Source organism: Hemiscyllium ocellatum, chromosome 19 (genome assembly GCF_020745735.1).
Source record: "Hemiscyllium ocellatum isolate sHemOce1 chromosome 19, sHemOce1.pat.X.cur, whole genome shotgun sequence".
Lineage (NCBI taxonomy): Eukaryota > Metazoa > Chordata > Chondrichthyes > Orectolobiformes > Hemiscylliidae > Hemiscyllium > Hemiscyllium ocellatum.
The window spans coordinates 8,945,083-9,017,171 of record NC_083419.1 but is presented as its reverse complement, the minus strand read 5'-3'; positions in this window follow the sequence as shown (position 1 = coordinate 9,017,171).

The following is a 72,089-nucleotide window of genomic DNA, read 5'->3' as shown; positions in this document are numbered from 1 at the left end:
TTGTATGCATTTGGCAAGCTCTCCTTCGATCCCCTGTGCAGTAACCTTTCTAATTCGTCTACCATGTGGAACATTGTCAAAAGCTTTACTAAAGTCCATGTAGGCAACGTCTACTACCCTGCTCTCATCAATATGTTTGGTTACATCCTCAAAATACTTGATCAAGTTGGTGAGACACTATTTCCCACATACAAAATCATGCTAACAATCCCTAATCAGTCCTTGCATCTCCTAATGCATATAAATCCTCATCTCTTAGAATCGCCTCCAACAACTTACCGACCACTGATACCAAACTCATAGGTTTATAGTTCCCAGGCTTCTCCGTACAGTCTTTCTGAAATAAAGGCACATTAGCCACTCTCCAGTCCTCTGACTCCTCACTGGTGACTGTAGTTGATAGAGGCCCTGAAATTTCTTCCCCAATTTCCCACAAAGTCTCAGAAATGTATCCTCCTTAATGTTATTTAGAGCCTCCTCTGCAATCCTTTCCTGAAGAAGGGCTCATGCCTGAAATGTCGATTCTCCTGCTCCTTGGATGCTGCCTGACCTGCTGCACTTTTCCAGCAACACATTTTCAGCTCTGATCTCCAGCATCTGCAGTCCTTACTTTCTCCTCCTGTGCAATGTAAACTGTTATCAAGACATCAATATTTTTTTCTGCAAGTTCCCCAGACAACTTTTATTTCTCCACTGACATGAACTATTTGTTTAGTATCGATCTCATCTCTTGTGGTTCCACACATAGGTGATCTCAATGATGTTTAAGAGGCCCTATTCACTTCCTAGTTGATCTTTTACTCTAGAATCTCTTTGGATTATCCTTAGACTTATCTGCCATGGCTATTTTATATCCCCTTTTTGCCCTCCTGATTTTCCTTTTAAGAAACCCCTTAAACCCTTCAAGGTATCCACCTGATCCCAGTACTCTATACTTTACATATGATTCCTTCTTATTCGTGACCAGAGCCTCAATAGCTTTATTCATCCACTGTTCCCTACTCTTCCCAATCTTACCTTTCACTCTAACAGGAACATAATTCCTCTGAATTCTTGTTATCTCATTTCTAAAGGCCTCTCACTTGCAAGTCATCGCTTTACCTGTGAACAGTCTACTCCAATCAACTGTTGAAAGTTCCTACTTCTTACCGTCAAAATTTACTTTACTCCAATTAAGAACTTTATTAAACTCTTTCTCAGCCTACTGGCCCGGTTATTTGAGAAGCCTTTGTAATCTTAGATATTCTTCCTTGCTGTCTACTATATCACAAATTCTGGTGTCATCCGCAAACATTACTAGCTATGCCTCTTAAATCCTCATCCAAATTGTTTATATAAATTACAAACAAAAGTGGACCCATTACCGATCCCTGAGGAACACTGCTAGCCACAGGCCTCCAGTCTGAAAAACATCCAATTACCATGACTCTCTGCCTCCTATCATCAAGTCAAGTCTAGGACCAGAGGGCAGAGAATAAAGGGGCACCAATTTAAGACTGGGATGAGGAGGAATTTCTTCTCTCAGAGGATTGTAAGTATTTGTAATAGCTTGTCACAGGAGAGAAATGGGGGCAGCCCAGTGTGGAGATGGTTCAGGTAAAACAGCAATATCCTCAAGGAGTAACAAAACCAATGTCAAGTTCCCTGTTCACAAGGGTCCTTTCATATCTGATAACACACAGGGATTTACAAACTTAACAGGCACCTGAAGGATTATTTTGGTTTTGACATCTATCCAGCAGTGGGTTTCCTGCTTGGTGTTGGGCTAGGGCATTAGCATTCCATTGTGGATTGAAACTGTATTCATTAGATTGTATTCATTCGAGTTTAGAAGGTTGAAAGGAGATCTAATAAAAACTTGCAAGATAATGCATGGCTTAGAAAGGGGTGGACGCTGGGAATTTGTTTCCGTCAGGCAGGGCTACTTGGACTTATGGGCACAGCCTTAGAATTAGAGGGGGTCAATTTAAAACAGAAATGAGGAGACATTTCTTCAGCCAGAGAGTGGTGGGCCTGTGGAATTCATTGACACGGAGCACAGTGGACTGGGGCGTTAAATATCTTCAAGGCAGAGACTGATAATGTTATGATCTCGCAAGGAATTAAGGGATATGGGGAGAGTGTGGATAAGTGGTGTTGAAATGGCCATCTGCCATGATTGAATGGCAGAGTGGGCTGGATAGGCAGAATGGCCTTACATCCACTCCTACATCTTAGGGAGGCTGAAATTGGCTCGATTTTGTTAGATTTTGGGGCAGGTAATGAAACTGCCCTTTAAAACCAAAGCTCAGACTGGACCCAAAACAGTAACTCTGTTTTTCTATCTCCACAGATGCAGCCAGACCTATTGAGTTTCTCCATCACCTTCTGTGCCTGCTCTATCCTTTCACCACTCTGCAGTGCCAATCATTTACACCATCAGGATTCACACCAGTGGAGGGGAACCTCACCTGACACCAGAACAGATCAGAAAATAAATCCTTGAGTGACAACAAACAATAACCACTTCCTGATCTGCTTTTCGTTTCCTTTGTTGCTTTCAACCTGGGGGTGCTCTGTCCTCAGAAACAAGGAACATTATACATTGTATTTAGCTTACTGTGTACAAGACAAATAGAACAGGAAAGGAATGGTATAATTCTTAGCATAAATATGTGGCATTTTTTTTGAAGTATGACTTTCCCTTGAAGTCCAGTGGGGAAGTTAGGTCAAGAAGATTGATTGGTTCTCCAAGTCATGCCCTATTTTAGTTGGAATGAAAAATCTGCTTGAAAGAGAGGAATTAGTTATCTCGACAGTATTAGCAACTGCTTATTCTTATCACTGATTATTTGTTGGTTTGAGTGATGTGTAAATCCTGCTCTTGAGAATGCAAATCCATTTTTTCTCTGTAATTAAGGTTTTACATTCTTGACAAAGGTGAGACACACCAGAGACTCCTGAAAATAATCCAGATGTAACAAAGGCTGAATAGATATTACTAATCTTTCTATATTAATCCCTTTTATCTCCAGTTGTGCACTTAAATTTAAAGTTAAGGATCAGAGACTTGCCTCTTTAATAGGTTTGCACTTTGATATGGTCCCCATTGATGCATTCATCTGTTCTGTGTCCTAAAGCAGGATTATATTTCAACTCATTAACAAGTTCCTTGCATGTCTACAAAAAGTGTTACTCTCTTTAAATTTATGCATTTTCTCAGCATGTGAATTAACGTAAACATGAGGATGGTAATAGAAAAGATCTCCACTTTAATCACTTGTTTGGGTATTGTATGATCTGTGCTCATGGATGCATTGGATTTAAGTTTGCTATGTGTCCGAGCTGGTGGTGAGGACTAGCACTTGCAGCACATATATTCAGGTTCTCAAACCACCATGTTATTTCTGGGTTTTCCAAACAATGAACTTGACTGGGTTTGAGACAAACCTATGCATCAATTTTGTTCTATTATGGGTTCTTCAGTTTTTGTTTAATTCACTCATGGGCTGAGATTTATTGCCTACTCCCAAATGCCCTTAAAAATGTGGTGGTGAGTTTCCTTTTTGAATTGCTGCCGTACTAATGGCCTACATCAGTTCACACTGCTGTTACAGAAGGAAATGGCGGGATCTTGACCCAGTGACAATGGAGGAACAATGGCATAGTTTCAAGTTGGGGTGATGCATTTCTTGGAGGGAGCTTGCTCATGCTGATGTTCCCATGTAACTGCTGCCCTTGTCTTTCCAGATGATATGCTTGGAAGGTAAAGTACATGGAGACTTGGTGGGTTGTTGCAGTACCTCTGCAGTTGGTAGACGCAGATGCAACTGAGTGTTGATGGTGGGCAGTGGATGTGTGTAAGTGTGATGCTAATCAAGCGGATTACTTTGTTCTCAATGGTGTGGATCTTCCTGAGTGTTATTAAAGTTGCACTCATTTTGGAAAGTCAAGATTATTCCATCACACTCTTGACCTGTGCCTTGTAGATGATGGACAGACTTTGGGAATCAGAAAGTGAGTTCCATGCTAGAGAGTTCCCAGGCTGTGACTTGCTTTTGCAGCCACAGTATTTATATGTCTCATGCAGTTGTTTCTGGTCAGGGTGTAGATAGCATGGTGTTTGTGATAGTAATACCATTAGGAGAAAATGAGGACTGCAGATGCTGGAGATGAATGTCGATATTGCGAATGATGCTGAAAATTGTGCAATCTTGAGAGAACATCCCCACGTCTGACCTTATGATGGAGGGAAGATCATTGCTGCAACAACTGAAGATGGTTGGGCCAAGGACACTAACCTGAGGAACTCCTGCAGAGATGCCCTGGAGCTGAGATGATTGACCTCCAATAACCACAAGTGCAGTCATCTTCACTCCTCCTCTTTAGTTCTGTTTGTCTGTGTTTGAACCATGGTTGTAATGAGGTCAGGAGCTGAATGGCCCTGACAGAACCCAAACTGGGCATTGCTGAGCAGATGTTGCTTGATGGCATTAGTGATGACACCTTTCAGCACCTTACTGATGATCAGGAGTAGACTGATGGGGTGACAATCGGCCGAACATGACCACAAAACCAGTCAGCAACAAGTCTTATTCTAAAAGGTGCAAAATGTTAGTTTTCATATTATAAATAAAGGTAAAGTCATCATGATCTTACCAGAACATAGAGCTGCTCTACTATGAGTGAGAGAGAGTGAGAGACACCGAGTGATGGTTTAACCTGAGGGTCACCGTGCCTCAAGCAAACAGAAGAGGTTGAGAAGTAAACTCCTTCATGGTTATCACAGCCAGGGCAACAGTGAAACCCACACTGTAGGCCTCACTTTGCATTGCAAATCATTTGTCCAGTCAACTGCCAGAGGAAGTGGTTGAGGCTGGTACAATTGCAACATTTAAGAGACATTTGGATGGGTATATGAGTAGGAAGGGTTTGGAGGGATATGAGCCGGGTGCTGACAGGTGGGACTAGATTGGGTTGGGATATCTGGTCAGCATGGATGGGTTGGAGCAAAGGGTCTGTTTCCATGCTGTACATCTCTATGACTCTGACTGAGCTAACTGACCCTCCCTGGTAAATATTTTTATATTATTTTATATATGGTTATATTTTTTTTAGAACCAAACAAAATACAGCTAGAAATGGACACTGATGATCCACAGCACACAGTTTGTTGCTCAATTTCTCTTTGTCTCTGCACAAAACCAGAAATCCTAAAATATCGATGAGAAGCTTTTGTATTCAGTTGTGTAATTAGCAAAGCATGAGCTTGGCCACCTTATACTACAGCCCCACAAGGCTGTGGATGCTTAACTATACAGTATATTCAGTAGATTTATGGATCCTACAGAAACCCTTAAAGGTACGGGAAGATTGTGGGACTTTGGAATTAAGGTAGAAGATCAGACACAATCCCAATGAATGGTACAACAAGGTCAAAAGGGATGAATGGTCTATACCTATTCCAATCACTTAGACCCTTATGTTTGTATCTAATTTTCCACAACACCTTTCATTAACCTGTCCTGAAATGTAAGACATTCTTTTTCAACATTATATCTCCCCTTTCATTTGAGCCATCTCCTTCTGTATGAGCATGCCAATTTTGTGCCAATTTACACCAAATTATACACAACTTGACTTTACCAGCTTGCTTTCTCAAAGAAATTGAAATAACTGCACAAGGGGCCGATATCCCTTCACCAAGTCACCCTTAATTTACATGTGCACACGGGCTATGTTCATCCAGATCAGAGTCAGTCCCTGAAGTCAGGAGATTCTGAATCCCAGTGTTTATCTTTCAAAATGTTATTAAACAATACACAATTTACAAGACAATTAACAGCTGTATACAGAGTAACAGCAATTTTACAAGGGAGAGGAGCAGCAAATCCAGGCCCCAAACCCTACTATTCAACCAGTTTTCAGGGAAATGAGGACAAACCTCAAATCCCAGTTTCAATCATTATAAACAGTAACAATGACAACTACAAACAAGCCAGTCCAATTACATAAAAAAGTGCATAAAATACTGACCTCCCCAGGAAATCCAGCAAGCCTCCCGTCTCTCCCACCTTCTGGCCACTCTACAGCAGCCCGCTACTACACCCCTTCCGGTTCTCGATCCGCCCCATGCCCCTTCTGGCTCTCTGTCCACCCTGACACACCTTCTGACCACCTCTAGAACAGCCCATCCTGTTTCCCCACCCCTTCCCATGACAATATCGATCAGGACGGCCTACCCATTTTCCGGCTTCCCTAACCGCCCGTCACATCTACCGGCTGCCTCTAGGACAGCCTGCCCGGGGTGACAGCGCTGAGGACATCCTACTCGCCTTCCAGTTCTTGGTCTGCTCCTACATACCATCAGGATCTCGCCCACCCTGATGTCTTATCTGGCTTGACACACCTTCCAGTCACCTCTAGGACAGCCTGTCCCCTTCCCCAGAGACGACAGCGTGCAGGTCAACCCACAAGCCTTCCGGATCTCAGCCTGCCCCTACGCAACTTCTGGTTTTGGGCCACTCTGACACACCTTCTGACCACCTCTAGGACAGCCCATCCCGATTACCCCTTCTTGGGACGACAGTGCTCAGGATGGCCTATCCATCTTCCGGCTCTCGGGGTGACTGGCATTAGGATGGTCTACTACCTTCCAGCCTTTTGGGCAGCCTACCCACCTTCTGGTTCACAAGACGGCCTACCCAACCTCTGGGTCTCGAGATGACAGCTTTCAGAATGACCTATGAGCTTCCCAGATCACAGTAAGGTCTGCTAGATCCAGGTATACACAAAACAGTGCAGGTTATAAACCCAATAAGCAACAAGACAGAGTCCTTTCTGTTACAGAGTCCATTAGCATAAATAGTTCTCTTCAGAATGTAGAGTTCATTCCTAGCAATGGAATCCAGTCCAGTATTCAAAATGCATTGTCAGAGATTAGAGTCCACTCCAGTATGCAGAGTCCACTCCTGAAGGCAGCAAATACATAACCCCACAGCACACACCATCTCCATAGAGGCCTGGCTTATCCACAGAGAACCAGGCCCACTCACAGGATCACTGTGAAGCTGTAGTTAACTCACAGGGGTTTGGTCCACTCCTGAATTCCAGGATACTGCAAATGCTCACCTCCCAGCACACACACACACACAGATGTTCAGTCTTTACAGAGGCCTAATCCACAACAAAGGGCCAGGCCAACCCACAGAAACACCTCATCCGGAAAGATGTACTTTCTCACAAGGGCTTAGTGTAAACACCAAAAAAGTGAAAACATGTAAAGAACAAAGAAAGCTACAGTGCAAGGGCTAAATCCTGCCACAAAACCAACATCGTCCTTTTCTCAAAATAAAAGAGGAAAGAATGACACACAGGCTGTAACCAGCCAGTGAAACAATAAGTCCCTAATGAGAACCGAGCTACATCTGAAACACATTGACTGTATGCATTTAGAAATCAGTCTTCACTAAAAAGGAAATATCAGTTAATAAACTAACTACATAATTCAGGAAAATGCAGAAACCAACTGCAACAGAAACACACTGGCTTTGGCCTAGTCACATCATAGTCAGTCCCTGAAATCAGGAGATTCTGAATCCCCTGTTTATACTTTATTAAGCACTCTACTCCCTATAGTACCCATCTCTCCCTGAACAGCTCGAGGGAGTTGGTAGACACTGGGTGTTCCTTTTCCAGGGCGGGGGTAATCCCCAATTATATTTATTTTTCCTTCTTTTTAACTCTGCTCCTCAAAAAAAAGCAGAAACTAATAGTAGCAGGAAAACACTGACCATGGCCCAGCCAGCACAGAGTCGGTCTCCTAAACGGAGGGGTGTTCCTTTTTATTTTTTTCTTCTCTAGCACCCATGTAGTGTCTGTGCAGGTGTGAGACACAGTGGAAGAAAACAGGTGTAGAAATTTTTATTCAATTTCCACCACCAGGAAGAAAGGAAACAGCAAGGTGGCCAGTGACAAGCAGTGCCCTTCACATCAAATGGTATTGGTTCCCCTGTTTATATATTTTTTTAAATGACAAACAAAACAGAACCCAGGACTAATCCCTGTGGAACACTGCTGGTCACAGGCCTTCCCTGGTTTTTTTCCCACACTACCGCCTAACTGCAGTAGTGCTTATTTTTTTCCCCAGCACCCATGGTGTGTGTGTGCTGGTGTGAGCCACAGTGAGAGACACAAAGTGCACAAATCTTTATTCAATTTCCACCACCAGGAAGAAAGGAAAACACCCAAGTGGCCTGTGACAAGCAGTGCCCTTCACATCAAAGGGTAATGCTTTCCCTGTTTATATATTTTTTTAAATGACAAACAAAACAGGACCCAGCACTAATCCCCGTGGAACACTGCTGGTCACAGGCCTTCCCTGTTTATAACAGTCAACCAGAGCTCCCTGAGTAACTATAGGCCGGTGAGTCTTACCTCTGTTGTGGGCAAAGTCTTAGAGAGAATTGTAAGGGATAGGATTTATGAACATCTGGATAGGAATAATGTGATCAAGGATAGTCAGCATGGTTTTGTGAAGCGCAGGTCGTGCCTCACAAACCTTATTGAATTCTTTGAGAAGGTGACTAAGGAGGTGGACAAGGGTAAAGTGGTAGATGTGGTGCATATGGATTTTAGTAAGGCATTTGATAAGGTTCCCCATGGTAGGCTACTGCAAAAAATACGGAGGTATGGCATTGAGGGGGAGTTGGAGGTTTGGATTAGGAATTGGCTGGCTGGAAGAAGACAGAGGGTAGTAGTTGATGGTAAAGGTTCATCTTGGAGTGCAGTTACCAGCGGTGTTCCGCAAGGATCTGTTTTGGGACCATTGCTGTTTGTCATTTTTATAAATGACCTGGAGGAGGGGCTAGAAGGTTGGGTGAGCAAGTTTGTGGATGATACTAAAGTCGGTGGAGTTGTTGACAGTGAGGAAGGATGTGGCAGGTTATAGCGGGATATAGATAAGCTGCAGAGCTGGGCAGAAAGGTGGCAAATGGAGTTCAATGTAGCTAAGTGTGAAGTGATTCACTTTGGTAAGAGTAACAAGAAAATGGAGTACTGGGCTAATGGTCAGATACTTGGTAGTGTGGATGAGCAGAGGGATCTTGGTGTCCATGTACACAGATCTCTGAAAGTTGCCACCCAGGTAAATAGTGCTGTGAAGAAGGCATATGGCGTACTGGTTTTTATTGGTAGAGGAATTGAGTTCCGGAGTCCTGAGGTCATGTTGCAGTTGTATAAGACTCTGGTGCGGCCGCATCTGGAGTATTGTGAGCAGTTTTGGTCCCCATACTATAGGAAGGATGTGGAGGCACTGGAACGGGTGCAAAGGAGGTTTACCAGGATGTTGCCTGGTATGGTAGGAAGATCATATGAGGAAAGGCTGAGGCACTTGGGGCTGTTTTCATTGGAGAAAAGAAGGTTTAGGGGTGACTTGATAGAGGTGTACAAGATGATTAGGGGTTTAGATAGGGTTGACCATGAGAACCTTTTTCCACGTATGGAGTCAGATATTACGAGGGGGCATAGGTTTAAATTAAGGGGTAGTAGGTATAGGACTGATGTTAGGGGTAGATTCTTTACTCAGCGAGTCGTGAGTTCATGGAATGCCCTGCCAGTAACAGTGGTGGACTCTCCCTCTTTATGGGCATTTAAACCGGCATTGGATAGGCATATGGAGGAAAGTTGGCTAGTGTAGGTTAGGTGGGCTTGGATTGGCGCAACATCGAGGGCCGAAGGGCCTGTACTGCGCTGTATTTTCCTATGTTCTATGTTCTAAGTGGTCTAGGTTAATCACCCTAACCAAGGATTCCGTAAGCAATACAATCCACCTGGATCCAATCACTACAGAAAGGGATTGAATTTCCCTCATTCAATTTCAAAGCATTTTGAAGAAACTAACATTTGGCTACACAGACAAATAATAAACGGTCAAACTGTGCACCATTGAATGAAGTCACCACTTCATTCTTCCAGTGATATTTCTACAAGAAATCAATGGAAATTTTAACACCACTAAGAAATAAAAATGATGATACTCTACAACACTGTTCTTTCATTTATTTTGACTTCTAAAAATACATTGTTTGCAATGATTTTGTTTTACAACTGTGCAATCAATTGTACTCACCAAAGAATTTACCTCATCCAAAACAAAAGAAGATTAAATTAATATCTTTTTTGAGATTTTAAATAGAAGGTTTACTCAATTGAACAATGTGTGATTGAATAATTTGATGCTGTTAACCATTAAACCTGACTAAGTCAACATTTATTCCCAGGAGGGAGTTAAGTGCCAACAACATTGCTATGGAGTAACATGTAGGCCAGACCAGGTACGGTTGGCAGATTTTCTTCCCTGAAGGGCATTAGTGAACCAAATGGGTTTTCCAACAATCGACAATAGATTCACCATCATTAGACAATGACTAAATGCTTACAAGAACACAAGGATTCTTGTCACATTGAGACAAGGGGAATGTTAGTTGTAAAATGCAAGCTGCTAGTCTTGAATATCATAGATTAAATTCCAGATTTTTAAACTCAATTTGATTTCCACCATCCACCATGGTTGGATTTGAACCTACGTCCCCAAAACAATACCTAGGCCATAAGATTCAAAGTCTAGCAATATGACTACTAGGCTATTGCCTCCCCTATAGTGAAGCATAAGTTGGCATAAACTATAGAATGTAAAAAACAGACATGATCTGAGGCCCATTCCTTCAAACAGATCATATCAATTAGCATCATCATGGATTCTCTATAACTTGTGTGATTTGTACACGAAAATTCAGATGGCAAACTTTGATTCATAGAATCCCTCTTGTGTGGAGGCAGGCCAATTGGTCCATTGAGTCTGCACCACCTTCTGGAGAGTACCCCACATAGACCAACCCCATAACCCCTCATTTTCCATAGCAAATACACCTAGCCTGCATATCCTGGACACTTTTGGCAATTTGACATGACCAATCTGCCTAACCTGCACATCTTTGGACTATGGAAGGAAATCAGAGTGTCTGACGAAAACCCACACAAACGCAGGGAGATAATGCAAACTCTACGCAGTCACCCACAAGTGGAATTGAATCCAGGTCCCTGGTGCTCTAAGGTAGCAGTGCTAACCACTGAGCCATCATGCCACCCTATTGTTGGTGATGAATCTCAAGGAGGAATTCATCCTTCAGCCCCTACATTCCAACACCACCACCTCCCACCCCTCAAAAAAGCTACATGAATGAAAAACTCCAATCTACAGTATTCAAGACTAGGCATTTGCATTTCACAGCTGACATTCCCCTCTGCCCAGTGTGACCAGGATCCTGGTGCTCTTGTAAGTATTTAATCATTGACACTTAAATTTATTCCTGAGACCTTCATTCTCCTTTAATAATGATAATTTAAAAATGAATTCATGAACACCGCATTAATGGTTTTTCATGACAATCTATTCCAGTCATCTTACCATCAGTCTTACTGAGTACTACTAATTTCATGCTTACCTCCTCCAGCGCTGCAATCACAGTTCAGCTGAAATAACTAGGTGTATTACTTTACATTTACCAGATTAAATTTCATCTTCCCTTTCTTAGTCCATCTACTTAATGTGTCCAGATTCCTTTGAGTGTGATCAATCTCCACCACGCTAATCCAACTACCACCGAACTCTACTAATCACTGTGCTCACTCATTGTCTTGCTCATTTATCATCATTTTGTGGTTCCCACTGCCAAGTGGATTTTCAATCTAGCTAACTAACTTACATGTAATTCAATATGCTTTACCCCGTTTAGAAATCTCAGATGCAGAACCTTATCAAAAGGATGTAAGTACATTAAATTTACTCAGTAATTTAACAGTCCTAACAGAAGAGTTTTGTAATCTGAGACTTATACCTATAAAACTATGATAAATACCTTTTTGTAAAGTCCAAACTTTGGACGTCTAATGAAATGTATGGAAGAGCCACCCTCTCCAGTTTACTGGATACAGCCTCTACGTTGTCAGCTTTGTTCAGTTGACAAATATTTCCTCTGAGCAGGTGGTTGTATATTTATTGAATGAAACACATAACCTTGGCTGAAGGTATAGTAAACTGAGTGTTATGTGTTATGGCCTGCACAGCTGCAAATGGAAGGAAGAGTAAGACGTGTGTTTTACGTAGAGCTAATCATGATATCCCAAAATGTCTGTCAACCAATGAATTACAATCATGTTGTCATGTAAGCAGCCACGTTGCTCACACAAATTCAGCCTGATTTTCAGCAGATTTTTATTTTCTGTGACACAAATTTTTTTAAGAATTCCTTTGTTGGAGATGACCATTTCTGGTGAGAGCAGCGCTTATGGACCCAGAGGGTAGATGAGAGCCCACCGCATTGCTGGGAACTGGGATTTGCTAAGATGCTTATACAGAAAGTCAGCATGGGCTTTCTGGGTTGAATGTTCTCTATCTATGCTCCAACCAGTCTATAATTCTGTGTTTCCCCGTATATGCTAATATGGTGAATTCTGCAGCACCTGTTGAACTTTACAGACTGTATATATTTATTGCTAAATCTATTAAATCTGGAATTTGTCCACAGCTATTTTTTTAACTGTAGAAATAACTGAAACATTGGGATCAATCTATGATCACCCCATTTTCAGTGTAAATGGACCAGGACCAAAAATAAAGACAAGATTTTACAAAGTTTTAGACCAGAGACCTTCTTGATGTCAAATGTCAAGTGTGCTTGGGTGTATCCCAGAAACAGGAGCGAGGCCGGATAGCGATAGCAAATGAGGGCCTTATGCTACTCTTAGGCTCAGAAAATGTTTGAAAAAAAATTGCATTTGTGTAGCACCTTTGTTGACCACCAGATGTCTCAAAGTGTTTTGCTGACAATGAAGCAGTTTTTTTGAATTGTACTTACCATTAAAATGTCCTTATCGTCACAGCTAATGTGTCCTCACAAACCCTATTGTATTGAGCATGGCAATGTGATGGAAGGTATTCACAATGTGAAGGTGTTACTTCATCTCCACAAGGACTGAGTGGTGTTCGCTCTTACAGCTACTGTCACGGACAGAGGATGATGTCCTGTGTGTTCTTCCCCCCGATAGTTCCCTCCACTGCCTGCCACAGAATCAGACAAGTACCAGGAGAGTTCAGTGGGAAATAGGGAAGGCAAATTGGAGTGGTCATCTTTATTGCAAAGACAATGGAGTAAAGAAGTTGGAAGGCTTTGCTAAAATGATACAGGACACTAGTCTGACCTGACCTGGAATATAATGACCGACTTTGGGTTCTGTATTGAGTATTGGAGGCGGTCCAGAGAAACTCCACTGATTCCGAGCATGGAGGGACTCGGCTATGCTTTGATTCAGTTTGATTTATTATTGTCTCATGTGCCAAGATAGAGTGAAAAGTTTTGTTTTGCATGCAATACAAATATATCATACTGTACAGAGTGCATTATGGTAAAAATACAATGGGAGAAATACAATGTCACGGCTGCAGAGAAGGGGCACAGACAGTGAGATCAACATTGAATTTAAAATTTGAGGGGCCCATTCAGAAGTTGAATAACAGCTGTTCTTGCGTCTGTTGACACGTACATTTAATCTTTTGTATCTTCTGCCTGATGGAGGAAGTTGGAAGAGATTCTAACTGGGGTGGGAGGGGTCTTTGATGATGTTGGCTGCCTTCCCGAGACAACGGGAAGTATAGATGCAGTCAATGAATGGAAAGCTGGCTTGTGTCATGGACTGGGCTGTGTTCGTAACTCTCTGTAGTTTCTTATGGTCCTGGGCAGAGCAGTTGCCAAAGCATTGTGATGCATCTGGATAGAATGCTTTCTATGGCGCATCGATAAAAATTGATGAGAGTTATGAGGAGAAGTTGAACAGATTGGGCCTGCACTCATTGGAATTTGGAAGAATGACAGACAATCTTATTAAAACATACACAATTCTTAGGGGACTTCACCAGGCAAGTGTGGAGAAGATATTTACTCTTGTGGCAGAGTCCAGGACCAAAGACCATCGTCTCAGAATAAGTGGTCACACATTCAAGACAGCGGGGAGGAGGAACTTTTCTCTCTGAGGATATAGGGGTCTGTGGAATTCTTTGTTGCAGAGGGCTATCCAAGTAGGGCTCAATAGGGGAATCAAGACTTAAAGAGAACAGGCAAGGTAAAATTGAAGGCTATCAGATTGGCCATGATCTCATTGAATGGTGGAGATGACTCGATGGGCTGAATGGCCTATTTCTGCTCCTATATCTTAAGGTCTTGTTGGAACAGAATAGCCTTTATTGTCACGTGAACTCGAATAAATGCAGTGAAAAGTTTGTAATGTTGCCTCTAGGTACAGGGTACCTAGGTACGGATACTTTAAGTGTTATTACAGAATTTGAATTTTTTTAAAAAAGACTAGCATGGGAGTACAGAGTTTAGATAGTTCAGAACGGGAATAAAAAGTATCTTTAAAGAATTAATTTATAGTCATTTTTCACTGAGTCTGTACTCACTACACTTCAGAACATGAGGTCTCCTTCCCCTAGCTCGGCCAATGGTCACTCTGCTCCCCGCTCCAGGCTCCAGCTGTAACACACTTCCAGGAACTCGGCCCACATTCACTCTGCTCCCCGCTCCAGGCTCCAGCTGTGACTCACTTCTGGGACTCCTCTCATGCCCGCTCTGCTCCCATGCCAGCCACCATTTGTTTCCCATGCCAGCCTGATCTCAGGCTCCATTTACCACTCCCTCCAGGTGGGGCACTTTACGACGTTAAAACTTGGGGTGGTAGAGGGGAAGAAAAACTACAGCAAGAGGGAAGAATAAAGGAAAAGAAACAAGCAAGCAGATCTTAGATTAGATTCCCTACAGTGTGGAAACAGGCCCTTCGGGCCAAACAGTCCACACCGACCCTCTGAAGAGCAACCCACCCAGACCCATTTCCTCTGACTAATGCACCTAACATTATGGGCAACTTACCATGGCTGATTCACCTAACCTGCACATCTTTGGACTGGGGGAGGAAACATGTTCAGACACAGGGAGAATGTGTAAACTCCACACAGGCAGTCACCTGAGGCTGGGATCGAACCTGGAACCCTGGTGCTGAGAGCCAGCACTGCTAACCACTGAGCCACTGTGCTTAGCCCTTTAGTGATCGGACATCTTAATTTCCTTCATATGTTTTAGGAATAACTAATGGCTAGTACACTAGGTCTAACACTCCTACGGTTCAAGATATTGCCTGGGATATGTTATATCCTCCTGAACTGGAAAATGGCACCTCAGCTTTGACATCACTTCCAACAAATGCTGAAATGCTCTAGCGTGTTATCTTCGTTTTTGTGCAGTTTTAGTTACCATCTGCATTAACATCGATTGTTCCTCAATCCATCCAGAAAAAATGGGTAGTGTGAGTCCGGATTATCTCATTTACAGTGAATTTTCAAGCAATCAGAATAGAACATTTTAGGTTTTTGTTTATTTGGACTGTCGCTTGCTCATTCTTCAATTACCCTGGAAAAGGTGCTAGTGAGCTAACTTCATGAAAGATTGGGGTGCTTGGGGTGGATGGGACACCCCTAGTGTTTCCAGGAAGTGAATTCCAGGATTTTCATCCAACTGCAGTGAACAAGCAGTGGTTTAAGTCAATGTGACGAAGATTTTTAGATTGAGTATAATGTGGATAAATGTGAGGTTATCCATTCTGGTAGCAAACCCAGGAAGGTAGATTATTCCCCAAATGAGGGGATGATAGAATGGGAAAGGGTGAGGGGGGAATGAGACCTGGGTGTCTTTGTACATCAGTCTCACGCAGATGCAGCAGGCAGTGAAGAAGGCAAATGGAATGTTGGCCTTCAAAGCAAGAGGAGTTGACTACAGGAGCATAGATGTCTTGCTGCATGCATATAGATCCCAGCTAATATCAAACCTGGAGCATTGTGTACACATTTAATCATTTTATCTGAGGCAGAGTGTTCTTGCTAAGGAGCCAAGGTTTGCAAATATGTTAAATATGCAATATAAAGGGCTGAGTGCTGTTGACATCAAGTGGTGTTGGTAATAATTCATGTGAGAAATCATGTCTCTGACTGATTCTTGGAATGATGGCAGGATTAATGTATGAAGAGAGAATGAATCCCCTTCACTCATTGAAGGAGCAGTGCTCTGAAACCTTGAGACTTAAAATAAATCTGTTGGACCATTATCTGGAATTTTGTGACTTCTGACTGGATCCAGCTAGGATTACATTCATACAAGTTCAGATATTTTGGTATACATTCCTTTACTATTGAGTGCATTGAATATCGGAGTTGACAGGTCATGTGGTGGCTGTGCTGAACGTTGATATGGCCACTTTTGGAACACTGTGTGCAATTCTGGTCTCCATGCTCTAGGAAGGATGTTGTGAAACATGAAACTTGAAAAGATTTACAAGGATGAGCTCCTCACCAAGATCATCCCCAAACCTCCAATTTTCACCTTTAAACAGCCACCAAACCTCAAACAGATCATTGTTCGTTGCAAACTGCCCGGCTCTCAGGGCAACACCATACAACCTTGTCACGGTGGACACTGCAAGACATGTCAGAGTGTCGACACGGGTCCCACCATTACATGTAGGGACACTTCCCACCATGTACGTGGTAGGTACTCATGTGAACGTGAGGACTGCAGATGCTAGAGATCAGAGCTTAAAAACGTATTGCTGGAAACCTTTTATCTTAGCCTGCTTGGCACACCCTCCTCATTCCTGAAGAAGGGCTTATGCCCGAAATGTCGATTCTCCTGCTCTTTTGATGCTGGCTGACCTGCTGCGCTTTTCCAGCAACACATTTTTAGGTACTCATGTGACTCAGCCAATGTTGCCTATCTCATACGCCGCAGGCAAGGATGCCCTGAGGCATGGTACACTGGGGAAACCAAGCAGAGGCTATGGCAATGGAAGAATGGACACCGCACAACAATCAACAGACAGGAGTGTTCCTCCCAGTCAGAGAACACTTTAGTGGTCCAGGACATTTGACCTCAGACCTTTGGGTGACCGTCCTCCAAGGCGGACTTCAGGACAGGCAACAATGAAAGGTGACTGAGTAAAGGCTGATAACCAAGTTCGGTAACCATGACGATGGCCCCAACCTGGACTTTGGGCTCATGTCGCACTACAGGTGACTCCATTGTATTATAAACACACACACACACACACACACACACACACACTCCTACAAACATATACACTCACGCGCACACACACACACACGCGCACGCACACACACACACTCTCCTACAAACATATACAAACACACACACACACACTCCTACAAACATATACACTCTCACACACACCATCTCACAGACTTATGTCCCTTTACACTCAAACTCACACACATACACACGCTTTCTCACAGACACTTCTAACCCCTCCCCCGCCCCCACACCTACATGCATACGTACACATATAAGTTTGTGGGGTGAATTTGTACTTGCAGAATTACATTTTACTTTGCCCAAAAACTGCATGATTCCCCGTAAACTTCTGTAAATCCATTTTTTAGATTAGAATCAGTCTGACCATTGAGACACAGGCAGTGTCACACAGGGCACCTCACACCTTCAATGCATTATCTGGGCCGACATGGCACCAATTGTTACACTTGAGAATGTAACTTTTAAATAGAGTCATAGAGTCATAGAGATGCACAGCATGGAAACAGACCCTTCGGTCCAACCTGTCCATGCCGACCAGATATCCCAACCCAATCTAGTGCCACCTGTCAGCATCCGGCCCATATCCCTCCAAAACCTTCCTATTCATATACCCATTCAAATACCTTTTAAATGTTGCAATTGTACCAGCCTCCACCACTTCCTCTGGCAGCTCATTCCATACATGTACCACCCTCTGCATGAAAAAGTTACGCCTTAGGTCTCTTTTATTCTGTAATTTACATATGAAAGAACTGAAACCAACATGTTCATTCCAAAAGATGCGAGACTTAACAAACAATCCAGGTCTTTTTCAATATATAATTTCAGTTACTCACACTGTAAACCTTTGCTATAAATTCTGTATCTCATGATTTTATACTCCATAACCACCTGATGAAGGAGCGTTCCAAAAGCTAGTGTTTCCAAATAAACCTGTTGGACTATAATCTGGTGTTGTGTAATTTTTAACTTTATACACCCCAGTCCAACACCGGCATCTCCAAATCATACAAGGATGATTTGAGCTGTAGGGAGAGACTGAATCAGTGACTGAGGGGTGACCTTACAGAGTCATAGAGACGTGCAGCATGGAAACAGACCCTGATGAAGGGCTTATGCTTGAAATATCAACTCTCCTGCTCCTCGGATGTTGCCTGACCAGCTATGATTTTCCAGCCCCACAATTTTTGACGAAGGGTGACCTTCTAGATTTTCATAAAATTACGAAGGGCATGTATAGGGTAAACAGACAAGGACTTTTTGCTGGGGTGGGGAAATCCAAAACTAGAGGGTATAGGTTTAAGGTGAGAGGGGAAAGATTTAAAAGGGACCCAAGGGCCAACTTTTCCACACAGAGGGTGTGTATGGCATGAGCTGCCAGAGGAAGTGGTAGATGCTGGTGCAATAACAACATTTAAAAGGCATCTAGATAGCTATATGAATAGGAAGAGTTTAGAGGGATGTGGGCCAAATGCTAGCAAATGGGACAAGATTAATTTAGGATAGCTGGATGATGTGGACGCATTGGACCAAAGGGTCTGTTTCAACGCTGCACATCTCTATGAGTCTATAAGTTTTTATAGAAGCCTATAATGTTCTAACAGGACTAGACATACTAAACAAAGAAATAATGTTCCTGATGACTGTGAAGTTCAGAACCAGGGAGCACAGTTTACAAATGCGGGTAGGCCATTTTGGATTGATCTGAGGAGAGACTTCTTACAGAGAGAACCTGTGGAATTCGCCGCCACAGAAAGTGCTTGAGGTACCGAAGTACAGTGAAAAGTTTTGCTTTGCGAGCAGTACAGGCAGATCATAGCAAACAAGGACATAAAGATCATACGGTGCTTAGACAGAGTGAGACATACAATGTTGCAGCAGCACAAGAGAGGCACAAACAAGGTCAATATTAGAAGGAAATTTCCATAGTTCTTCAGCACAAAAATAGGAACAAGATGGATGAATAATCATATTGAATGACAGAACAAATATGAAGGATTGAGTGCTCCTATTTCATATGTTTCTATGAAAGAATGTTTAACTAGCAACTAGCAACTAGCAACTAGCAACTAGCAACTAGCCTTTCAAATGTGTATCCGATTCAACAAAGCAGTCTCTCCCTCACAAGAGCAAAGCTGCCAATAGGAATAGTGGGATTTCTTGGACGGCGATGTTCTAAAACTGGTCACATGAAACTTTAAACACGGAACAAAATCTCACCTCCGTGTCCTGGAGCTGGAGTGAGCTGAACCTTCCAGTTTCCTTTTCCTGTGTAGTTTGAACACTTGAAGTTGACTTAATGGATGACTTGAGCAAACAACACTAAAATGATTGGTCAACCAGTCTATCAGGATTTAAAATACCAACATCCTGGATAATTACACAAAGCAGCACATGAGGAGATTATGAGGATCTGTCTCTTTGATTTTCATAGGACTTACAACTGAACTGGACGATTTTATAGACTTGAGCTAATAACTGGAAACTGCTTTCCTGACAGATAGGATGAATTTACAAGAGAGAATATGTTAGCTCCTTAATGCAACATTCTCCAGGGGTTGATTGACAATTTCTCCCATGAACTATTATCAACACCACTTCAACTCAACAGCACTCAGCCCTTTATGCTGCCTATTTAACATATTTGCAAAATATAATCAGGGATTGAAAGCAGAGCTTTAAAGTCATTCACATCCTCGCTACAATCCTGATGTCTCTTAATTTACATTTCTCAACAGCACTATCCAACCCACTTGCAGCCTGTAGTAACACAGTGTCGAAAATGACAGGTTAGCAACTGCTACATTTAAAATGACATCTCTGTCACAACATTCAACAGTGAAGAGGCCATTTACATCACCAAAGCCTCCAGCTAATGATTATAACAAAATACCTACAAACTCACACTTTGTTAACTCAAGAAAACCTAGTTAATTTGGCTCCTGTTTAAAATGTATTTTCATTTGGTCTGGGAGAAAGGTATCCACCAGGGAAAGAACCTGTTTCTTTTTCAATTAAGCTTTTTGGAACTGAGAGTTGGGTGAGTAAAGAATGGGAGATAGTGAGGTCTGCAGATGTTGGAGAAGTCGGAGTTGATAAAGTGTGGTGTTGGAAAAAGCCCAACAGGTCAGCCAAGAGATTCGATGTTTCAGGCAGAATCCTTCATCAGGACTCACAAAGTCACCCCTTAGCCTCTGACGCTCCAGGGAAAACAGGCCAAGCCTATTCAACCTCTCCTTATAGCTCAAATTCTCCAAACATGGCAACATCCCTGTAAATTATTTCTGAACCCTTTCAAGTTTCACAATATCCTTCCAGTGGCGTGCCACAATGTTCGGTGCTGGGTCACTACTTTTCATCATTTACAAAAATGATTTGCATGTAAGCAGAAGAGGTATAGTTAGTAAGTTTGCAGATGACATCAAACTTGGAGGTGTAGTGGACAGCAAAGAAGGTTACCTCAGATTATAAATGGATCTTGATCAGATGGGCCAATAGGCTGAGAAGTGGCAGATGGAGTTTAATTTAGATAAATGCGAGTTGTTGCATTTTTGGAAAACAAATCTCAGCAGGTCATATACACTAAATGGTAAGGTCCTAGGGAGTGTTGATGAATAAAGAGACCTTGGAGTGCAAGTTCATAGCTCCTTGAAAGTGGAGTCGTAGGTAGATAGGATAGTGAAGGAGGTACTTGGTATGCTTTCCTTTATTGGTCAGAGTATTGATACAGGAGTTGGGAGGTCATATTGCGGCTGTACAGGGCATTGATTAGGCCACTTTTAGTGTATAAGTTCTTCTGTCATTGCTTTCCCAAAATGCAGCACCTTGCATTTATCTACATTAAACTCCATCTGCCACTTCTCAGCCCACTGGCTCATCTGATCAAGATCCCATTGTACTCTAAGGTAACCTTCTTCACTGTCCACTACACCTCTAATGTTAGTGTCATCTGCAAACTTACTAACTGTGCCTCTTCTGCTTACATCCAAATTATTTATATAAATGATGAAACATAGTGGACCCAGCACTGATCCTTGTGGCACTCCACTGGTCATAGATCACCAGTCTGAAAAACAACCCTCCACCACCACCCTCTGTCTTCTATCTTGGAGCCAATTCTGTACCCAAATGGCTAGTTCTCTCTGTATTCCATGAGATCTAATCTTGCTAACTGGTCTCCCATGGGGAACCTTGTTGAATGCCTTACTGAAGTCCATATGGATCATGTCTACTGCTTTGCTGTCATCACTCCTCTTTGTTACTTCTTCAAAAAACTGAATAAAGTTTTTGAGACATGATTTCCCATGCACAAAGCCATGTTGACTATCCCTAGTCAGTCCTTGCTTTTCTAAATACATGTAAATCCTGTCCCTCAGGATTCCCTCCAACAACTTGTGGGCGGCACGGTGGCACAGTGGTTAGCACTGCTGCCTCACAGCGCCTGAGACCCGGGTTCATTTCCTGACTCAGGCGACTGACTGTGTGGAGTTTGCACATTCTCCCCGTGTCTGCGTGGGTTTCCTCCGGGTGCTCCGGTTTCCTCCCACAGTCCAAAGATGTGCGGGTCAGGTGAATTGGCCATGCTAAATTGCCTGTAGTGTTAGGTAAGGGGTAAGTGTGGGTGTATGGGTGGGTTGCGCCTCGGCGGGTCGGTGTGGACTTGTTGGGCCGAAGGGCCTGTTTCCACACTGTAAGTAATCTAATCTAATCTAACTTGCCCACCACTGACATCAGGCTCATTGGTCTTTAGTTCCTTTGCTTGCCTTACCACCTTTCTGGAATAGTGGCACCATGCTAGCCGACCTCCAGTCTTCTGGCACCTCACCTGTGACTATCAATGATATAAGTATCTCAGCAAGGGACCCAGCAATCACTTCCCTAGCTTCCCACAGAGTTCTACATTACACCTGAACAGGTCCTGGGGATCTATCCATTTGTATGCATTTGAAGACAGCCAGCACTTCCTCCTCTGTAATATCGCAAACTTACCTGCCTCCACCACCATCTCAGGTCGTACATTCTGCATTTTTACTGCTCTCTTGGGCAAAATATTTCCTTGCACATTCCCTTTAGCCACTTGCTCCTCACCTTCAGCCTATGCCTTCTGGTCTTAGACACGTCTGTCATGGGGAAGACATTCTCATGATTTACTCTGTCTATACCGCCCATAATCTTATATACCTCAATCTTTATTAGAGAACCTTTTAACTCTTTTCATTATGAAAATATGGTGAAAATACCAACATTTTTTTTCTTGTAACTTCTGCTGTCAAAATTCCACAGTTGCAGTGGAAGTCTTTGGAAGTCATTAATGAAACTATCGAGGGATTCCCCTGGATGCTCAACTCTCTGTCAAATTATAGCCATTCAAGAATTTTGCTCACTTTAACTTTGTGTAATTATCAGAAGCTGTGGAAACTTCTTCAAATGTACCTGTGCTTTTGTTTATGCCTTGACAATTCTTCATGATATCAAAGCTATTACATGTTTCATTTTGCTTAGAAGGGTTCTGAGGACGACTCATAGAATCATAGAGATGTGCAACACAGAAACAGACCCTTCGGTCCAACCCATCTATGTGGACCAGATATCCTAACCTAATCTAGTCCCATTTGCTAGCACGTGGCCCATATCCCTACTGTGCTGCTAATTAAACCTGTTGGACTTTAACTTGGTGTTGCGTGATTTAACTTTATTAATTCCCTGCTTTTGTACTCAATACCTCTGTTATTCACATTATTTGGTTTCCATACCAGCAACACCTCAATGTCAAAATTATTCTATTGTTTCAATCCTCCCTATCTTTACAGTTTTTTTTAGTCATTCACCCTTCTAACAGCTTTACTGAATTAATCCTGCTGTCTGCAACTCTAATCAAATTCTATTCTGGCTGATTCACAAGTTTGCAACTTTAATAATAACCCTTGTTTCTTTCAAAGGTGGTTTTTTTTTTCCCCTGATGGTTCCAATTGTCTGCCTTTTCAAGAAAATGCTTCCTTTTTAACCATTGCTCAAATAACAGTTCTCCTGCTGTTTTCTGGTCTTGAAAAAATCTCCTCTTTCCTCCTCTATCAGACTTCGTCTGCTTAATCTTTGAATCTGCCCCTTTGTCACTTTAATTCTAGCCTTACAATGCAACATTGAATTGAGTAGCTTCGGTGGTCCTTGATTATTCTTATTGTAGCCATGCCTGTGTCTCCTGCTTGCTAGCATGGTAATACACAATCTGAACTAGAAGTACTTTTCTTTACTTCTAGCTTACCCTGTCTACAATCTGTGCTGCAGCTTTTAAAGTTTTCACTTGCTCATCAGAGATTTCAACTTTTCTCACAAAGCCTTCAATTGCTCTTCAGTCTCTAGGCTCAGGAATGCTCCTCACTGATGCTCAAAGCAACCAGGAACTGCCTTATATTGCTGAATGCTCCAGCTCCAAGAATTTCCTATTTCTCCCACAACATTTCTCTTACCAGGTCTGCAATTGTTTCGCTATTGACTGGATTCCGCTTTGTTGAATTCAGTCACAAAGTTCTCTCCTGTGGGAGTTCTTGGATGTGCAGCTGTTCTTGCTGCCGACTGCATGATCAGGATTCTTAAAGTTACCCATAAAAGATGCTTAGACCTCTACAGCTGCCAGCAGGTGGCATGAGGCAGTTCAATGGAATCCACACTGCTGCTCGCCATGTCGTATGAGGTCTCTTCAAGAGCATGTTATATGAATCTGTCTGCCCTGTTACTATCTGCTGCCATCATCTTCCTTTTGAACAGAAATCTATGTGTTCTGGTGTGATACAGGACCTCTACTTATTTGTCTAACAATTTGGTGCCCTTGCCATAGACAAGATGTGATTTATTGCGTATTAGCAATAAAATACCATAAGACCATGACCATGTGATAAAGGAGCAGTATTTGACCTGTCGAGTCTGCTCCACCATTTGATCATGACTGATGCATTTCTCAACCCCATTCCCCACCTTCTCCTGTAAAACTTGATCCCCAACTAATCAAGAACCTATCTATCTCTGTCTTAAAGACACACAATGACTTGGCCTCCACTACCCTCTGAGGGTTCCACAGATTCACCACCCTCTAGCTAAAAAGATTCCTCATCATCTCATTCTAAAGGATCATCCCTTCACTCTGAGGCTGTCAGGTCCTAGTTTCTCCTGCTAGTGGGAACATCTTCTTCATGTCACCTCTATCCAGGCTTCTCAGTATTCTGTAAGTTTCAATCATATTCCCCGCCTTCATCCTTCTAAACTCCATCGAGTGCAGACCCAGAGTCCTCAATTGCTCAGCATATAGATCACAGAATCCCTACAGTCCACACCGACCCTCTGAAAACTAACCCATACAAATCCATTCCCCTACCCTATTACTCTACATTTACCCCTAAATATCATCCTAGACACTGTGGGCAATTTAACACGGCCAATTCACCTAACCTGCACAGCTTTGGATTGTGGGAGGAAATGGATGCATCTGGAGGAAACTCACACAGACATGGGGAAAATATGCAGACTCCACACTGACAGACGCATGAGGCTGGAATCAAACTCTTTCCCTGGTGCTGTGAGGCAGCAGTGCAAACCACTGAGCTACCCAAGTGACACACCCTTCACCCCCGGGATCATTCTTGGAAACCTCCTCTGGACTCCCTCCAACATTAGCACACTCTTCCTTAGATACGATGTCCAAACAACTCACAATATTCCAAATGCAGTCTATCCAGAGCCTTGTACATCTTCAGCAGTACATCTCTGCTCTTGTCTCTTAGCCCTGTCACAATGAAAACTAACATTCCCTTTGTGTTCACAATTGCCAACTGCAGTTGCATGTTAATCTTAAGACAATTCTGAACTAGGACTAATACGGAACAATGACCTTCCTGATAAAGGGCTTTTGCCCGAAACGTCGATCTTCCTACTCCTCGGATACTGCCTGACCTGCTGTGCTTTTCCAGCACCACTCTGATCTAAACTCTGGTTTCCAGCATCTGCAGTCTTCACTTTTGCCTAATACTAAACAGGCCTGATACTGTTACAGATCCTTTGAAGAGGGCCAGAATGATAGGATTCATGATTTTGAGATCTCAGGCTGTTCTCCTATAAGGTCCATGTGGCATTATCATAATGTTTTGTACTTAAATCACTCCTCAGTCATCATCATTTCAGACTCTTACCATTTTTCACCACAGTGATTCTAAGGCAGTACAAGCAGAGAGTGCTGGAGTTGTTCAGCAGATCAGATAGCACTTGTAGTGAAAGAAACAAGGTCAATGTTTCAAGTCCAATGTGACTCTTCTTCAGAATTTCTGTTAAGTTTCTCCAGCCTTTTTGTTTTATTCCAAAGCTTCAGACTCACTGTATTTTAGTGCTTTTAAAGCAGTGGATTAAAGAGAGGCAGTCTCAGTATGATCTATAAGTTTAATAGGCAGAAAAGGCAATGACCCAAAACAGATGAGAACGATTTGAAAAGTCCCAGAATGAACCCACAGAGGGTAACAGTTATTTATCTCAATGGTTGGATGCGACAGTCTCCCTGCCATGGTTTACTGGTTCCAGGTCAAATAAACAGAAGCTAATTTCACAACTGCAAGTGGTGCTTGTTGTATTATTGGCTCTTAACATAAACGCATCAAGCCTCTGGGGTGGCACAACAGCTCAGTGGTTAGTAATGTTGCTTTACAATACCAGGGACCCGGGGTTGATCCCACCTTTCGGTGACTGTGTGGAATTTACACATTCTCCCTGTATCCGCATAGGTCGTCTCCCACAATCCAAAGGTGCTCAGGTTAGATGGATTGGTCATGGGAAACATGGGCCACAGGGATGGGAGGTGTGGGTCTGTTTGGGCTCAGTGGGCCGAATGCCCTGTTTCTACAGAGTAAGAATTCTACTAAGGGAAAACACAATCCTGTTTCTAGTCTATCCAGTCCTGTCAGACTGTTTTACCTTTCATTCTTCTGAGCTCTCAGTGAATCCAGGCCTAGCTGACACAGTCTCTCCTCATGTGACAGTCCTACCATCCCAGAAGGTAGTCTGGTGAACCTTCATTGGGTGCCTTTTCTGACCGTGATCAGTTCAAATATGAATCATGAGATCCCATCTTCTCAGGTATTAAGAATATCTTGTATAAGATTCTTTGTTTGATTGATATCGTTAACAGAGACAACAGGCCAACACTGCCTTGGGTTTGTTGACCCAAGAGCACACTGTACAAAAATTTCTTAGTAAGTGGAAGAGTTCATGAGATTTTTAGATTAGATTCCCTACAGTGTGGAAACAGGCTCTTCGGCCCAACAAGTCCACACTGCCCCTCCGAAGAGTAACCCACCCAGACCCATTCCCCTACATTTACCCCTGACTAATGCATCTAACACTATGGGCAATTTAGTATGGCAAAATTCACCTGACCTGCACATCTTTGGACTCTGGGAGAAAACTGGAGCACCCGGAGGAAACCCACACAGACACAGGGAGAATGTGCAAACTCCGCACAGACAGTCGCCCGAGGCTGGAATCAATTCCAAATGTCTCAAATTCAGTAAATCAGTTTCCAGAGCCTTGTCACTTCAGGGGATGTGGACATTACAGCCACTGTGAGAAAGGGAAGACTGCAGATACTGGAGATCAGAGCTTAAAAATGTGTTGCTGGAAAAGCGCAGCAGGTCAGGCAGCATCAAAGGAGCAGGAGAATTGACGTTTCCTGAAGAAGGGCTTATGCCCGAAACGTCAATTCTCCTGCTCCTTTGATGCTGCCTGACTTGCTGCGCTTTTCCAGCAACACATTACAGCCACTGTCCACATTTAAAATTCATTTAGGCTAGGTCAGCATTTATTGCCCATCCCTAATTACCCAGAGGGTAGTTAAGAGTCAACCACATTGCTGTGGGTCTGAAGTCACATCTAGGCCAGTCCAGGTAAGGATGGCAGTTTCCTTCCCGAGAAGATGTTAATGAACCAGATGGGTTTTTCCTGACAATGAACAATGCTTTCATGATCATCATGAGATTATTAATTCCAGATTTTAATTAAATTGAAGTTCCACCTCCTGCCAAAGTGAGATTTGGACCAGGATCCCCAGGCCATTATCTTGGTCGCTGTATTAATAGCCCAGCAACAAAAATCACTAGGCCGTCACATCACCTTGCTTACAGTGGAATAGTGAGTTGAGTTTTTGAACTGCAGTTGATTAGCCATACTAAATTGCACATGGCATCCAAGGATGTGTAGGCTAGGTGGATTAGCCATGGGAAATGCAGGGTTACGTGGATAAGCTAGTGGGGTAACTCTGGGTGGGATGATTTTCGGAGGGTCGGTGTGGACTCAATGGCTGAATGACCTGCTTCCACATCATAGGTATTCTATGATTCTATATGGTGTCAGTACACTCACAGTACTCTGAGGGAGAGAGTTTCAGGATTTTCATCCAGCAGTAGAATACAAACAAACAGATGGTTCCAAAGTCAGGTCACGGTGTGTGATTTGGAGGTAAATGTGCAGGTTAGGGAGCCAAATTAACAAAATGATTGAGGCACAGTCTGTACTCAGATTACACCAGTGTCCAACAAAATACAGACTACGCCAAGGTCATCTCAGGGTCATGTAAGCTGCCACTAGGTTCTTTTTGTTATTTGCTGAATTAACGCCACACTGCCAAAAGCAGTAAGTTTCCCCTCTGGCAGATTTGTTCTTTGTCCCAGGTTGACAGTTTGCTCTTGCTAATGTATTGCTTAAGCAGAGTTCTGTCACTCTTAGAAACAGGGCTCCATTGGAGACCGTTACCAAATGCCAAGAAGAAGTGTCATATAAAAATGAAGTGCCTGAGTTAAATACATTGGGAAACTGTATGTGAGTAATTTGAGGCATTGCTTGAGCTAAGTATCGCATTCTTGGGAAGGGAAAGGTGACTTTGTGTCGACAGTTTTCAAAGCTCTCCACCACTAGAGTTTTCCTTATGTCGTAACTGGGTCTGTCATAGTGTTGGTGAAGATTAATCAATGATAGGTCAACACCTCCATTAGTATTATATCATGTGAGCACAAGGATGCTGGAGGGCAAACTAGATGGAAGTTGGCCATTTGCAGTCTAAGAATTCACTTGCACATGTAGCAAAGTGAAAGGTGGGTAAATGTACCCTGAGTAACCTTGACTAATTTGCAGTAACCCTTTTTAACTCAGGTACTTTACACAATGAGATAGACAAAGGAGACATGGGTCAGTAGCGGGTCGGACACAACCTTGTTGAACACTTTATCAAGGAAAAACAATACTTTTTAGAGTCTACTGTTTTACTTGAATTAAACTCTATTGAAAATTCTCAGTCTCTCCGCAAGATTTTTCAGTAAAAAGTCTTAAATCACTGAGTAAACAGTTTCAAGTCTACAGTGGAGTTAATGTTTCTGGTCCAGTGACCCTTCCACAGAACGGATGGTAGCTAGGAAAATTGTGGTTTTCATGCAAAATATAGAGTGGGGGGGGGGGGAGTTAAGGAGTAAGGTGTTTACCATCAGTTCTGAGGAAGGGTTACCTGACCCGAAACGTTAACTCTGATTTCTCTTCACAGATGCTGCCAGACCTGTTGAGCCTTTCCAGCATCTTCTGTGTTTGTTTCTGATTTACAGCATTCACAGCTCTTTCAGTTTTAATCAAATCTACAGTACTTCTGACATGCACTTCCCAGGAATTCCTGTGTCCCTATCATAGAAACATAGATGATAGGAGCAGGAAGAGGCCATTCAGCCCTTCAAGCCTGCTCAGCCAGTCATCCTGATCATGGCTGATCATCCAACTCAATAGCCTAATCCTGCTTTCTCACCATAACCTTTGACCCTATTCACCCCAAGTACTATATCTATATGTCTCTTGAATACATTCAATGTTTTGGCATCAACAACTTCCTGTGATAATGAATTCCACAGGATCATCACCCACTGGGTCAAGGAATGTCTCTTCATTTCTGTCCTAAATGGTCTACCCCAAATCCTCAGACTGTGACCTGCCATTGGGAAGATCCTCCTTGTATCTACCCTGTCTAGTCATGTTAGGCTTTTGTAAGTCTCCATGAGATTGTTCCTCATTTATCTGAAGTCTAGCAAAAACAATCCTAACCTAGTCAACCTCTCCTCATATGTCAGTCCCACCATCCCTGGAATCAGCCTGGGAAACCTTCGCTGCATTCCCTTGAGAACAAGAGCGTCCTTCCTCAGAAAAGGAGACCAAATTGAGCACAATGTTCTAGGTGCAGACACACCAAGGCCCTGTATAACTGCAACAACCCATCCCTGCTCCTGTACTCGAAACCTCTTGCAATGAAGGCCAACAGGCCATTTGCCTTCTTTACTGCCTGACAATTTGAAAAGGACCCATTAATTCGTACTCTTTGTTTCCTCTCTGCCAACCAGTTTTCTATTCATCTCAATGCATTTACATAAATGATTTGGATGTGAGCATAAGAGGTACAGTTAGTAAATTTGCAGATGACGTCAAAATTGGAGGTGCAGTGGACAGCGAAGAGGGTTACCTCAGATTACAACAGGATCTTGACCAAATTGGCCAATGGGCTGAGTAATGGCAGATGGAGTTTAATTCAGATAAATGCAAGGTGCTGCATTTTAGGAAAGCAAATCTTAGCAGGACTTATACAGTGAATGGTAAGGTCCTAGGGAGTATTGCTGAACTAAGAGACCTTGGAGTGCGGGTTCATAGCTCCGTGAAAGTGGAGTTGCAGGTAGATAGAATAGTGAAGAAGGCATTTGGTATGCTTTCCTTTATTGGTCAGTGTATTGAGTACAGGAGTTGGTAGATCATGTTGTGGCTGTACAGGACATTGGTTAGGCCACTGTTGGAATATTGCATGCAGTTCTGGTATCCTTCCTATCGGAAAGATGTTGTGAAGCTTGAAAGGGTTCAGAGAAGATTTACAAGGATGTTGCCAGGGTTGGAGAATTTGAGCTACAGGGAGAGGCTGAACAGGCTGGGGTTGTTTTCCTTGGAGCGTTGGAGGCTGAGGGGTGACCTTATAGAGGTTTACAAAATTATGAGGGGCATGGATAGGGTAAATAAGCAAAGTCTTTTCCCTGGGGTCAGGGAGTCCAGAACTAGAGGGCATAGGTTTAGGGTGAGAGGGGAAAGATATAAAAGAGACCTACAGGGAACTTTTTCACGCAGAGGGTGGTATGTGTATGGAATGAGCTGCCAGAGGATGTGGTGGAGGCTGGTACAATTGCAACATTTAAGAGGCATTTGGATGGGTATATGAATAGGAAGGTTTTGGAGGGATATGGGCCAGGTGCTGGCAGGTGGGACTAGATTGGATTGCGATATCTGGTCGGTGTGGACAGGTTGGGCCGAAGGGTCTGTTTCTGTGCTGTACATCTCTATGAGTCTATGACTTCCCCCTGTCCCATGCACTTTAATCTTGCACAATAATCTCTTATGCGGGACTTGGTAAATGTTTTCTGAAAGTCCAAATGTACCACATCGACTGCCCCCTACCGTGAATTCTACTACTTACATTTTCATAGAATTCCAACAGATTTGTCAAGCATGATTTCCCACCATAAGTCCATGCTGACTCTATTTGATCCTGTCATCCTTTCTAAATGCTCCACTATAAAGTCCTTGAAAATGGATTTGAGAATTTTCCACTATCACTTGAACTGTTTGTGTGAAAGGACTGGAACACCTGTCTGATGTTTCAGGATGATACAGTCGGCGATTCGGCCTTCCCATCCTTGTCTCAGGCTGGTTCTGGTCTTTGCGTTGCCTCTAGTCTGGGTCTGGTCAGTTCGATGATGGTGGTAACGAAGCACAAGGAGCTAGAGATGTTGTGCAGCTTGGTTGAAGGTGCTGTCTGGAGACAATGTTCAAAAAGGTGCAAAAGGCAGAGAGAGCTCCCTTCCCAAATGTTCTGTGGCCTGGGGCAGGAAGGCTCAATAAGATGTTTTTCACTCATTCACAGGACAACGGCATCATTGGCTAGACTAGCATTCATTAGGAACAAAAACAGAAATTGCTGGTCAGCAGGTCTGGCAGCATCTATGAAGAGGAATCAGAGGTAACATTTTGGATCAGGCGACTGTTCCTCAGAATGGTTGGTGAACACCTCAGTCTTTAACCCCTTCCCCCCACTCTATCTTTGCATTAAAGCCAACATTTTCCTAGCTACCACCTGTTCTGAGGAAGGGTCACCGGACCAGAAACGTTAACCCTAGTGTGGAGAGAAATCAGAGTTAACGTTTCGGGTTGAGTGACCCGGTAATGAGCTTTTCCAGCAATTTCTGCTTTTATTTCTGATTTACAGCATCTGCAGTTCTTTTGGTTTTTATTCATTGTTTATTAGACCCATCCCTAATACCATGAAAAGTGTTGTATCTTATTGCCACTCTCTGGTGCCACTTTACATGGTATTTTGTATTAAAACACATGTGACAATAAATAAATCAATGAGTCCAGTTGCTGTGGTGCCATAGCTACCAGTGAAACAGGTAGGACCAGCTCAGAGGTTTTATTTTGGAATTATGTGCAGCAAGAAGTAAAAAGCTGACTCTAAAAAGGTAATAATCTTTGGACTATTTCTTCTAGAGACCTCTCCTTATAAACTGCAATTTGTACTTTCTAGAGTGAACGCTGTGGCACTTGAAGTTCCTTTTATCTCTGGATTATTACCTGAGCCATGAGTAATTTGGCAAAGGTTAAATAAGATTCAAGAGTTGAATGCATGGTGGAGAGACTGATGTTGGAGGTTAGTGCTTGCAGCACCATCACTGGTGAACGTTGGAGATGTACTGTTGGGTAGGTTTTCAACAAAACATGTTGAGATCAATATTCTGGTGGGTGGATCAATATGGATACACACACATATTAAAAACTGATGTTTGCTCTTTTTGTAACAGCATAATCTTGCTTCCTATTAAGAAAGGACATAATAGCGTGAGAAACAGTACAGTGAAGGTTCACTTGCTTGACTGCTGGGATGAAGAGGTTATCTTAGGTGGAAAGGTTGAACAGGTTGGGTTTGTGTGCAATGGTGTTTAGAAGAATGAGAAAGTGATATCATAGAGTCACAGAGCTGTACAGCACAGAGAGAGACGTTTCAGTTCAATGTCAACCAGAAATTCTAAACTGATCTAATCCTATTTGCCAGCACTCGGCCCATATCCCTCTAAACCCTTCCTATTCATATACCCATCCAGATGCCTTTTAAATGTTGTAATTGTACCAGCCTCCACCACAGCTTATTCCATATGCGCAGCCCCCTCTGCATGAAAATGTTGTCCCTTAGGTCTTTATTATATCATTCCCCTCTCACCTTAAACCTATGCCCTCTAGTTCTGGACTCCCATATCCTGAGGAAAAGATCTTGACTGTTCACCCTATCCAATTCCCTCATAATTTTACAAACTTCTGTAAGCTCAATCCTCAGCCTTCGACACTACAGGGAAAACAGCCCCCACCTATTCAGCCTCTCCCTGTAGCTCAAACCCTCCAACCCTGGCAACATCCTTGTAAATCTTTTCTGAACCCTTTCAAGTTTCACAACATCTTTCCAATTGGAAGGAGACCAGAATTGCATGCAATATTCCAACAGTGGCCTAACTTATGTTCTGTACAGCCACAACATGACCTCCCAACTCCTGTCCTCAATGCACTGACCAATACTCTTAATGAAATGTGTACCATGTTGAGAGGCTTGACTAGGTGGATGCCGACAGGATATTTGCCTTTGCAGGAGAGACTCGGCACAGAGTTAATAAAAAGAGGAATCTTCCAATTAAGACAGAGATGAGGAGATTTTTTTTCAGTCTATAGGTTATGTTTCTGAGGAATTCACACCCTCACAGAATGGACACTGAGAATGTTTAAGGCTCAGGCAAGTAGACCCTTGACCAATAAAGGAGTCAAAGGGTGGGTTCGGAAAGTGGAGCAGAGGCCACAATTAGATCAGTTTACCTTGTCAAATGGTAAACAGTGCAGTGCTGGAAAAGCGCAGCCGGCCAGGCAGCATCCGAGTGCAGGAGAGTTGACGTTTCAGGCATAACGCCCTTCATCAGGAATGTCCTGATGAAGAGTTTATGCTTGAAACATTGACCCTTCTGCTCCTCGGATGCTGCCTGACCTGTTGTGCTTTTCCAGCACTGCACTTTTTGACTCTGATCTCCAGCATCTGCAGTCCTCACTTTCTCCTTGTCAAATGGTAAAACAGCTTGAGGGGCTGAAAGGCCTCCTTCTTCCCCAAATTCACATATTTTACGTTCATATTGAAACTACTTCATAGAGACTTAAATTGGGTGGCATTAGTTTCTCCACAATTTTGAGAAAACAATTACAATTCTGGCTTTAAAAAAATCAGTTTGGTGGTTTGTGCTAATGTTCTGATTTAGCTGGATCACTGTGGACTTAATTGTTTTTTTTAAGCGACTAATAGGGAACAAAAAGGTTTGTTTGCATTTTCCACATTTATGGAATTAGTCGGTGTTGAAGAATCTTAGGATCACTGAATGACCCAGTGCAGGAGGAAGTCTGTCAGGACTGCCCTGAATCATGAAACTCTCCACTTAATTAATCCCATTACTGGCCTTTCTTTCAAAATGCTGCAAGCATTTTCCCTTTTAGGTATTTATCCAAGCAACTTCAATCAGGTTGTGAAATTGTGTCATCTAATTTATGATGTGTTCAGAGTATTTTATCTCATCAGTGAGATAACTGAGATCAATGTTAAAATATGGAAGTGAAAATATTATTCACTGTAATGACTTCCTCGGCATTTTAAAAGGTGCAGATTTCATCATTGTTCTTTCTGGGAGATTTAGCGGATGATTGCGACTCCTGTGTGAGACAGTATGTTTCAAAATGGTGCTACAAATAATTTAGGAAATGCACTTTCCTCTATGCTGTGTTCAACTTGAAGCCATGGGGCCAAGGTTCCAGGAGCGAGGGAAAAGACTGAAATGAATCAATTTATAACCAAGTAAATAATGTTTACTTGATTTTACAAAAAAAATTAAGAAGGTTTCCCCATGAATTTCTGCCTGACAGCTTTGTTGCAAGGCAGGGGAACTGTCCTATTTGAAAGCTTCAGAAAGCCTGTGGCTTGTTTTTTTAAATATCTATTTATGGGATTTTGATAATTACATTCAATGGATTGGTGCAGCTGTCTGTCTCACTGGTAAATGCGAGAATGCTAGCTATTAGAAGATGTAGTGTGGTCAGACCCACCTGCAAGTGAGTCCAATAACTTTATTCACCAGACTTCCCAATTATATAACTTCAGTTCGCCTAGTGCTTTTTACTTTATTCATTCCTAGGATGATGGCATCACTGGCTAGGCTAGCATTTATTGCCCATGCCTGATTGCCCAGTGGGCAATTAAGAGTCAACAGCATTGCCATGGTTCTGGAGTCACACGAAAGCCAGACCAGGTAAGGATGGTAGCTTCCCTTCCCTAAAGGACATTAGTGGACCAAATGGAGTTTTCTCTGGCATTTGACAATGGATTCATGGCCATCATTAGGCTCTTAATTTCAGATGATTTTATTGCATTCAAATTCCACCATTTGCCTTGGTAGGATTTGAACACATGTCCTCAGAACATTACTTGGGTCTCTGGATTAGCTGTTCAGTGTTAATGCCACTAAGGCATTGTCTCCTCCTTTAAATGCTTCCGGCACCTCTTTTTCAGAAATAATCTGTGGGATAGCTTCTGCTAATTTACTCGCTGGAATAGATTCTCTCGGTATCTCAGGGTACTGCACAGATTACATCATTATGTCAGTGATAAGTAACAGAGTTGGCTCAATGTATGTATGGCTGATTTCTTCATCATCTACATGCTAACCTATAAAATTCTAACAGGAATGGACAGGATAAATGCGGGAAGGATATTCCAAAGACTGGGGAGTCCAGAATTAGGGGTCATATCGTAAGGAGACGGAATAAGCCATTTAGCACTGAGCTGTGGAAACATTCCTTCACCAAGAGAACTCAATCACCGAAAGGCCAAAGCATTGAACGTTTTCACCAAAGAGTTAAATCTAATTCTTCTGACTCAAGGGTTGACAGGGTATCGGGAGAAAGTGTGGACAGGACACTGGGTTGGATGATCAGCCACGATCATATTGGATTGCAGAACAGGCCAGAAGGGCCTAACTTTGATGTTTCTATTCAATTTAAGCCTCTTGAACATCCTGATTTATACTTTCCACCACTGGCGGCCATATCTTCAGGTGACGGACACTGAGCTCTGAAATTCTCTACTTACACATCATCGTCATTCTAACCCACTTATCTCATTTAAGATACTCCTTAAATGTCCAAGCTTTTGGACACCTGTCCTAATATGTCCTTACGTAGTCCAGTGTCACACTATAATTTCATCATGGTCCAATGAAGCACCTTTTGTTTTACATTGCTGGGGCTATAGAAATATGGGTTGTTGTTGTACAATAGCACAATCATTATATAACTGAACCCAGAGATATGGACTGTTGATCTAGAATTATGAAGTCAAATTTTCATATGCCAACAAGACAATTTTAAGTCAATTACGACGACAGTGCAACTAATATGTTGTGATACAAGCTCCCACCTGGTTCACTAATGGCCTGACAGAAAGGAAATCTGCTGGCCTTGGCCAGTCTGATTTTCTTTCTAGTGACCCCAAGTGGGTAAAACAGCAAGTCACTCATTCAAATAAAAAGGTTGCTTGGTTCCATCTTGTTGCGAGAAAAGAAAATGCACATCCCGTGAACGCATCAAAAAAAGTACATTGATGTTAACTTCAGGCAGGTCATGCTGTGTTGATGATTTACTTCCTGAATCCTGCAACAATAAGTGTATTTTTATGTCTTTATCTTGTGGATCTGTCATCTGTTGAATCTATGTAATCTGCCCATTCCCAGTCGCCTGTTTTCTGCATCCTACACAGATACAGTCTTGGAATTCCAACCTGGGTCACCTGCACAGTTTCTCAGCAATGCTGTCACAGTCATGTCAACTGCAGTGAGATAACTGAACAGCAGACCTGGAGAGTGTTACTGCAAACTACTCTGCATTAACCCAAAGCAGCAAATGGAACAGTTGCTTGCATTTTGCAGGGAGTTTTTCCAGCAATTATCACTCACCGTGGGGATGGTTATAAGTACACTTGTGTATAATACGGAACAGTCCTGTTTCACAGAAATAGAACACTTTCCTGTTCCGCATTCCACAGAAAAACAGGAAAATGCAAACTGCTGAGGAAGCCTACAGAAAGGTAACCATAGCAACACTAACATAGGAACCAAGAATTGTATGGAATGAGCTGCCAGAGGATGTAGTGGAGGCTGGTACAATTGCAACATTTAAGAGGCATTTGGATGGGTATATGAACAGGAAGGGTTTGGATGGATATGGGTCGGGTGCTTGCAGGTGGGACTAGATTGGGTTGGGATATCTGATCGCGTGGCCAGGTTGGACCAAAGAGTCTGTTTCCATGCTGTACATCTCTATGATGCTATGACTCTACGAATTCCCTTCCTACTCTGAGTTGTTTATGTTTATTTGAATATAGGTATGCGGGTAAAGAATTAATAATAAGGATCCATTATTCTACAGCTACAGTATACATGAACCATACACAAAAAGCAATTACTTTGTCTGTATTTCACTCAACTCCCTTTTTCCATCCCCTAGAAGACCACAAGGTCATAAGGAGCAGGAGTAGGCTATTCAGTCACTTGAGCCTGCTCCGCCATTCAATAGGCCCACCTCCACTTTCCTACCCTTTCCCTACAACCTTTGATCCCCCTGCTGATTAAGAATGTAATTCAGCATTAAATGTACACAAGGACTCTGCCCCTACAGCGCTCTGTGGCAAGGAACTCCAAAGACTCTCAACCCTCTGAGAGAAGAAATTCCTCCTCATCTCAGTCTTTATTCTGAGACGAATGCCCTCTGGACCTAGACTCTTCCATGAGAGGAAACATCCTCTCAGCATTGATCCCTTAAGAATCCTATATGTTTCAATGAGATCACCTCTCATTCTTATCTACTCCAGTGAGTAGAGTTCCAACCTGAAGAACATGTTCTTATGTTTAAGAACTTAAAATGCTGGAAATCTCAGCGAAGGACATCTAGACTCGAAATGTGGGAGTCGATAAAGTATGGAACTGGAGAAAGCACAGCGGGGCAGGTAACATCAAAAGAACAGGAGAGTTGGGGAGCAGGAGAGCAAGACTGGGGAGGGGGAAGGGGACTGAGAAATAAATAGAGGGAAGAGGGTGGATCTGGGGGAAAGGTAGGTGGAGTGGCGCTAAGTGGATGCAAATAAGAGGTGATTCTGATTGGTCGGTGGGAAGGGCGGAGCAGATAGGTGGTGAGGAAGATGGACAGGTTAGGTCAGGTGATGGGGTGGGGCAGGGCGTAGAGGAAAGGCTAGACCTGGGATGAGGTGGAGGGGTTGGGGAGATTTGGAAGCTGGTTGTGTCTGTATAGTTGTAAGCTCTCGAGGCGAAAGATGAGGTGTTCTTCCTCTAGTTTACCTGTGGCCTTATTCTGACGGTGGAGACGGCCCAGGATGGACATGTCGTTGTGGGAATGGCAGGGGGAGTTGAAATGGACAGCAAGCAGGAGGTGGGGTTGATTGGAGCATGCAGATGTTCCCTGAACCAGTCTCCGAGTTTACGCTTGGTCTCTCTGATGTAGAGGAGACCACATTGGGAGAAACGGATGCAGTAACTCAGTTTGGAGGGAATACAGGTAAAAAGATTTGAAACATTTTCTTTTCATGGATGAACCATTGTGAGCTCCAGACTTTTTTTTTTGGTTCATTTTTGCTCATGAGACAATCTCCCCATTCCAGGAATCATCCCAGTGAACCTTTTCTGAACTACTGTTGGAGATGAGGAAGGAAGTGGCAGGAGCTCAAACCCAATTTTTAATTCCTGCCTGGCCATAGGAGGGAAGTGCCAGAAGACAGGCAGACATCTGATGTGTGGTTCACTTTAAGGAGGGTTGTAGGGACAAATGAGAGAACTACAGATCAGCGACTATCCCATCAAAGGGGAGAGAAATGACTGGAGGAAATTCAGAAAGAATTCATCTCCATTTGAGGCTGGATAGCTCAGGTTATTTTAAAGCAGAAAAGGCTGAGGGGGGAACCTGATCGAGTTGGTTAAGATTATGAGGGGCATGGACAGGGTGAGTAGGAAACAGCTGTTACCCTTAGCTAAGTGTAAATCCGAGGGTGTAGTTTTAACTAGAAGGGCAGGAGGTTTAGAGAGAATTTGAGGAAAAATATTTTTCAGTCAGAGGATGGTGGGAATTTGGAATGCATTGCCTGGGAGGGCAGCAGAGTTGGATAATATCAAAATGCAGAAACATAAAAAATAGGTGCAGGAGTAGGCCATTCAGCCTACTGAATTCTATATAATCATGGCTGATCATGCAATCTTAGGATCCCTCTTCCGCTTTCTCTCCATACCCATTGATCTCTTCAGCTGCAAGCCACGTTCAGCTCCCTCTTGAGTATATCTAACAAATTGGCCCCAACAGCTTCCTGTGAGAAAGAATTCCACAGGTTTGTAACTCTCTGAGTGAAGAAATTCTTCCTCATCTCAGTCCTGAATGGCTTACCCTTAAAAGGGATATCTTCAGAAAGTACATGGGTCAGCAGTTGGCATGTCATAACGTTCAAAACTACGGGCTAAGAGCTGGAAAGTGGGATTAATACAGATAGGTTAGCACTGACTCGATGAGCTGAAGGGCCTCTTGTGTGCTGTTTGACTCTATGGGGATCACACAAGTTGTAGACACAGAGATTTAATGAAGTGGGTAAAAAAGATTAAATTCTTGTTCAGCATTACTGGAAGTGTCCTACTTTCCATTAACTCTGAAGCAAATTCAAGCCTCTGACAAAACACTGGAAAATATTCTCTGCTTTAAATATGCATTAGCACAATTTATAAAAAAAAAGTGCAGTTAGATAAGTGAAATGTAGCTAAAAATGTATAATAAACATTACATTTAGTTTGCATAAAATTTACACTTACATGAAGTGTGTTTACTTTCATAGTTGTCAAGGCATAGCACATTCTAAAATAAACACAGAGAACTCTGGGGAAACTCAGCAGGTGTGTGTGTGTATGTGTGTGTGCACGCGCGCGCGAGGGACAGAGTGTGTATGTTTGTCAGTGTATATGGTTTTGTGTGTATGTGAGAGTGTGTGTGTTTGTGTCTGTGTGTATGTGTGTGAGAGAGAGTGTGTGTTTGTGTCTGTGCCTATGTGTGTGAGAGAGTGTATGTGAGAGTGTGTGTGTTTGTGTCTGTGTATATGTGTGTAGAGTGTGTGCGTGAGAGAGTGTGTGTGTTTGTCTGTGTGTATGTGTGAGAGAGTATGTGAGAGATTGTGTGTCTGTGTTTTTGTGTGTGTGTGTGTGTGTGTGTGTGTGTGTGTGTATCCACTAACATGCCCATTCTCAATGATTGGCGAGTCAGTGCAAAAGACAAGATTGCAGCTTTTGCAACCAACCTTCAGCCATAAGTGCTGAGAGGATGATGCCTTTTGGCCTCATCTAGAGTCCTCTGTATCACTAATCTTCGGCCAATTTTATTCACTCCAGTAGATACCAAGAAAAATTGAAAGCCTTGTATCTTTCAACAGTACTGAGCTCCAGAACATTGCCAAGCTGTGCCAGTACAGCGACACCACTGACATTGACCCAACAATATGGAAAATTACCCCAGTATATTCTTCAGCTGCTTGATCAATGGCGTTCTCTCCATCCTAAAGTCAGAAGTGGAGATGTTCACTAATGATTTCAAAATGCTTAGTATCATTCATGACACCTCAGATACTAAACAAGTCTATGTCCAAATACAGCAAGACCTGGATAATATTAATGCTAGGGTTGACAAGTGGTGAGTAACATTCATGTCATGTAAATGCCAGGAAATGACCATCTCCAATAAGAAATAATTCATCTGTCACCTCTTGACATTCAATAGCATTACCATTATTAAAACCCCCAATAACTACAATCCAGGGGTTACCACTGATAGGAAACTAAACCAGATTAGCCAAATAAATTCTGTGACTAAAAGAGCAGGTTAGAGGAATCTTGCAGCAATTAACTCACTTATTGACTACACAAAGCCTGTCCAACACTACAAAGTTAGAAGTCACACAACACCAGGTTATAGTCCAATGATCTGGGGTTGTGAGATTTTTAACTTTGTACACCATCTACAAGGTACACATCAGGCTTGTTATAGAACTCTTCCCACTTGTCTGAATGAGTGCTGCTCCAACAACTGTCAAGAAAATTGACTCCATCCAGGACAAAGCAGCCCACTTGCCTTGAAGCAAAAACACAAAAATCAATGCACAGTATCGGCTGCAAGATGCGGAACATCAACTCATTCATGTTCCTTAGACAGCACTTTCCAAGCCCACAAGCACTTTGATCTAGAAACACAAAAGCAGCAAATGTACAGGAACATTTTCCCACCAAGACACCTGTAATCCAGATCTGGAAATATGTCGCTATTTCTTAAGTGTGACTGGGTCAAGATCCGCGATCTCCCTCCCCATTGTGAGTGGCAGCTTACTTCAATCTTCTCAATCTCTGGGTGAAGAAATTTCTCCTCATCTCAGTCCTAAATGATCTACCCTGTACTCTAACTCCTCGTTCTGGATTCCTCACTCATTGCAGACATCCTTCCTGAGCTTATCCTGTATAGTCCTGTTAGAATTTTAGAGGTTTTTTTGTGATTCCCCACTCATTCTTCTAAACTCCACTGGATATAATCTTGATGGATCCAGTTTCCTTTCAAATATTCAGCCATCCCAGGAATCAGTGTGATAAACCTTTCTTGCAGTCTCTCAATAACCAGAACATTCTTTCTCAGATAACGAGACCAACACTGCACACTGTATTCCAGATGTGGTCTCATCAAAACACCACACATGCAGCAAGACATCCCTGCTCCTTTACTTGAATCCTTTCACTATAAAGGCCAACAAACCATTTGCCTTCACTGTCTGCTGCAGCTATATGCTTACATCCAGCGAGTGATGAACAATTCACCCAGATTTCATTGTACCTCTCTCTTTCTCAGTCTGTTGCCATTCAGATAATAAACTGCCTTCCTGCTTTTGCTGCTAAAGTAGATGACCTACCATTCCTGAAGAAGGGCTTATGCCCGAAACGTCGAATCTCCTGTTCCTTGGATGCTGCCTGACCTGCTGCGCTTTTCCAGCAACACATTTTCAGCTCTGATCTCCAGCATTTGCAGACCTCACTTTCTCCTCGAAGACCTACCATTTATCCCCATTATGCTTCATCTCCCAGGCATTGGCCTAATCACTTCACTCGTCCAAATCTCATGAAACCATCTCTGCAGCTTTTGCACAGCTCAGTCTTCCATCCAACTTTGTGCTATCTGAGAACTTGGAGATATTTCATTTAGTTCCCTCATCTAAATCTTTAATATATATTGAAAATAGCTGGAGTGATGAGAAAGAATTAAGGGATAACCATGAACTGAATGCCAAAACATTTCATGAACATGTTTTGCCAAGTAAAAGGTTAAGCCCATTAAAGATCTAAAGAAAGGTATGGATGTACTGGATGAAGATCAAGGCACTAACTGTGACACTATCAGCTGTATTCATAAAGATGAAGCTTCACTAACATGCAACAAAGAACACAACAGCACAGGAACAGGCCCTTCGGCCCACCATGCCTGTGCTGTCCATGATACCATTCTAAACCAATCCCAACTACCTGCACATTGTCTGCATCCCTCTATTCCCGTCTGTCCATGTACCTGTCTAAATGCCTCTTAAACATTGCTATCATTGCTATCATATCTGCTTCTACCACCTCCTCTGGCAGCAAGTTAGCGTGGTGGCTCAGTAGTTAGCACTGCTGCAGTGGGGACTCGGGTTTGATTCCACCCTTGGGTGATTGTCTCCGTGGAGTTTGCACATTGTCCCAGTATCTGCATTGGTTTCTAGCTTCCTACACAAGGGTGGCACGGTGGCTCAATGGTTAGCACTGCTGCCTCACAGCACTAGGGACCCAGGCTTGATTCCAGCCTCGGGCAACTGTCTGTGTGGAACTTGTACATTCTCCCCGTGTCTGTGTGGGCTTTCTCTGGGTGCTCCAGTTTCCTCCTACAATACAAATCTTCTCAAAACTTGCCACTCCAAAGATGTGTAGGTCAGGTGAATTGGCCATGCTAAACTGCCCACAGTGTTAGGGTGCCTTAGGGGAATGGGTCTGGGTGGGTTACTCTTCAAAGGGGCAATGTGGACCTGTTGGGCTGAAGGGTCCATACTGTGGGGGATCTAATCTAAAGTTCCAGGCACTTACCACTCTCTGTCTAAAAAAATCCTGCCTTGCATATCTCCTTTAAACTTTCCCCTCTTGCATTAAACCTATGTCCATTAGTATTTAATATTTCCACCCTGGCAAAAAGGCTCTGACTATCCATCCTATCCATGCCTCTCTAATTTTAGATATTTCTGTCTGGTCACCCCTCAGCCTCTGACGCTGTAGCAAAATCAATCCAAATTTGTCCAACCTCTCCTGATAGCTTATATACCCCAATCTAGGCAGTATCTGGTAATTCACTTTTGCGACTTCTCCAAAGCCACTTCCCAATGTGTGGTGACCAAATCTGCATGTTGTTCTCCATATGTGGCTTAACTAAAGTTTTCTACAGCTAGAAATGAGATAGTAATAGATTCTGAAAAATACCGTTAAGGCTTAGATTACTGAATGTTATTAAATTCAAATATTCTGAAAGAAGTAGTCAGAGCAAAGCCATTAGTCACAATCCTACCATGTATTGCTAATGGTAGACAGGGCTACAAGAGAACAAGAGAGGTTTAACCTCGGAAACTCCAAATCAGATAGACTAAAGGCAAGGGAAAACTATTGGAAGTCATTACCTAGGTCAAAGAAAACTTTTAATTGGAAAACCATGGACTTATCAAAACAAATCATGCCCAACTAATTGGATTAACTTCTGTGCAGTGGTAGCAGAGATCATCGATCAAGGCAATACAGTAAATGCTGCACAGAGGCACTTTCATCAAGTACTTGACAAAGTGCCAATGGAAGGCTTATTAAAATATAGAAGTTCACGCAACTAAGGGGAAACTGTTAGCTTGTACATGAATTGGGCTCCCTTACAGAAAGCAGAGGATAATGGAGGATGGGTGCCTTCAGATATTGGAGGTGATATGGACTGGTGATTCTCAATGGTCAGTCTCAGTTCCATTGGTAATTATCGACAAAGGACTGTAGGCAGCTTTCTCCATTAGAGAGACACAATTGAAGATAGAGCTTGAGAAATGTGGCACAATTACATTGAGTCAGCAAAGCAAGGAAACAGGCCTCCATGAGCTACCATACACATACAGAAGTTGAACCAATGACTGATAATTATCACACTCTAACCATCTAAGCATGACCCACATTGGAATAGTTGATTGTTTATAATTGTTACAAAAGACTCGGCTGTAGAGAATGGCTGTAGAGGAATTGCAAAACCTGTGCCCACACCTCCTCCCTCACCTCCATCCAAGGCCCCAAAGGAGCCATCCACATCCACCGAAGTTTCACCTGCACCAATATCATTTATTGTATCCGTTGCTCCCGATATGGTCTTCTCTACATTGGGGAGACTGGACGCCTCCTAGCAGACCGTTTTAGGGAACATCTCCGGGACAACCACACCAATCAACCACACCGCCCTGAGGCCCAACATTTCAACTCCCCCTCCCACTCTGCCAAGGACATAGCGGTCCTGGACCTCCTTCAACGCCGCTCCCTCATTACCAGATGCCTGGAGGAAGAACGCCTCATCTTCTGCCTCAGAACACTTCAACCCCAGGGCATCAATGTGGACTTCAACAGTTTCCTCATTTCCCCTTCCCCACCTCACCCCAGTTCCAAACTTCCAGCTCAGCACTGTCCCCATGACTTGTCCTACCTGCCTATCTTCTTTCCCACCTATCCACTCCACCCTCCTCCCCCCCGACCTAGCAACTTCATCCCCTCCCCCACTCACCTATTGTACTCTATGCTACTTTCTCCCCACCCCCACCCACCTCTCACTTATCTCTCCACCATCAGGCTCTCTGCCTGTATTCCTGATGAAGGACTTTTGCCTGAAACGTTGATTTTACTGCTCCTCAGATGCTGCCTGAACTGCTGTGCTCTTCCAGCACCACTAATCCAGAATCTGGTTTCCAGCATCTGCAGTCATTGCTTTTACTTTGTCGAGAATGGCAGCCCAGAGCTTGCAGATGGCATGAAGTTTGACAAAGTCATAGATTGTGATGAGGACAATTAGAGGCTACAGAGTGACATGGACCAGATGGTTAATGAGCAAAAGCATAACAAAACTAATTCAATGTGGAGAAGTGTGAAGGCATGCACTTTGGGAAAACTAATATGAGAAGAATATATATTAAAACAAATGATTTTGAGATGTGGAGATGCACAAACCGATTTTGATATTCATATGTACAAATAAGGTGATCAAACTGCATATGGATCATTAAAATAGAAGAATAATATATAAAAGCAAACAAATCATACTAGAACCTGATTCAAGAGCAGGTCAAAACCTAGGAATCCTGCAGTAAGAGTAACTGACCTCCAGAATCCCCAAAGCCTGTCTGCTATCTACAAGACACAAGACAGGAGTGTGATGGAATACTCCCCCCTTGCCTGGATGGGTACACCTCCAACAACACTGAAGATGCTTGACACCATCTAAGACAAATCAGCCCACTTGATTGGCATTGCATCCATAAACATCCATTCCCTCTACCATCGATGCTCAGGACCAGCTGTACGAGTCACGAGAATGGTGCCAGGAATGAAAAGTTTAACATATGAGGAACATTTGAGGACTCTGGGTTTATACTCAATGGAGGAGAAAGTGAGGACTGCAAATGGTGGAGATCAGAGCTGAAAATGTGTTGCTGGAAAAGCGCAGCAGGTCAGGCAGCATCCAAGGAACAGGAGATTGGACGTTTCGGGCATAAGCCCTTCTTCAGGAATGAGGAAAGTGTGTCCAGCAGGCTCCCTACCTTTTATCTTAGCCTGTTGGACACACTTTCCTCATTCCTGAAGAAGGGCTTATGCCCGAAACGTCAAATCTCCTGTTCCTTGGATGCTGCCTGACCTGCTGCGCTTTTCCAGCAACACATTTTCAGCTTATACTCAATGGAGTCTAAAAGGAGTATCTATTTGAAACATACAGAATACTGAATGGCCTGGACAGAGTAGATGTTGGGGAGATGTTGTCATTTGTAGGAGGGATAGGACACAAGGGCATAGTCTTGGAGGAAAGGGAAGACTTTTTAGAATGGAGATAAGGAGAAGCTTCTTCAGCCAAAGAGTGGTGAATCAATGGAATTCATTACCACAGAAGGCTGTGGAGGCCAGGTATTTAGGACTGAGATAGATATGTTCTTGAGTATCACGGTGATCAAGGGTTACAGGGAAAAAGGGGGAGAATGTGGATGAGAAATTTATCAGCCTTGATTAAATGGTGGAGCAGACTCAATGAGCTGAATGGCCTAATTCCTGCTCCTAGGTTTTAAGGTTTTATGGTCTACCAAGCACAAGATGCACTCCAGAAATTCATCCAGGCTCCTTCAGCAGAACCTTCCAAACCTAAAACCATAATCATCTCAAAGGACAAAGTGGGAACACCTGGTGGGAACATCATTATCTGCAATTCACCTCCACGCAACTCACCATCCTGACTTGGAAATACACCGCCGTTCCTTCAGTGCCACTGGTGAGAATCCTGAAACTGCCTCTAATGGCATTGTGGGTCAGCATATTGCAGTCAACTGGACCGCAATAGCTCCCAGTCAGCAGCGCATCACAACCTTGTTAATGGTGTTGGCTCAACCAGCGACTCCCAAATCTCGTGAGAGAATGAAACAAAAAAATAGTTGGACAAAAAACAGCTAACTCAACACAAACTGAGGATGAAAGCTGGTACTATCTGCATTACTTTTTAACATTTCAATCCATTATATAAATCACATTTACGAAGGGGAAGAATGGTCTCCCAAAAGCATTGTGAAATATTGGTTCAGTTCCATCTTACACATATCATGCTGCATTATGATCAGCTCTGAAGCAATCCATGCAGGAGTAGGGATGAATAGCATGTTTAACAAAGTTCAATTTTAATCATTAAGTCTCCATGAAATGAAGTAATAACGTGTTGTAATCTAACAGAATTAAAGGAATTGTAAAATACAGGATTTCATTAAACTTCTGAAAATAGATTAGGGTTGGGTCTACTTAAAAATAAAATCTGCCAATCCATATGTATCTTGTTCATCCCATGTGTGTCAAAAATGTGTTACATTTTAATTTCCTTTTAACAACAGTTACTGATCTCAATGTAATGAGTTCAACTATTTCAGTAATCATTGTCTACCTTTGCTTTATGCTTTCTTTTGAAAATGATTGCCTCCTGTTCTGCAGAAAGCATATGGATATTCATTTTGACTGTATGATCATGCATTATGCAGATTGAAAATGCACCAAAATCATCACTCATGCAAAACACTTTAGTGTTTTTATTTGCTGTTGGAATTAGATTCAGGGTTTATTTGGCACAAATTTATGCAAAATCAATTTACGGAAAATGTCATAACAGAAGTATAAATGTCTTGTACATCATACATTTACTGATAAATGTAACAAATTCATCAATTGTTATTAAATACGTTCATAGCAATTTATGTCATACTTTCTCTTTGCTTGGTCTTGTTGGTTTAAATTGATTTCTAAAGTTCAGCTCAACATTATTAATGACTCCAAGTTTGATGCAAAAATACTGTAACTGACCAAGAATTCTCTTTGTCCTTATGTGTATGGCAGAACCAATTTTGCTGCTATGTATTCTAAATTAAATTGAGTTCAAAGTTCTTTCTGGAGTGGGAGAATTTGAATATGCATATTTGAGTGGACTCTACGTTAGCCTATTGAGTTTGATTGCATTCAGTGTAAAAAATTTGGGATAACTAGAGAGTTTTGAGAAGATTTGTAGCTCAGGTTGAAGAGCTGGATGTAGGTTTGCTCGCTGAGCTGGAAGGTTCATTATCAGATGTTTCATCACCATACTAGGTAAATCAGCTTCCAGACTTTCTAGTTATGTGTTTAGGTTTCCTTGGGTTGGTGATGTCATTCCTGTGGTGATGTCATTTCCTGTTCTGTTTCTCAGAGTGTGGTAAATGGGATCCAAGTCAATGTGTTTGTTGATAGAGTTCCGGTTGGAATGTCATGCTTCTAGGAATTCTCAAGCATGTCTCTGTTTGACTTGTCCTAGGATGGATATGTTGTGTTGTCCCATTCGAAGTGGTGTCCTTCCTCATAAAATGAGGAGTTATAAATCGTTGATGAATAATTCATTTTATTTATCAATCCATCGTTCTGTTGTAAGTTTTTTTTATAGCATTTAAGAATACCCAAACTAAATTATTGAGAATTCTACTCGTATAGAATTTCTGCTTGTTCTGTATAGGGCAGGCACTCTCAAATTTCAAATCATTCAACTTGCTTTAAACCTAGAGGCATTATATGCAGATTAGTGGAGTCAAATTCTGAGGTGTTCCAGTTGTAAGTAGGGCCCATGGTTGAAGTTTGCCTAGAAAGGATGACTGAGGTGAGCACAGAAACTGGGGTATAATGGGGATGGATCAAGCATGAACCTCCATCTGGCCTGAACATGAAAAGGTGGATAGGGCATGAATATTTAGCTGCAGGCACCCCCACCAAGGGCCTAAATGCTGGTCTTGTCTTGCAGAGAATAAACAACAGTTTGGTGCCTATAACTATGTCACCACGACCTGCTTCAGATAACAATGGGGGGTGTCAACTTCCAGCCTGCTCCAAGATTCCCTGTGCTCTTTGTACTTGTAGAAATAATAAGCTGCCAACTGTGTAATTGTGCAAAATAGGCCAACCTGCCACAGGGTTTAATTACACCCTGACACCAAACATGGACTGAAAATGGAAGATTCCACCCATTTTGGTATATGGGTGATAGCGAGTGGCTCTAAATAAGGACTAGGAATCCATGCAGGCTTGCAGGGCTGAAGGCCCTGTTCCTGTGCTGTATTGTATTGCATTGTGTTGTATAAATGGCCTATCCTGTATCCTTAGGCTGTCGCCCATTTTCGAAAATGTTTAATGGTTTCAACCATTGATCCTCACCTGAGAAGTTTGATTTTCTCCCAACAGGTGGTTCAGTGGCTAGCACTGCTGCCTCACCAATGCCACGGACCCAGGTTCAATTCCAGCCTCGGGTAATTGTCTGTGTGGAGTTTGCACGTTCTCCTCGTGTCTGCATGGGTTTCCTCTGGGTGCTCTGGTTTCCTCCCACAATCCAACAATGTGCCAGTCAGGTGAATTGGCCATTCTAAATTCCCCATAGTGTAAGGTACATTAGTTAGGGGGAAATGGGTCTGGGTGTGTTACTCTTCAGAGGGTCGGTGTGGACTTGTTGGGCCGAAGGGCCTGTTTCCACACTGTAGGTAATCTAATCTAATCGCGCAGGTTCTTGTTTTAACAGTCCACACAGTGACCTACACAGGTTGATATGGGCTATTACATACTATCCATATTTCACACTGTTTTCTGCAGCATTCCCATGATGCATGTGTCTGACATCCAGACTGATTGCCACCCACAATCTTTGTACCACAAATAGCCTCCCCCTCTCAAACTATGTTCCATTAAAATTATCAGGATTCTACTTTCCTGAAATTGTCTTCAAAAAGCTTTGGTCCAGGATGATCAGTTCTTTGCAGCAAAGCATACATATGCCCTTTCAGAAGCATCTTTTGTAGAGAACAGGGGCTTTTCCTAAACATCTAACAGTCATGATGTGGAGGAGCTGGTGTAGGACTGGGGTGTACAAACTTAAAAACCACACAGCACCATGTTATAAGTCCAACAGGTTTATTTGGAAGTACTAGCTTTCAGAGTGCTGCTCCTTCATCAGGTAGCTAATGGGGCAAGATCATAATACACAGAATTTATAGTAAAAGATCAAAGTTGCATACAACTAGTGTGATGTATTGAACAACCCTACTTGCTGTTAAGTTTTAATCACTTAGAATGGATTGCAGGTCTTGATCCATTAATGTGTAAATCCAAAGGACATTTGCTGATATCAATGCAGTTGATGTTTTCTAAACTGTTAAAATTTAAAACTCATTCGATTAAGATCATAAGAAATATGAGCATAATTTGGCCATTCAGCCTAGCGATATTGTTCTGTCATTCAATAAGTTTATTGCAGCCTTAGCTCCACTTGTCTTCCTGTTCCACCATCCCCAAACTTGACTCCCTTTCCAATCAACAATCTTTGCCTTGAACGTATTATGAGAAACATTCTCTGCTATCAAGGGAAGATCCAAAGATTAATAATCCTGAGAGTCAGAAAAATTAACTTTGTTTTCTTCCTCAGACTTGCTGAGTTTCTCCAGCAAGTTCTGTTTTTGTTTCAGACTTCCACAGCTTTTTGTTTTAATTCTTCCTAATCTCCACTTTAAGTGGATGATCCCTTATTTCTAAAACTGTGCCCCTTAATTCTACTTTCCCTTAAAGAGTCCCTACATGCACGCTGGCAAAGGTCATTAAAGGGTTTCAGACATCATCTCTCAGTCCTTTACTCTCCAATGAGAAGAGGTAAGTTTTCACCTGCTCTGGAAGTGCATCATAAGATCTCTTCTAAGGTTGATTTAAAATATTTAGGCCCAGCCTGCACAACCCTATCCTCAAAAGGCAAACCCCACTCCATCTCAGGAATCTCCCAGTGATCGCTTGTACTTTCATGGGAGAGTACGTTGGGAAAAAAAATTTAAAGTAAGCACTACTTTTGCTGAATGGGATCTGGCGCTATCAATAGGATAGTTAAAATCATGATAATTACTGAAATGGACCCATGAGTGACCTCATCTTATTCCAATTTATCTCTCATTTTTATCAAAGTCAACCTTCTATTGTGAGGGCCATGGCCTTGTGTAAAATTAGATTAAATAAATGCATTTTTAGAAGAGAAGTAATCCTTGGTCTGTAGCCTGGAGCTTTTCTTTATAGAAGAACAATAAAACAGCAGGAATCCTCATTGGAATGACAATTAGTTCATCCAAACTTCAATGTAAAACAGTATGACCAACAAAAATTAACTGCGCGCACACACGCACACGCACACACAAACATGGATACACAAAAAACCACATGTACACACATGCACAGGCACACAGACATACAAATACTCAAATACACAAACACACTCACATACATACACACACATATATAGAGTCATAGAGATGTACAGCAAGGAAACAGATCCTTCTATTCAACCCATCCGCGCCCACCAGATATCCCAACCCAATCTTGTCCCACCTGCCAGCACCCAGCCCATATCCTTCCAAACCCTTCCTATTCATATACCCATCCAAATGCCTCTTAAATGTTGCAATTGTACTAGCCTCCACCACTTCCTCTGGCAGCTCATTCCATACATGTACCACCCTCTGCGTGAAAAAGTTGCCCTGTAGGTCTCTTTTATATCTTTCCCCCCTCAGCCTAAACCTATGCCATCTAGTTCTGGACTCTCCACCCAGGGAAAAGACTTTGTCTATTTATCCTATCCAGACCCCTCATAATTTTGTAAACCTCTATAAGGTCACTCCTCAGCCTCCAACGCTCCAAGAAAAACAGCCCCAGCCTGTTCAGCCTTTCCCTATAGCTCAAGCCCTCCAACCCTGACAACATCCTTGTAAGTCTTTTCTGAACCCTCTCAAGTTAACATCTTTCTGATGGAAAGGAGACCAGAATTGCACACAATATTCCAACAGTGGCCGAACCAATGTCTTGTACAGCCGCAACATGACCTTCCAACTCCTGTACTCAATACTCTGACCAATAAAGGAAAGCATACCAAATGCCTTCTTCACTATCCTATCTACCTGCGACTCCACTTTCAAGAAGCTATGAACCTGCACTCCAAGGTCCCTTTGTTCAGCAACACTACCAAGGACCTTACCATTAAGTGTATAAGTCCTGCTAAGATTTGCTTTCCCAAAATGCAGCATCTCACATTTATCTAAATTAAACTCCATCTGCCATTTCTCAGCCCATTGGCCCATCTGGTCTAGGTTCTGTTGTAATCTGATGTAACCCTCTTCGCTGTCCACTACACCTCCAATTTTGGTGTCATCTGCAAACTTACTAACTGTACCTCTTATATTCTCATCCAAATCATTTACATAAATGACAAAAAATAGAGGACCCAGCACTGATCCTTGTGGCACTCCACTGGTCACAGGCCTCCAGTCTGAAAATCAACCCTCCACCGCCACCCTCTGTCTTCTACCTTTGAGCCAATTCTGTATCCAAATGGCTAGTTCTCCCTGTATCTCATGAGATCTAACCTTGCTAAACAGTCTCCCATGGGAACCTTGTTGAACGCCTTACTGAAGTCCTTACAGATCACATCTACCACTCTGCCCTCATCAACCCTCTTTGTTTTTTCTTCAAAAAACTCAATCAAGTTTGTGAGACATGATTTCCCATGCACAAAGCCATGTTGAGCATCCCGAATCCGTCCCTGCCTTTCCAAATACATGCACATCCTGTCCCTCAGGATTCCCTCCAACAACTTTTTTTCCTATGTACATATTTGGGTGGCACGGTGGCTCAGTGTTTAGTCCTGCTTCCCCACAGCACCAGGGACCCGGGTTCAATTCCCACCTCAGGAAACTGTGTGGAGTTTGCATCTTCTCCCCATGTCTGCGTGGGTTCCTTCGAGTGCTCCGGTTTCCAAAGATGTGCAGGTTAGGTGAATTGGCCATGTTGAATTCAGGGGTGAATGTAGGGGAATGGGTCGGGGTGGGTTGGTCTTTGGAGGGTCGGTCTGGACTTGTTGGGCTGAAGTGCCTGTTTCCATATTGTAGGGAATCTAATCTAATCTAACTTGCCCACCACCGATGTCAAGATCACTGGTCTACAGCTCCCTGGCTTGTCTTTACCGCTCTTCTTAAGCAGTGGCACACGTTAGCCAACCTCCAGTCTTCCAGCACCTCATCTGTGACTATCGATGAATCAAATATCTCAGCAAGGGGCCCAGCAATCACTTCTGTAGTTTCCCACAGAGTTTCGGGTACACCTGGTCAGGTTCAGAGGATTTATCCGCCTTTCAAGACATCTAGCACTTACTCCTCATTAATCTGGACATTTTGCAAGATGTCACCATCTATTTCCCTACAGTCTATATCTTCCATGTCCTTTTCTACAGTAAATACTGATGCAAAATACTCATTTAGTATCTCCCCATTTTCTGCAGCTCCACACAAAGGCTGCCTTGTTGATCTTTGAGCGGCCCTATTCTCTCCCTAGTTACCCTTTTGTCCTTAATGTATTTGTAAAAGCCCTTTGGATTCCCCTTAATTCTATTTGCCAAAGCTATCTCATGTCCCCATTTTGCCCTCCTGATTTCCCTCTTAAGTATACTCCTACTGCCTTTATACTCTTCTAAGAATTCACTCGATCTATCCTGTCTATACCTGGCATATGCTTCCTTCATTTTCTTAACCAAACCTTCAATTTCTTTAGTCATCCAACATTCCCTACACCTACTAGCCTTCCCTTTCACCCGAACAGGAATATACTTTTCTGGATTCTCATTATCTCACTTCTGAAGGCTTCCCATTTTCCAGCTGTCCCTTTACCTGTGAACATCTGCCTCCAATCAGCTTTTGAAAGTTCTTGCTTTATACCATCAAAATCTGCCTTTCTCCAATTTAGAATTTCAACTTTTAGATCTGGTCTATCCTTTTCCATCACTATTTTAAATCTAATAGAATTATGGTCACTGGTCCCAAAGTGCTTCTCCACTGACACCTCAGTCACCTGCCCTGCCTTATTTTCCAAGAGTAGGTCAAGTTTTGCACCTTCTCTAGTAGGTACATCCATATACTGAATCAGAAAATTTTCTTGTACACACTCAATAAATTTCTCTCCATCTAAACCCTTAACACTATGGCAGTTCCAGTCGATGTTTGGAAAGTTAAAATCCCCTTCATAACCACCCTAGTATTCTTACAGATAGCTGAGATCTTCTTACAAGTTTGTTTCTCAATTTCCCTCTGACTATTGGGGGGTCTATAATACAATCCCAATAAGGTTGTCATCCCTTGCTTATATCTCAGTTCCACTCAAATAACTTCCCTGGATGTATTTCCAGGAATATCCTCCCACAGCGCAGCTGTAAGGCTATCCCTTATCAAAAATGCCACTCCCCCTCCTCTCTTGCCTCCCTTTCTATCCTTCCTGTAGCATTTGTATCCTGGAATACTAAACTGCCAGTCCTGCCCATCCCTGAGCCACATTTCTATAATTGCTATGATATCCCAGTCCCATGTTCCTAACCATGCCCTGAGTTCATCTGCCTTCCTTGTTAGGCCTCTTGCGTTGAAATAAATGCAGTTTAATTTATCAGTCCTATCTTGTCCCTGCCTGCCCTGACTGTTTGACTCACTTCTGTTCTCAACTGTACCAGTATCAGATTGATCTTTCCTCACTATCTCCCTGAGACCCCCTGCCCCCAACCTTATTAGTTTAAATCCTCCCAAGCAGCTCTAGCAAATCTCCTTGCCAGGATATTAGTCCCCTTCCAATTTAGGTGCAATACGTTTGATTTGATTAGATTAGATTACTTACAGTGTAGAAACAGGCCCTTCGGCCCAACAAGTCCACACCGACCCGCTGCAGTGCAACCCACCCATACCCCTACATTTACCCCTTACCTAACACTACGGGCAATCTAGCATGGCCAATTCACCTGACCCGCACATCTTTGGACTGTGGGAGGAAACCCAGGCAGACACGGGGAAAACGTGCAAACTCCACACAGTCGGTCGTCTTGAGGCGGAAGTTAAACCCGGGTCTTCTTGTACAGGTCACTTCAACCCCAAAAGAGATTCCAATGATCCAAAAATGTGAATCCTTCTCCCAAACACCAGCTTCTCAGCCATACATTCATCTGCTCTATCCTCCTATTCCTGCCCTCACTAGCTCATAGCACCTATACCTATTCCTCAGGCACCTACAACACAGATACACAAATACACACAAGCACAAACAAATGCATACACAGACACATACAGACACACACACGCACAGACACAAACACACACAGGCGCGTACGTGCACACACACATAAACACAGACAGCCACACACATGTATAAGCATACACACACATACAAATACACAAACATACATGCACAGGTAAACACATACACACAAACAGGCACAAACACCCACACACACAAACACCCACACACACAAACAACCACACACGCAAACACCAATACACACAGACTGACACAAACACACACACACAAATCCACACACAGATTAACACAAATACAACCATCCACACAGACTAACGCAAATGCAAACATCCACATACATGCAAACATAAACACATATGCACAAAAAACATATGCACACAGACAGGAGGTTCTCTGTTGCACCCTGTCCTGAGCCCTTTTCATCATCACCATTTCAGCTACAGGTATCAACTCAATGAGCCCTTGATTTAGCAATTTATAATCAACATCAGTTTAAATTCCTCATCCTTTTGCCTGCTATTCATTACCATGCCCTTTGTTTTTCAAGTCTCAAGGACAACATTTGGGCTAGTCCTGTGTTTAAAACATGCATGAGCGCAGCAGTGAGTATGGCAATACACGTTCGACTAATGAATACACGTATGACTGTACCTGGCCTTAATGAGCTTTGCTGATGGAATAAATAAATCATCTTCGAGACTCCCTGAAGCAGCTGCTCCAATTTAACAGAAACAAGCATATGGTACAGTCAGAATTGATTGGTTTAATCCCTTTAGCACGGTGAAAAACCTATGAAGGTAATCCAAGAACAATAAATGTTTCAAAAATGGACCTATCAAGAACTTATTTGGTATTTGGCTGAATTTTCATAAAAAGCAATAACCCTCACCTATGAAGGACACTTTAAACATTCTTGCTCTGATGTGAGTGTATTTAAACCCAGAAGGCTCAGATTAATAAATGAAGTTTATCTCATCATCCATGCCTTATGTCAAATATTAATAGATATACACTGGTTGGTGGAATGTTTATGAGGTGACATGGTGGTTAGCACTGCTGCCTCACGGTGGCTGGGACCCAGGTTTGATTCCACCCTTGGGTGACTGTGTGGAGTTTGCACATTTTCCCCATGTTTGCATGGGTTTCCTCTGGGTGCTCTGGTTTCCCTCCACAGTCCAAAAACGTGCAGGCTAGGTGGTTTGACCAAGCTAAATAGTCCATAGTGTGCAGTCTATGTGTGTTAGCCATGGGTTATAGTGAGAGGGTAGGGTAGTGGTTCTGGTTGGGATGCTGTTTGGAGAGTGGGTGTGGACTCACTGGGCTGAATCGCCTACTTTTATACTATCGAGACTCCATAATAACCTTTCTTCATCAGTGAAACCGACCATTTCTTTAGACAGACTTTGGAATTCATTCCAATTCCCTTCAATTTCACTTTTGTTCTTTTGGGTGCTGCTTAAGAGTTGGCCAAATCATTTGTCACCTTTCACAGTTTCTTATTTTACAGTTTCTATCTGATAATGCTCCTGTGACGTATTATGGAACCTTTCCATATGTTCGAGGCATTGCATAAACATGGCGCTAGAATACTCTGGAGTAGTGCACTGGAAATTAATTCCCACTATTTTCAGACATTGAAGAATTAAACAGTGCACATATTTCCTCAATTTAGACCAAATTTGACAGAAAACCTGAACTAGGTTTCTGTATTTAACAAAAATTACTATTTATTTCAAATACTTAGAGTCTAGCTACAGATCAACAATTATGATCCATCGACACAGCACTCGAATTAAAACTTTAATTTCCTTCTGATCAATGTTTCATTATAGTCAAAGATTTATCCTTTATTGTGATTGCTAACTGGCTGGAAAGTTTCTGAAGTTTCTGTAATATTGTTTCGTTTAGACTCTTGATTTACTAAAATTTCTCCAGTGGACCCATTTAGTCATTGAGTCACAGAGGTCCAACCAGATATCCTAACCTAACCTAATCCCATTTGCCAACACTTGCCCCATATCTTTCTAAACCCTTCCTATTCACATACCCATCCAGATGTCTTTTAAATACTGTACTTGTACCAGTCTCCAACACTTTCTTTGGCAGCTCATTCCATATACGTACCACTCTCTGAGTGAAAAGGTTGCCCCTTAGGTCTCTTTCATATCTTTCCCCTCTCACCCTAAACCTATGCCCTCTAGTTCTGGACTTCCCAACCCCACGTAAAACACTTTGTCTATTTATCCTATCCATGCGCCTCATGATTTTATAAGCCTTCATAATGTCAACCCTCAGCCTCCGATGCTCCAGGGAAAACAGCCCCAGCCTGTTCAGCCTCTCCCTATAGCTCAAATCCTCCAACCCTGTCAACATCCTTGTAAATCTTTTCTGAACCCTTTCAAGTTTCACAACATCCCTCTGATAGAAAGGAGACCAGAATTGCACACAATATTCCAAAAGTGACCTAACCAATCACCTTTACACCTGCAACATGGCCTCCCAACTTCTACAATCAATACACTGACCAATAAATGGAAGCATACCAAATGCCTTCTTCACTATCTTTCTACCTGCAACTCCACTTTCAAGGAGCTATGAACCTGCACTCCAAGGTTTTTTTATTCAGCAACACTCCCTAGGACCTTATCATTACGTATATAAGTCCTGCTAAGATTTTCTTTCCCAAACTGCAGCACCTCACATTTATCTGAATTAAACTCCATCTGCCACTCCTCAGCCCATTGGCCCATCTGATCATGATTCAGAACTGACAGCCAGACTACTGCGACCCTTAGGACTCATAACAGCACACAAGTCAACATCCACGCTCAGACAACAACTCACTAGAACAAAGGACCCAATACCCAGCATGAGCCAAACTAACGTAGTTTACAAAATACCATGCAAGGACTGCACAAAACACTATATAGGACAAACAGGAAGACAGCTAACAATCCGCATCCATGAACATCAGCTAGCCACAAAACAACACGACCAGCTATCTCTAGTAGCCATACACTCAGACAACCAGCAACATGAATTTGACTGGGAAAACACCACTATCATAGGACAAGCCAGACAGAGAACAGCCAGAGAATTCCTAGAAGCATGGCATTCATCCCCAAACTCCATCAACAGACACATTGACCTGGACACCATATACAAACCACTACAGCTGAAACTGACACCCGGAAACGGCAAGAACATCCATCAACAGACACATCGACCTGGACCCCACATACAAATCACTGCAGCTGAAACTGACACCCGGAAGCGACAAGAACAAACCAATATAAATACCGGAAGAAAGATCATGATTCTGTTGTAATCTGAGGTAACCTTCTTCACTGTCCACTACACCTTCAATTTTGGTGCCATCTGCAAACTTACTAACTATACTTCTTAAGCTCACATCCAAATCATTTATGTAAATGATGAAAAATTGTGGACCCAGCACCGATCCTTGTGGCATTCCACTGGTCACAGGCCTCTCGTCTGAAAATCAACCCTCCACCACCACCCTCTGTCTTCTACCTTTGAGCCACTTCTGTATCCAAATGGCTAGTACTCTCTGTATTCCATGAGATCTAATCTTGCAAAGCAGTCTACCTTGTCGAACACCTTACTGAAATCCATTTCGATCCTGTCCACTGCTCTGCCCTCATCAATCCTCTTTGTTACTTGTTCAAAAAACTCAATCAAGTTTGAGACATGATTTCCCATGCACAAAATCATGTCGACTATCCCGAATCAGTCCTTGCCTTTCCAAATGCATCCAAATCCCTCAGGATTCCCTCCAACAATTTGCCCACCACCAACATCAGGCTCACTGGTGTAGATTTCCCTGGCTTGTCCTTACCACCTTTCTTAAATAGTGGCACCACATTAGCCAACCTCCAGTCTTCCGGCACCTCACATGTGGCTATCGATGATGCAATATCTCAACAAGAGGCGCAGCAATCACTTCCCTAGTTTCCCACAGAGTTCTAGGGTATACCTGATCAGGTAATAGAACATAGAACATAGAAAAGTACAGCTCAGAACAGGCCCTTCGGCCTACGATGTTGTGCCTAGGATTAATCCTAATATAAAACAAAATAACCTTACATACAAACCCCTCAACTTGCTGCTGTCCATGTACATGTCCAAAAGGTGCTTAAATGTCCCTAGTGACTCTGCTTCCACTACCACCACTGTCAATACATTCCATGCATTCACAACTCTCTGTGTAAAGAACCTTCCTCTGACATCTCCTCTATATCTTCCTCCCAATATCTTAAAACTGTGACCCCTCGTGCCAGTCAATCCTTCCCTGGGGAAAAGTCTCTGGCTATTGACTCTATCCATGCCTTTCATTACCTTGTATAGTTCGATCAGGTCACCTCTCTTCCTCCTTCTCTCCAGAGAGAAAAATTCAAATTTAGTCAACCTTTCTTCATAAGACAAGCCCTCCAGTCCAGGCAGCATCCTGGTAAACCGTCTTTGCACTCTCTCCAGACTCTGTATCTTTCCTAAAGTACAGCGACCAGAACGAGACACAATATTCTAAATGTGGTCTCACCAGTGACTTGTAGAGCTACAGCAAAATCTTGCAGCTCTTAACCTCGATCCCCCTGTTAATGAAAGCCAAAACACCATCTGCTTACTTAATAACTCTAGCCACTTGAGTGGCAACTTTGAGGGATCTATGTACTTGAACATCAAGATACCTCTGTTCCTCCACACTGTCTTTAATCCTATATTTAGCATTCGAGTTCGACCTTCCAAAATGCATAATTTTGCATTTCTCCAGGTTGAAGTCCATCTGCCATTTCTCAGCCCAGCTCTGCATCCTGTCTATGTTACATTGTGGCCTGCAGTAGCCCTCTATACTATCGACGACATCTCCAACCCTTGTGTCATCTGCAAATTTACTAACCCACCCCTCAACCTCCTCATCCAAGCCATTTATAAAAACTACAAAGCGCAGAGGCCCAAGAACAGAGCCCTGCGTAACCCCACTCAACACTGACCTCCAGGCAGAATGCTCCCTATCTACAATCACTCTCTGCCTTCTGTCAGCCAGCCAATTCGAATCCGGATAGCCAAATCTCCGTGTATACCGTACCTCCTAACTTTATAAATGAGCCTACCATGGGGAACCTTATCAAGTGTCTTGCTGAAACACATGTACACCATATCTCAACCTTCATAGACCTGCCTTATCACTTGCTCAAAGAACTCAATAAGATTAAATAGGCACGACCTGCCCCTCACAAAACCATGCTAACTGCCTTTAATCACACACTATGCTTTTCCAAATAGTCATAAATCTTATCCCTCAGAATTTTTTCCAAAACCTTGGTGACCACAGATGTAAGGCTGACTGGTTTGTAATTGCCAGGGATTTACCTTTTCCCTCAAATCTCTGCGTAAAGAACCTACCTTTGACATCTCCTCTATATCTTCCTCCTAATATCTTAAAACTGTGATCCCTCATACCAGTCAATCCTTCCCCAGGGAAAAGTCTCTGGTTATTGACTCTATCCATGCCTCTCATTACCTTGTATACTTCGATCAGGTCACCTCTCTTCCACCTTCTCTCCAGAGAGAAAAATCCAAGCTTAGTCAACCTCTCTTCATAAGACAAGTCCTCCAGTCCAGGTTATCTTTCCTGAAAAGAGGAACAACATTTGCCTCCTTCCAATCCTCCGGTATGACTCCTGTGGAGAATGAGGAAGCAAAGATCTTTACCAGGGGCTTGGCAACCTCCTTTCATGTTTCCCGGAGCAATCTAGGATAAATCTGGCCTGGCCCTGGGGACTTATCAATATTAATGTTTGCCAAATTTTCCAGCGCATCAACTTCATCAATCTTGATCTGGTCATAATTTGGAGATGCCGGTGTTGGGCTGGGGTGTACAAAGTTAAAAATCCCACAACACCAGATCATAGTCAAACAGGTTTAATTGGAAGCACACTAGCTTTTGGAGCGATGCTCCTTCAACCAGCTGATGAAGAAGCGGCCCTCTCCAAAAGCTACTGCCTCCAATTAAACCCATTGGACTATAACCTGGTGTTGTGTGATTTTTAACTATGATCTGGTCAAGCCTGTATCCCAGCTCCTCAAAGTTCTCATTCACAACAAGATCCCTTTCCTTAGTGAAATCTGAGGCAAACAATTCATTTAGGGCTTCCCCTATCTGCTCAGACTCCACACACAAGTTCCCTACGCTATCCCTGATTGACCTTCTCCCTGGTCATTCTCTTATTCCTCACGCATGAGTAAAATGCCTTTGGGTTCTCCCTAATCCTTCCTACCAAGCCTTTTTTGTGTCCCCTCCTGGCTCTCCTCAGTACATTACTGAGCTCCTTTCTAAAAAGCCTGTAATCCTCTAAAGCTGTGCTAGATCCTTGCTTTCTCCACCTTACATAAGCTGCCTTCTTCCTTTTGATGAGAAGCTTCTCTGTTCTCATCATCCAAGTCTCCTTAATCTTACCCCTTCTTACCTGTCTCAGAGAAACAACTTCGTGCATCACTCGCAACAACTGCTCTTTAAACACTCTCCACATGTCTGCTGTGCCCTTTCTGTGGAACAATTGCTCCCAGTCTGTACGTCCTAACTCCTGTCTGAAAGCGTCATAATTTCCTTTTCCTCAATTAAATATCTTCCCTCAGTGACCGCTCCTATCCCTCTCCTAGGCTATGCTAAATGTGAGGCAGTTGTGATCACTTTCACCAAAATGCTCTCCCACCGCGAGATCTGACACCTGTCCTAGCTCATTGCCGAGCACCAAATCCAAAATGGCCTCTCCCCTCGTCAGTCTGTCTACATAACTGAGTAAGGAAACCCTCCTAAACACACCTGACAAAAACGGCTCCATCCAAACCATCTGCACTAGGGAGATTACAATCGATATTGGGAAAGTTGAAGTCACCCATAACAACAGCCCTGCTATATCTGCATTTTTTTTCAAAATCTGCTGGCCTATCAGTTCTTCAATCTCTCCACTGCTATTAGGGGGTCTGTAGAAAACCCCCAATGAGGTGGCTGTTCCCTTGCTGTTCCTAATTTCCACCCATACTGACTCAGTAGACAAACCTTCCTCAACAACCTTCGTTTCTGTAGCTGTGATGCACTCTCTGATTAGCAATGCCTCCTCTTTTTCCACCCTCCCTGTTCTTTTAAAACATTCTAAACCCTGGAATATCTAGCAACCATTCCCGCCCCTGTGAAACCCACATCTCTGTTATGGCCACAACATCACAGCCCCAAGTACTGATCCATGCTAAGTTCATCACTCTTATTTCAGACACTTTAACCAATCCCTTTGTTTCATCACGTGAGAAACCTCCCCAATAGATTCATTACATCCTGTCACTGCTCCATCTACAACTACCCCTCTCTCAGATATGTAGCTCTGATTCCCACCCCTTCGCCAAACTAGTTTATACCTTCTGAACCACACAAGCAAATCTCCCACCCAGGACACTTGCGCCCCTCCAGTGCAGGTGCAACCTGTCCTTCATATACAGGTCCCACCTGCCCCAAAAGGTATCCCAAAGGTCTAAGTATCTGAAGGCCTCCCTCCTGCACTAGCCTCGCAGCCACGTGTTAAGTTGCATTCGCTGACTGTCCCTCACCTCACTATCTCGTGGCACCGGTAGCAAACCTGAGTTCACTACTCTACTCGTCCTGCTCTTCAGCTTCCAATCTAACTCTCTGCAGTCACTTTTCAGATCCTCAAGCCCTTTCCTGGCTATATCATTGCTGCCAATATGTACCACGATTTCTGACTGCTCACCCTCCCCCATCAGAATCTTGTAATCCCGATCGGCGACATCCGGACCCTGGCACCAGGGAGGCAACATACCTTCCGGGAGTCCCGTTCCTGACCACAAAATCTTCTGTCAATCCATCTAACTATCGTGTCCCCTACCACTAGCACTTTTCTATTCTCCCCCCTTCCCTTCTGAGCCTCAGTGCCAGGCTCAGTGCCAGAGACCTGACAACTGTGGCTTAACCCTGGTAGGCTGTCCCCACCAGCAGTATCCAAAACAGTATACTTATTGCTGGGGGGAGCGGCCACAGGGGATCCCTGATCTGATGGTTGGTTCCCTTCCCCCCCCACCCCTGTCCTTATCCCAGCTGTCCTTATCCTGTGTCTGAGGAGTGACCACCTCCCTGTACATCCTCTCAATTTCTCCCTCAGCCTCCCAGATGATCCACAGTTCACCCAGCTCCAGTTCCCTAACTCGGTTTTCAAGGAGCTGGAATTGGGTGCACTTCCCGCAGATGTGTGTCATGTGAAGTGTCTCTCATCTCCCACATTCTTCAGGAGGAACATGTAACTGCCCCCTAACAGTCATACTCCACTAATCTGAAAGCCCACTCAGGACTAAACCAGGAGAGGAAGAAAAGGAAAAAAAAAATGACGAAACCTGAAAACTTACCGAGGTTACAGCCTCCTAGTAAGGTTAGAGGAGGTGGGTGGGAGGGAGACCCTACAGTGTGGGGTCTCGGGTTTAGATCTCACCCACGTAAAAACTTCCCGGCAGTCCTCGTTTCTCTCCGCCCTCTCTCCTCACCGTTCTGTTCAAAACATTCTGTTTTTTACCCACCTTCCCAGCAGTCCTCTGATCCTCCCTTGCACCTCTCGACAAAATAGATCCTGGGGATTTATCCATTGTTATGAGTTTCAAGACATCCAGCACTTCCTCCTCTGTCAAATGCACATTTTTAAAGATGTCACCATCTATTTCCCTACATTCTGCATCTTCCATGTCCTGTTCCACAGTAAACACTGATCCAAAATATTCGTTTAGTATCTCCCCCATCTCCTGTGGTTCCACACAAAGGTCGCCTTGCTGATCTTTGAGGGACTCATTACGCTTTTGTCCTTAATGTATTTTTAAAAACCCTATGGATCCTCCTTAACTCTATTTGCCAAAGCTATCTCATGTCCCCCTTTTGCCCTCCTGATTTCCTTCTTAAGTATACTCTTACTGCCTTTATATTCTTCTAAGGCTTCACTCAATTTATCCTGCCTATATCTGACATATGCTTCCTTCTTTTTCTTAACCAAACCCTCAATTTCTTTAATCATCCAGCATTCTCTATAGCTACCAGCCTTTCATTTCACTCTAACAGAAATATACTGTCTCTGGACTCTCTCGATCTCATTTCCGAAGGCTTCTCATTTTCCAGCCATCCCTTTACCCACAGACATCTGCCCCCAATCAGCTTTTGAAAGTTCTTGCCTAATCCCGTCAAAATTGGCCTTTCTCCAATTTAGCATTTCAACTTTTACATCTGGTCTATCTTTTTCCATCGCTATTTTAAAACAAATAGAATTACGGTCGCTGGTCCCAAAGTGCTCCCCCACTAACACCTCAGTCACCTGCCCTGCCTTATTTCCCAAGAGTAGGTCAAGTTTTGTACCTTCTCTGGTAGGTATATCTACATACTGAATCAGCAAATTTTCTTGTACACACTTAACGAATTCCTCTCCATGTAAACCCTTCACCCTGTGGCAGTCCCAGTCTATGTTTGGAAAGTTAAAATCGCTACCATAACCCCCTATTCTTCTCAAATTATTTAATGAATTATCCACCATAACTCTAGGCAGGTATGGAATGTGTTACATTAAAAGTAGTAATGTTAAAAATAGGCTGACAGAAAAAAAGTAATTTGTTCTGAAAATGGGTCACTGGATCTGAGACGTTAATTTTGATTTCTCTCCACACATGCTGGCAGACCTGCTGAGCGTTTCTAGTGATTTTTGATTTTTGTTTTTGATTTCCAGCATCCACAGTTCCTTTGGTTTTCAAGAAAATAGTTTACTTTTATAACATGCATTTTATGATGTCATACTGCCCCACAGTACTTTACGGTATGTGGAATAATTCTGAAATGTGGTCACTGTTACAATACAGGAAATGTATGGCAGCCAACTTGCGTATAGCTAGGTCCCTGCATAAACAGCACCATGATAAATAGTTGAATTAACTGTCTTTTATAGAATAGATATTGGCAGGTGTATGGGGGAGAATTTTTCTTCTGAAAAATGAGGCGATGATGTTATGTCTGATCCTTCTTTCTGTGTCCTTCCTGTAGTTTGCACAAATGGACAGTTTTGGGGAGCACAGGAGTTTGGGTAGCACAGTCTGAATTAATGTGGTGCTACAATAGATGCAGGTAGAAGTTTATATCATATTCCTGGTGTCATTATGCTACTGAAGGATAATTACAGAGACCACTACAAAGATAAGGAAAGTGTTGATTTTATTTAAGAAACATATTTAAGCATGATTTTATCTTGTCATGAGAATGCAGGGCCATGTGGACATGGCATTACCTCCCATGATGGTCAATACTAAGTCTGTTAGCATATCTCACAGCCAGACTAAACACTTATACTAGATCCCCCTCAGGTCTCTGGCTCCATTCATTATGCAGCATCTACCTCAAGTCTCTGACTTCACTCATTACACTTCTTCTCTGTCTTGTTTCTGATTTCTGCTCCTCTTTTCAATGCTATGGCTGCTTCTCAAGTCTATCTGAATGTGTTCTCAAGCTCCTTTGGAGGAGACTGGGAGGTTGAGTCAGCCCTAAATGTTGGGAGTCTTTGGAAGAATTGACAGGGAAGTCCAGTTCACCTCTCCACTAACATTTCATGACCTGTGAACAAGAGCACCTGAACTTCCCACATTTTGCTACTTAAGAAATATTCTACATTTCTGTGTTCTTTTTCAGCCAAAGAGAATAACTTCAGATTTATTTACAATATATTCTGTCATGTTCCATCCCATGCACTTAGCCTGTTCAAGTGGCATTGGGACTTATGTACATCTTCCCTAGAACATATGTTTCCCCCAAGTTTGGTGTTAGCAGAAAATTTATGAATATTATGATTGGGACGTCCACCCAAATCAGTTCTACTGATTGTGAAAAGCTATGGACCTAGCAGTAAATGTATGTGCGTGTATTTGGGGTTTAAAGGGGTACAATTTAAATTGCATATTAATAGATTAGTCACTTTTATATTTTTCTGTCACTTGTTATAATATGATGAAGTATTCTCCTGTTAATGATGAAACCTGGTGTGAATTAGGTTTGTCAGAAAAATCATCTTGGTGATTTAATGGAGTGTTTATATATTTGTGATGTCACACTGCCCCACAGTGCTTGTGGAATAGTGGAATTCAATTATTAGTGCAATGTTCCCAGTTCAGTCATAACACAATGCTGCAAGGAACATGTTCAAAAAAGCCTACATGTTTGTTAAATATGGTTTCCCTTTCATTAATCCATGGTAAATCTGCGGAATTTTACCATTCCTTTTTAAATGTCTAGCTTTCACATCTTTTCAAATAGATATATATGGATTTACAGAGTTAGATCTATTTTTAGAATTTGTTTTGGCAAGGGCACTGCTTGCATACTGATAAATAGTAATAAGTACCATTTACATATTATAGAGAAATACATCAATCTCTCCAAATGTTGCATATTTAGTGTAAGACCTTAATACATAGGGGAAAGTGAGGACTGCAGGTGTTGGAAATCAGAGTCAGCAGTGTGTTGCTGGGAAAACACAACAGGTCAGGCAGCATCCTAGGATCAGGAGAAGCGACATTTCATCATGATACATAGGAAAAGAAGTAGGCCTTTAGTCCATTGAATCTGCAGCACCATTCAGTAAGGTGTTGACTAATCTGATAATCCTTAACTCCATTTTTCTGCCTTTTCCCTCTAACCCTTGATTCCATTACTAATTAAAAATCTGTCCACCTCAGCCTTGAAAATATTTCAACCTCGGCAGCAATCTGCGATAAAGAATTCTAGAGATTCACAACACTCTGTTTTCTAAATTCCAACTAGTACGTGACCAACCTACTTAAACTCTCCACATAAAGTAGTCCTGCTGAACCTGGTATCAGTCTCATGCACCCACTCTGGACCGTCTCCAATGCTGTTATATCTTTCCTTAGATAAGGGACCCAAACCTGTGGCAGTATTCCAGCTGTAGATTGTACAATTTTAACAAAACTTCCTATTATACTCTATTCCCTTTGAAATAAAGCCCAACATTCCTTATGCCTTCCCTATCATCTGCTTTCTGTGTTTCATGCAAGATGACTTCCAAATCCCTGTGTTCTCTTACTTTCTGCAGTCTTTCTCCATTTAAATAATGTTAGGCTCCTCTATTATGCAAGGTGCTCAAGCATTTATGCATTTACTCATGCTATGTTCCATCTGCCCAGATTTTATCTTTTCACTTGAACCTTTGTCCTTTTGCAGACCCTTTGTTTCATCCTCACCTTGTGCCTTTCCACCTATTTCTGTGTCATCTGTAAACCTAGATATAGTACTTTCACTTCCCCCATTCATTTAAAGAGGAACCTCGATTATTTGGCAATCGATTAATCGAATTTCAGATGTCCCGATGCGTGGCTGACTATGTTATTCAACATTGATTTTCCGGCAATTGATTAACCAATCGAAATACTCCCTGCCTGTGTCATAGAGTCATAGAGATGTACAGCACGGAAACAGACCTTTCAGCCCAACCTGTCCATGCTGGCCAGATATCCCAACTCCATCTAGACCCACCTGCCAGCACCCGGCCCATATCCCGCCAAACTCTTCCTAATCATATACCCATCCAAATGCCTCTTAAATATTGCAATTGTATCAGCATTCACCACTTCCTCTGGCAGCTCATTCTATACATGTACCACCCTTTGTGTGAAAAAGTTTCCCCTTAGGTCTCTTTTATATCTTTCCCATCTCACTCTAAACCTATGCCCTCTCGTCTGGACTCCCCAACCCCAGGGAAAAGACTTTGTCTATTTACCCTATCCATGCCCCTCATAAATTTGTAAACCTCAATAAGGTCACCCCCTCAGCCTCTGATGCTTTGGGAAAACAGCCCCAGCCTGTTCAGCCTCTCCTTGTAGCTCAAATCCTCCAACACTGGCTTCATCCTTGTAAATCCTTTCTGAACTCTTTCAAGTTTCACAACATCTTTCCGATAGGAAGGAGACCAGAATTGCATGCAATATTCCAACAGTGGCCTAACCAATGTCCTTCACAGCAGTAACATAACCTCCCAACTCCTGTACTCAATACTCCGACCAATAAAGGAAAGCATATCAAACGTCTTCTTCACTATCCTATCTACCTGGGGCTCCACTTTCAAGGAGCTATGAATCTGCACTCCAAGGTCTCTTTGTTCAGCAACACTCCCTAAGACCTTACCATTAAGTGTATAAGATTTGCTTTCCCAAAATGCAGCACCTCGCATTTATCTGAATTAAACTCCATCTGCCACTTCTCAGCCCATTGGCCCATCTGGTCAAGATCCTGTTGTAATTGAGATAACCCTCTTCGCTGTCCACTACATCTCCAATTTTGGTGTCATCTGCAAACTTACTGACTGTACCTCTTATGCTTTGGATAAGGTTCCTCTGCATATTGTGAATTATTATGGCATCAGTACTGATCCCTGCATGAAGCTCAAGTCAGCTTTTCAGATCAAGTTAGCAATTGGTGGAAACCATACAAACCAGCAGGCTAAATCACTCAGAACCCTGACTCCAAACTCCTGAAGTACCTGATCTACTCAGTTGTGGAAGAGACACTTGCTTAGTAACAGTGACACTTATGGTTGTCCTCGAAGAAACCCTGGACCACTGAACTCTTAATCTCGTACCCCAGGCTAATGCTGTAGGGTCATGTTTTGAAATCCTACAGTAGCTGGTATACTTTGAATTCAGTTTGTAAAAAAGTGTAATTGAGGGTAGGCCTGAGTAATGATGGTTATTTCACGATCATCAATTATTGTAAAAGTTCATTTGTTCACCAGTCCCCTTGAAGGAAGAAAATCTTCCATCTTTCCCAGTCTGTCTTACATGTTGTCAGCATTAGGACCACAAGTCCCTTTAAGGATCAATTGTCATAGAGAATTCCCAGGACACGTGGAGACTTCTTCAAGAAGATGATCTTTTATTTGCAAACAAAAGTTGTGACAACCAGAAAGTGAATTCATGATTGTCCCCGAACCTTTGGGGTCCATTACTTTTTATACCTTTCAGTTATCATGCTTTTTTTCAGGCTTATCAGCATGTCCAATTGTGTACGTCGGTGTTATCTTTCTGCAGTTATACAACAAACCAATGATGTTAGTTTATGTTATGTCTCTACTTCTGCACTATGGTTTTTCCTACTTCAAATTTAATCTTACTTTACTATATTACGATTAGATATTTACTATTACATCTGCCACAATGATCTTCAGCCCTAGGTTGACCCTATTACATCTTGCTAACATTTACTTATGTCACATGTTTTGATTAACCTGATTGTGCTGCCATTGCTACCTAACCTAATTATACTACCTAACTAATATAATTATACCACCATTGTTCTATACCTGATTGATGGAGTATTCCACAGATCCTTGTAACATTTCACCAGTCCTCATGTTTAACCCTTTACAGTTATGTTCTTATGCAGTTTACTTTTCATACAACCAGAATACCTCCAGAGTTGATTAAGAAGAGGTGACAGTAGTGTCCCTACCTCTGAGCCAGGAGACCCAGAGTTCATGTGCCACCTTCTCCAGCAATGTCTAACAAGATGTCTGAAAGGCTTGATTAGAATATATTTATAAGAAGAGGTTGGTCCTCTTACATTCATATCTAAATGTCCTTAGAGAGGGAGCACGTGTTGGCCACCAATACCCAGATGAACATAGGAACAGGAGTAGGCCATTCAGCCCCTCGAGCAGAATGCTCCACCATTCAATTAGGTCAAGGTTGATCTGTGGCCTAACTCTACACACCTGCCTTTGGCCTATTTTCCTAAATGATGCTCCTTAATAAACAATTATCTATCTCAGATTTAAAATATGCAGGATTCAAAGTTTGTGAGAAGATTTGTAGCTCGGGTGCTCGTTGTTGTGGTTCTGTTTGCTGAGCTGGGAGTTTTTCTTGCAAACGTTTCGTCCCCTTTCTAGGTGACATCTTCAGTGCTTGGGAGCCTCCTGTGAAGCGCTTCTGTGCTGATTCCTCCGGCATTTATACTGGTTTGAATCTGCTGCTTCCGGTTGTCAGTAGCTGTTCGCTGCAGTGGCCAGAGAACAGCTAGGGAATTCCTAGAAGCATGGCACTCATCCACGAATTCGATTAACAGACACATCAACATAGACCCTATATACCGGCCACTGCAGCGGACAGCTACTGACAACCGGAAGCGGCAGATTCAAACCAGTATAAATGCCGGAGGAATCAGCACAGAAGCGCTTCACAGGAGGCTCCCAAGCTCACCTAGAAAGGGGACGAAACGTTTGCAAGAAAAACTCCCAGCTCGGCGAACAGAACCACAACAATATGCAGGATTCCTTGATGTCTTTAGAGAGAGGTGGGCACTGTAGTGGGTGAGGTGCAGTATCTTTCCCCTCTACTCCATTTTAATTTCTTCTCCTTCCTCTCTTCCTATCCTCCCCTATTATTGATGCTGTTACATTACCCTTGTGGGTAGTCTTTTATTTTATTCCTTTCTGTAATTGGTGAAATAGGTGATTGGGTGATGGGTTATCAATAAAATAAGAGCTGGGTTATTTCCAATGGTAGCTGGTTTCTGGGCTGGGAAAGGTTCCTGAAAGGTAAGGCAGAAAGTGGTATATATGTTTACAATAACTAAATAGTTGAAAGTTTTTCTTTTCATTTTCATTCTCCATACGGATAACGGCTTATTAAAGATGTGTAACTCCAGTCCTGAATGAAGGCAATTGACACGAAACTGCTTTCTACCAAATCATTCAATTCAAGTATAATTAGGGATGGGAAACATTAACTTAACATCAATCAGCAACAAAACTCAATTTAAGTGTCAAGTTGTCCAATTTATGAAAAGACTGACACAGCACCTGCTAATGGGTGAAAGCAGAGATGGAGTGAGGCTTCTGAATGGAACTCTCTAATACTAAACTTAATGCTGATCTCATTGTTTGTGCACAGTTTCTACATCAGCAACATTGTATTCCCCACTCTATTCTATTATCCTATTACACTTTTTAATAGTATGATCTGTGTTATGGACCAGGCCAGACCCCTCAAAACATTTCAAGAAGGTAACTCAGATCCTAATTTTGCTAGTTGTTTTAACCAGGTGTAAAGTGGGTATTCCAGGAGAGAATCAGCTGGTCAAACTACTTAGTTTTAAACAAAACAGAATTTATTTATAAGATTACTGAATGAAACACAAGGAACAGAAAACAGAATAATGAATAACATATCCTGTCCAAAAACCCAACAGATCATCCCACTTAATGATGCTGTTCCAAAATACTTGCAATAATCCCCATAAATACCCCTTGGCACTAAGGGTAAAATCAAACACAAGTTCTTCCAGGAAATGAGTCAGAGAGAGAGAACCAGTGTGAACTTGCTTCTGATTTCCAGCAGCATTTTCACACAACTACTGCTAAAAAAAAAACAAACCAAACCAAAGCTGAGCTGGGAGAACTGGCCACATCCCTTTCATTATTAAATTTCATTTTAAACTTGAAGACTTTCTACCTGAGGCAGTATCTGTTAGCTAAATAAATTGGCCTAAAAACGAAACTCAGACTTTTTGAACCTGTATTTTTACAACCTCCTGAAGAAAAAAACAACCTAATCTTGTTAAAGGAGCAGCATCATCACAATCCCCCCGCCCCCCACCCCCCCACCTCCTTAAAAAAAACCCATCAATATCCAAAGATGGCTTCATTTTAACACATGTTAAAAAATTGGTTACTACTCTAAAACACACATATACATTACATTGACTATAAACATGCTAACATGCACAACTACATTCTCTTTCAGGCTATTGTACTCCTGTCACCGAACCCTTCCATTTCTCATTCGAGTCTCGATAATACATCAGCAATCATGTTTTCTCATCCTGCCACATGCACAATAGTCAAATTGAATGGCTGTAACAATAAGCTCCATCTAAACAGTCTGGCAGTTTTGTCCTTAAATTTCTCCACAAATTTCAATGGGTTATGATCAGCGTGTATGACTGTCTCAGATGCGTTACTTGTAGCATAAGCATTGGTAACAATGGCGTAAAGCCATCACCAAGCTCAAAGTCACGTTCTGAACCGTTGAACATTTTTTTTGCTGATGAATGTTCAACTTCCTGGAGAAATATCCGATAGGTCTTTCTATCTTCTCATCGTCCTCTTGCAAGAGCACAGCACCGACACCTACGTCACTTACATCAATAGTCACCTTAAACAGCTTTGCATTATCAGATGTAGCTAATACCGGGGCAGAGGTTAACAAAGCTTTCAGGCTGTCGAATGCCTTCTGACAGTCTGCTGTCCACTGAAATTTCTTGCCTTTCTTTCGCAATTCAGTGAATGGAGCAGCCACATTGCTAAAATTTGCTGCAGATTTTTGATAAAATCTTTTCGATCCCAGGAACCGTGGTACTGCTCGTTTTGTCGATGGTATGGGAAACTCACCAATAGCCTTTGTTTTTATATTCCATGGGGTCATTTGTCCATATCCAATAACATGGTCCAGGAAGGTGACTTGGGCTTTGGCAAATTCACTTTTAGCCAGGTTTACCACCAAGCCTGCCTTCCGAAGTTGATCAAACAAGTCTGATAGATGTTGTAAATGTTCTTTCCATGTGTGACTAAAAATTACCAGGTCATCAATATATACGACACTGTTGGGT